The sequence below is a fragment of the Triticum dicoccoides genome, chromosome 1B (assembly GCF_002162155.2).
Source record: "Triticum dicoccoides isolate Atlit2015 ecotype Zavitan chromosome 1B, WEW_v2.0, whole genome shotgun sequence".
Taxonomy (NCBI): domain Eukaryota; kingdom Viridiplantae; phylum Streptophyta; class Magnoliopsida; order Poales; family Poaceae; genus Triticum; species Triticum dicoccoides.
In genome coordinates, this window is record NC_041381.1 from 303,869,075 (window position 1) to 303,941,163 (window position 72,089).

The following is a 72,089-nucleotide window of genomic DNA, read 5'->3' on the forward strand; positions in this document are numbered from 1 at the left end:
GATCATGACATGGCAAAATGAATGTGTTTTGGGCTAATGCAACTAAAACCAGATTAAATGAAGTTGGTTTGAATCCAAGATTCAAATTCAAACTCCATATGTGATTATTCAAATGCCATGTAATTGATTTGTGCTAAACAGCAGCTATAAGTTGTTCTAACATGCATGAAAATGGTACAGATGGATTCCTTGAATTTTTCTGATAATTTTTCATATATAATTTATTTAATTTGGAGTTACGGTTAATTTTCTATGATTTTTAGAAGTTTTAGGCATTTTCTGGAATTTCAGAATTAAATTAAATCCAGAAAGCATTACTGCGTCAGCATGACGTTGGCATGACGTCAGCAAGTCAACAGGGGCCGGCTCGGGTCAAACCTGACGTGTGGGGTCCACACGTCAGTGACACAGGGGCTAATCCCGCGTTGACCCGGGCTTTGACCCACTACGGGGCCCACTGTCAGTGGCTGTGGGGGGGTGTTTAGGCGTCATTAGTGCTAATTAGGCGTGCCACGTCGGCAATCGCCGGAGTTCGGCCGGCGACGACCAAAACTGCGGCGGGAGCTCGCCGGAGTGGCGCTGCGAGCGGTTTTGGGCCAAGCCAAGGGCACCAGAGGGTTGCCCTTGCTTGCGCGCATCCAAAGGAGGCATGCGGGAGGCGCGGGGTGGCCGGAGCTCGCCGGAGTGGGGGCCGCGGCGGCTTCCGGAGCTCGGGTTTGGGCGAAGCGAGGTTACGGGGCGCTAGGGGGCTGGCTGAGGGGCTATGCGGACTCCTGGGGCAGCTAGGAGCATGCTAGGCTCGTCGGACTGGCCGCAACAGCACGTCAGTGCCATGCCCGGCGTCCATGGCGGACGGCGGCGCTCGGGAATGTGGCCGGGGTGCTACGGCACGGGAACGAACAAAATGAAGGAGGGGAAACGGAGTGGAGCTCACAGGGGTTGCGACGGTGGCCTCGGGGAGCTCGGGGAGGCACCGGAGCCGACGAATTTGACGAAGATGGCCGGCGGGTCCGAGGTAGAAGACGACAGCGATGGCGGCGATGCAGGGGCTCCCGCGTTGCGCTTCTCGGCGAGGAGGAAGAGGTGGTCGGGGCGGATCTCCTGGGTACTTCGGGTGGCAGTGAGGAGCACGGTGGCTACGGCGAACGGCGACGGCGACGACGAGCTCCGCTCGGGCGCGTGCAGGGAGAGAGTAGAGGAGGGAACGGGGTCCAGGGGAAGAGAGAGGCGGTCGAGGGGGTCGAGGCGTCTCCGTGGCGTCGCGAGGGAGTCGGGGAGGCTGCCACGGCGAAGCAGGAGGTGGCCGGCGCTCTTCGGGCGCGCGCCACGCCTCGCCTCTGCCTACTGGCAGAGGAAGAAGAGGACAAGGGGGAAGGTGGGCTGGCCAGGTGGCCGGGCTGCTGGCTGGGCCGGCCAGGTGAGGCCCAGGTGGGCTTGGTAGGCGCCAGGTAGCTTACTCTCTCTCTCTCTCTCTTTCTGTTTCTATTCTGTTTTATATTTTTCTTCTGTTTTTGTTTTATTTAAATTATTTTGCCACTGTTTTGAATTTTAAAATAATTCAAACAATGCCAAAACTCCACTGAATATTTTATATTGCTAGATGGACTTTTCCAAAAGCTTATAAAATATTTCAGGGATATTTGAAATTATATTCTAATTATATGAATATAATTCAAATTCAAATAGCTAATGATTTAAAATCAAAGTCCCAAAAATAAATCCTTAAAAATGTTCAATATTTTGGTTGGGACCAGAACCCTTACCAAAAATTATCAAACATTTATGAAGAGCCCTTTTGGAGCAATGAATGAGATTTCTAGGGTTTTTGCCCCTCTTTTATTTAGGGTTTTGAGGCTTCCAATATTCCTCAATTCAAGTTTCAAAAATATAGACATGATGCACACATGAAGCTAACCTAGAGCAATGCCAGAAGCTAGGGATGTGACAACTCACCCCCACTAAGCAAGAATCTCGTCTCGAGATTCAAGCGTAGGGTAGGATGAAGGGGAAACGCAAACTAGTATACTCTTCACGATCCAGGTTGCACTTCATAGAAACGTTGATTCGATCACCATCATTGTCTTGATGTCTTGCTCTGAGAACTCCAGCTAATCATGACAAGAGGAGAAAAGGTAAACTCTAGAAGGATCGATCTCCTCGAAGATCGAACAACTCAAGATTAACTTACGGAATGAGACATAGAACCATCCTTCGGGTTGAGACACGAGATACACATCAATAGGGGTGGAAGAAACGGATGACGAAGGTTCACTAGGTAGACAACAATTTCATACCTAAGAAGGTGGTAAACGATTGCCAACGTAGCGAGGAGTTGAGTTGCCATGATACCATAACGATACACCTTAGGGAAGGTGACTCGTAGAGATATCCCCTTAAGTGGCAAAAAGAATTACTTTTGATTCAGAGATCATTGAAACTCTTTAAACCAGCCTAAGGCAATTCACAACGATCGTTTGGAGGGGGTCGGTAGAATGGCATACTCGGACTTGGATGATGTGGACTACCTTGTTGAAGACAACGTAATGGATGAATTTGCTTATCACCGGAAATGGAAGAGACCCATGGTAGAATGGCACATTGGCGGTGCAAGCTAGGAACAAAATGCAAATGCTAGGAATGATTCTGGTAACTGGGGAAGAACCCAACAATAGGGAGTGAATTCACTGTTTGAAGAGGTCATAGCATTGCCGAGGAAACTGAGAGTAATCCCAGTTAGAGCCGATGATAACACGTAACGCTTGTGCGTGCTCTCAAGAACTTGAGCATTTCCATATTCATCAAGGTTTTACCAACATCTGTGTCAAGGGTCCGGCAACACAACTTGCTACCATGATGAATGATGATGGAGGATGTAGATGCAAAGAAAGATAACACCTTCTCAGATTTCATCTTAGCGAGGCCAAGGAAACAAAATCTGGATGATCGACCGAGAAACATTTAGCACTCCGCTTCTAATGTTCTCCTTGATGTGCTAGTGTAACCCGTTCATAGAAATGGTCTGGTATCTAGGACATCAAGTAAAAGTTCGGACTTCGGGATCTCAAAATCCATAGGGGCAACTAGGGAGTAAATCCCACGAAATCCCTATGGGGAGGTGGCCAACTTCATCAATCAAGATATTATAATAACAGGTTTTCCGGCTGGGTGTGTTGGCCACGACATCCACTTTACCGGTTATCGCGCGACCAATATTATAATTCTTGGGAAATATTCCAACCATCATATCTGCCTGAGATTCAGATCTGGTTGGTGTCAGGATATTCCAGACTCATCGAGTCTAGGAAGAAAAACAGAAGTTTGCAACACAATTCGACGAGATGACGTTGCGAGATTCTCGGGAAATGAACTACGATAGTAAGCTCCAAAACATGAGCTGGTTCTGCTACAACCATGTGAACACGTTGTCCCGGACAAGCATGACCACGTGGTAGTCTTACAATAAAACACTACCGAGTTCTGGTTGGGAACCATCACCGTGGATAACGAAGTCCTTGCATAAGTCATATGATTAGCTCTTATGAAGGAACTTCTTCCCCTTGAACAAATCAATCAGTGGCTTGGTGTGCTCGGGACACATATGGAATGAAGGTTGCAAGTCTCCAGACCACAGAATACTTCGCACGTGTGCATGACTAATTTGGAATGATTCCAGGGAAACAAAACAATCTTCCTCAAATTCATGGCGGCAACTTGCATCATATGCACATGAATTAGGGAAAATCACTACTTTCATTCAAACATATGCTTCATGAACGAAACACGAAGAAATGCTTACACAAGTTTCCAACACTAGGTTGATGTTCAACATGATTCATGGGGGAGACAAAATGCTACTGATGGGCTCAACAGCAACTCATCAGAATTTCCATATCACTGGACTTCCACCATCATGTGAACACGGTGATAGCATTGGTCAGACCAAAGATGTAATGGTGTATGCTCGAGGGATCAACCACGAGTAGGACAACATTACGAGCATCGTTGGTACTGATTTGATTTGACGATAGCCCACACTCAAATCAAGGGATTGATAAGACAATAGGTCCAGCAACTGATCACAGGGACCAATCGATGAAGATATCATCTTTCTTCAACACACACTAGACAAGAATATCCCTTTGGAACGAACTAAGTCAGACAAGTTTTTATCTTCCAACTCTCCAAGTTGTTGTCCAGCTTAACCAACTAGCTCAGGGATATCTAACACCGATTCTTGGAAAGAAGGTGGTTCATAAGAAACCAACTTGATCACGGGCTCAACATAACGGTCAGGTGACGACCTGGTAGTACTTCCGAGAAGATCTTCGGAAAATCACGAACCACCGATATGTTACTAAGCTCGAGAACAATCTTGCTTTTCAGGGCAAGATGATATGATCAAATGAGCGAGGACTTGACAAATCCTAACTCATCAATCAAAGAGTGCACCAGGAAATAAGGACTAGGTAGCACGATCAATCTTAGAATGGTGATTCAATAACCAACATACTAAGAATAAAACTATTATCCTTTAGCTACCAAGCAACGAGGTTGCTGGGAGTATTGATTTCACACACCATGATTCACTTGTCGGCACTCCGGCTGCAACAACACGGAACCGAGGAATGAAAAAGGATGGCGAGAAGTATCACTATGTCAAGAATTCACAAAAGGTGGTGCAATTCTCATGAAATTCCTGTCATAAAGAAGGTAATACTTCAGGGTAGAGCAGACCAGAAGCTGAATTGTAACTTGATCTGCGGAACACTTTGACCCAATCCTAAATATGGATGAGGTACTGGAGTTTGTTTCTCCTATTCATTCTGAAATAGAATGGCCTGGCGGACCACAAGGGTAATAGGCATCGACGAACGAATGCACGCATACTCTTGACTATCAATTGATAGACGAGGGTCAAAAGACAACTAAAGAGGGACAACTCAAAGGAACATACGATTTTCTGAGTTGTGGATGCATGGATTAGCATGTCGAACGAAGTTCAACATATTTTTTTCCGGATAACCCATGCAGAAAGGTAGAACTGGCAGAGCCACAATATATAATGGAGAACTCATCAAGAATAATCCTGTTGTGATATTTCAGTTCAACGAGGAACTTCTGCCATAAGTAGTTCATGGTATTTGGAAGAAGAAGATACCACGGACTTCAAGGACTATCGCAAAGGTTACTAATATCCTGAAGGCACTAACAATTACTATCAACACGAAGTAGGTGGAGTGAATCTCGGGTTCAAGAACCCAGGAACAGAATACCTATTACTAAGTAGCATCACGGAATGCTTTCGAGGATAAAGGCCAGAATCATCACACTGGGACACCAATCATGGCTAAATTACTAGGTGATCCCCTAAGACACCTAGGGTCATAATAATAGCTCCAACATATATGTCAGGGCAATAAATTACCTCAACTCAACAATTAGTGTGATTGAGCTGGCATAAAGGAACATCGAAACCAGAGGGAAAGGATTTTGCAAATTGCTTCAAACTATTTAGAAACCTGGGATGACTCGGACAGCATAACGGTTGTAAATGCTCAGAAAAGATTTGAGACATTCACAAAATGGTGGCATAACCACTCAGAAGCACGATATCAAGGTTTCGAGATCAACAATTAACATACGGAAGTAGTAGAAACTGAACTCAAGCTTAAATCCAACAATCTTATAAGTCTACGGATTAGTAACACGTGATCCTGATAGAAAGAAGAGAAAGCCTAGTTCTTAATCCCCGTAGAAGAGAAGATGATGACTCAGATCAGAAGGCCATGAGGTATAAGGAGTAAAAAGAGCCTTACGTTCCATCCCACAATCAATTCCCTTATATAACTAAAGAATTTCTAGACTCAACTTCGACCAGTTTGGCTTAGTAATCCTACAGGCAGTCAAGCTCTGATACCAACGCTGTCAGGACCCCGACTCAATGCCACATAGATCTAGCATGTAACACCTCATATCACTTTGCGGCCTCACGCACGGTATTCCCACGGGTGTCGCCTTACCTTTACCCGGGACCGTTTGCGCCTTTTGGCACATGTATATGACAGTGTCGCTAGCATCCATATGATAAGGAGCCCGGGCTGACATGGCTAGTCGTAAACCCAAAGTGGCACAAACTTACAGGGACAGGCATCCATGACCCAGCATCGAACGTGTCGGTCATCAGCGCGTGAATCCAGGCTGTAGCACTGGGCTAGCAGGACTCCGGTGAACCGGGCTGTAGCGGGCTAACAGGACTCCGGTATTCATCGCGTGACATTTCCCCGAAGGGACAGACACAGGAACGAAGAAGGACACATGCCGGCCAGCCTAAGTGTTCCGGAGCAGTAGCAAGCTACCATGGCTCGGTGGAAACACTAGGAGACATTTCCCGGTAAGAGAGGCTACTAAAGATAAACAACTAGATGGTCAGATCCCACACATACCAAGCATTTCAATAGCATACACACAATATGCTCGATATGTGCAAATACAACATGGCATCACAACATGACTCTACGACTCAAGTAATTTATTCAATAGGCTCCGAGGAGCGAGATATTACAATCATGGGTCTCATGACCCAACAATCAGAGCATACAAGTCAAAGCACAAGCGGAAACTATCATGTCTGAGTACAGACCACTATAAATGAAAAAGGCTGAGAAGCCTGACTATCTGCCAGATACTGCCGAGGGCACAAGATCGTAGCTGAGGTAACAAGCTAAGTGTCGAAGTCCAAGCGAAACTACTAGTGAGACTGAAGTCTCTCTGCAAAAACATAAAATAGGCAAATGTGAGTACAAATGTACCCAGCAAGACTTACATCAGAACTAACTACATATGCATCATTTTCAACAAGGGGATGGTGGGGTTTAACTGCAGCAAGCCAGCTTTGACTAGGTGGCTATCCTAAACTACGACTGCGAGTAACTCTTTTGAGGTGGCGCACACGAGTCCACATATTCACCATATCAATACACCACTATGGATCCGCTCCCGTCTCCCTACGAGAACGCCATCCATAGCACTCACGCTTATCTTGCGTATTTTAGAGTATCCACTTTCACTTGTCTATGAACTGATATAAGCAACCCAGAGGTCCTTTTCCGTGGACACGGCTATTCGAATAGATTAGGTTAACCCTGCAGGGGTGTACTTCTTCACACACGCTCTCACCACTTACCGCCGTTTACACGACATGTACTCGGCAACCTTCAAGCGGAAGCCCAACATGGGTGTCGGCCACGGCCTGCCTAAACACTCAAGTCTCTAGTCCAGGTTTATCACCTATTCGGGTTCCATCCATGAGGAGATCCGGCCGGAGTTTCGCTCACAGCCCCAAACGATGTGTACAGGGTTCCGTGACACCAAACGGGTGCCCGGTTTACCCGGCCACGTGCCTACCGCATCACAGCCCACCCCTACGGTCAGCGCTGTCCACGGCCTCCAGCATACTACAAACACCAGAAACTACTTGCAACTCCTGGACAGAGGACAAGGGTGATTAAGAAGCCGAGAGGGTCCATTGGTTTCGGGCCCAATGCGTGGTAGTAGATGAATCATGGATCACAAACACAGAACTCAGTTCCTAAGGACGGCTGCAATGAGACAACCCACCATGTACTCCTACATGGCCTCTCACCGCTACCTTTACCAAATCGTGTTCACACACTTAGCTCACACACAGTAGGACATGTTCACACACCTCTGATTCATCCCCGATGAATCAGACCTGACTCAACTCTAAGCAGTAGCAGGCATGACAAACAAACATGAATGAGTAGGCACAACAGGGCTCAAACAACTCCTACTCATGCTAGTGGGTTTCATCTATTTACTGTGGAATGACAGGTCATGCAAAGGATAAAGGGGTTCAGCTACCGCAGCAAGTAACAGATGAATCGATGTTGTCCTAATGCAGTAAAAGAGAGAAGGAGCGAGAGAGTGGGATTTTATCGGAATGAACAAGGGGGTTTTGCTTGCCTGGCACTTCTGAAGATAACATTGAGTCTTCATCAGTGTCAACGATCACATCATCGGTACACGTCTATCGAGAGGGGACAATTACCGGCAAATACAGAAAAACACGATCAGTGCAATGCACAATATGATGCATGATCATGACATGGCAAAATGAATGTGTTTTGGGCTAATGCAACTAAAACCAGATTAAATGAAGTTGGTTTGAATCCAAGATTCAAATTCAAACTCCATATGTGATTATTCAAATGCCATGTAATTGATTTGTGCTAAACAGCAGCTATATGTTGTTCTAATATGCATGAAAATGGTACAGATGGATTCCTTGAATTTTTCTGATAATTTTTCATATATAATTTATTTAATTTCGAGTTACGGTTAATTTTCTATGATTTTTAGAAGTTTTAGGCATTTTCTGGAATTTCAGAATTAAATTAAATCCAGAAAGCATTACTGCGTCAGCATGACGTTGGCATGACGTCAGCAAGTCAACAGGGGACGGCTCGGGTCAAACCTGACGTGTGGGGTCCACACGTCAGTGACACAGGGGCTAATCCCGCGTTGACCCGAGCTTTGACCCACTACGGGGCCCACTGTCAGTGGCTGTGGGGGGGGTGTTTAGGCGTCATTAGTGCTAATTAGGCGTGCCACGTCGGCAGTCGCCGGAGTTCGGCCGGCGACGACCAAAACTGCGGCGGGAGCTCGCCGGAGTGGCGCTGCGAGCGGTTTTGGGCCAAGCCAAGGGCACCAGAGGGTTGCCCTTGCTTGCGCGCATCCAAAGGAGGCATGCGGGAGGCGCGGGGTGGCCGGAGCTCGCCGGAGTGGGGGCCGCGGCGGCTGCCGGAGCTCGGGTTTGGGCGGAGCGAGGTTACGGGGCGCTAGGGGGCTGGCTGAGGGGCTATGCGGACTCCTGGGGCAGCTAGGAGCACGCTAGGCTCGTCGGACTGGCCGCAACAGCACGTCAGTGCCATGCCCGGCATCCATGGCGGACGGCGGCGCTCGGGAATGTGGCCGGGGTGCTACGGCACGGGAACGAACAAAATGAAGGAGGGGAAACGGAGTGGAGCTCACAGGGCTTGCGACGGTGGCCTCGGGGAGCTCGGGGAGGCACCGGAGCCGACGAATTTGACGAAGATGGCCGGCGGGTCCGAGGTAGAAGATGACAGCGATGGCGGCGATGCAGGGGCTCCCGCTGTGCGCTTCTCGGCGAGGAGGAAGAGGTGGTCGGGGCGGATCTCCTGGGTACTTCGGGTGGCAGTGAGGAGCACGGTGGCTACGGCGAACGGCGACGGCGACGACGAGCTCCGCTCGGGCGCGTGCAGGGAGAGAGCAGAGGAGGGAACGGGGTCCAGGGGAAGAGAGAGGCGGTCGAGGGGGTCGAGGCGTCTCCGTGGCGTCGCGAGGGAGTCAGGGAGGCTGCCACGGCGAAGCAGGAGGTGGCCGGCGCTCTTCGGGCGCGCGCCACGCCTCGCCTCTGCCTACTGGCAGAGGAAGAAGAGGACAAGGGGGAAGGTGGGCTGGCCAGGTGGCCGGGCTGCTGGCTGGGCCGGCCAGGTGAGGCCCAGGTGGGCTTGGTAGGCGCCAGGTAGCTTACTCTCTCTCTCTCTTTCTGTTTCTATTCTGTTTTATATTTTTCTTCTGTTTTTGTTTTATTTAAATTATTTTGCCACTGTTTTGAATTTTAAAATAATTCAAACAATGCCAAAACTCCACTGAATATTTTATATTGCTAGATGGACTTTTCCAAAAGCTTATAAAATATTTCAGGGATATTTGAAATTATATTCTAATTATATGAATATAATTCAAATTCAAATAGCTAATGATTTAAAATCAAAGTCCCAAAAATAAATCCTTAAAAATGTTCAATATTTTGGTTGGGACCAGAACCCTTACCAAAAATTATCAAACATTTATGAAGAGCCCTTTTGGAGCAATGAATGAGATTTCTAGGGTTTTTGCCCCTCTTTTATTTAGGGTTTTGAGGCTTCCAATATTCCTCAATTCAAGTTTCAAAAATATAGACATGATGCACACATGAAGCTAACCTAGAGCAATGCCAGAAGCTAGGGATGTGAAAAGGATTGCCTGTTTGTATTGGACCGCCACCCAGGCTCAAAGGGATCATAAGATTATTCATGCTAGGAATTTCCGTGTGCAGCCAAATGCTATTATGGGCTCTAGCATAGTGGATTAAGTCGTGTGAACTCTTACAGTGGTAGACTAGCAGATGTAGGGGAAAGTAGGTGTACAGGTCTACCCATCGTAAGGTGCTAGCACTTCTGAAAGACTATGTCTCGGTCATCTGTTTCTCAAACACCATGTAGTGCGAGAAAATCAACGGAGGAGATCAAGTCATGTGGGAAAAGTGCGCAAACCTCTGCAGAGTGTATAAACTAATCATGATTAGCCGTGTCCCCGGTTATGGACATCTTGAGTATCTAGTACTTGGATTATCATGTGAATCTCATCATGTTACTTTCATTAATTTTGTTGGGTTTAATGAGGATGTTATTTAATTGGGATTGAGAATGCTGTCAACCATTCTCAATGTTTAACAACCACCATGATAGTTAAATAAAATTTATTCCTTTGAACTAGGAAAAAATTGGCTTTTCGCAAAAACATTATAACCATAGAGCCTCCACCGGCCAAATATGCATGTAGTGATAGTCTTTATTCATCATTGCTCTATGGATGTGAATTTGCCAATACATTCAATGTACTGACCCTTTGTGGCTGCAATGTCTCATATTGCAGGATCTTACGACGAGTAAGTGATACGTTAGGGTTACGATTTCTACACTCAACTTTGCCGTTGGTGTTGATGGGAATCCACAACCTTGTTACTTCTGCTATTTGGATTGAGGTAATTGTATTTACGTTATTTTATACATGTGATTTACCTCTGTTATAAATCCTTGAGTACTGTGTGTGTCAGCATACCGATCTAGGGATGACACTTAAGCACAGAGACTTGATCCAGTTGGGTCGGGTCGCTACACAAATGTTTTAGAATTTTTGTTGTTGTATTGATGACACAAAGCAAACGGTGGTACAATTTAGAGTATATAGTTTGAAGTGAATCAGAGTATACAACAGGAGGGCGGCGGGTGCATCAGCCCCTGGATGGCTCTGCTTTGGTTGGAGACAGCAGGCGGGCACTAGTCAATTTGCACTGCATGTGTAGTCATAGTGCACTGTACCGCCACATATGTGGTTCTCCAGCAATGGAGGACGGCAGGTGGAAGAGGGAGGCAGAGGATGGCTGGCTAGGGAGTAGCCCGGCACCTTGCCCGGCTAGGAGAAATATGGGCAAGGGAGCTCGAACGCCGATCACACGTGCATGGTGCACTGCAAGACGAACCTGAGGGCGAGCAGTGGTCGTCAGTGGAGGCAGTGGTGGGTCGGCCTTCCAATCGTGGCCATCAACTGTGGCCATTGTGCAGCGAAGGTGTGGTGGACAGGGGCTCCATGGCGACCCCGACACACGGTTGTAGGTGGCCGTAGGGGAGCTAATGGAAGTGAGGAGGTAATGGGCAAGGCGTCGGTCTGCGGGAAACTACATGACATGTGCACGAACAGAACACACCACAGCCGGCAGAACTGCATGCCTCACCCGTGCGCCTCGACAGGGGCAAGGGTGTCTCGACCTGCACTAGGTGGCGGCACGCAAACCGCACTGCACGACCTTGAATTTGGATTGCACCACGTTGCATTGTACCTTTGGGCTCACTGCACTGCACAGGCGCACGCCGCACTGCACCTTTTGGCGCATTGCACTGCAGAGGCGCACGTCGCGCTGCTCCTGCGAGGTGGGGATGGGCTCAATGGATCCCGTGGTGCCAGAGAGGAGGAAGGTGGGGAGTGAGGATTGACTAGGCCGAAGGGGTGGGATGCCACGGCCATGGATCTTGGCTAGAGGTGGAGAGCTTGGGATGGGGAGGAGGATTCGCAAGGAGAGGCAGGCGCGGATCAGAGTGCTGAGCGGTGCTGCACCGCCATACGAGTGGTGGTCGGGGCGAGCAGCGTGGGGCGGTGGCCGGGGCGGGCGGCAATGGGCGGCGGCCAGGGCGGGTGGCCTGGATCTAGCGTCGGGGCATCATGGGGGCCATCGCGGCCTGGGTAAGGCGGTGAGGCATGGCGGGGGGACGAGGATGCTCGCCATGGCGGGGGGAGGAGGATGCTCGCCATGGCGGGGGGAGGAGGATGCTTGGATCCGGTGCCCCTGCCAGCCTCGGGGGAAGAAGGTGGGTGGGTTGACAGGTCATGGGGATTGGAGGGTACAGCTGTGTGCAGGAGAAGAGGTGAGGTCGTGGGTAAGGAGGTGGGTTCTTGCGTAGGAGGTGTTAGCAGAATAAGCGCTTTTGTTGTTAGAATAAGGTCTTAAGGGTGTTATCAGAATAGACCCATCTCTTCGACCATAACACAAACAAAAAAGATTCTATCTTGCTAGTAAAATTAACCTCACTACCGGCTGTTCGTCAAAGTGACGGACGATGACCTCGCGGGCCCACAGAAAGCGTCATACGCGAGTATCGAGTGTCATGTAGGACAACCATCGACTGCATGTGGCCAAAACATATATGTATGAAAGTGTTGTGTAATATTTTAAATTATGAATCCACGACTCTGATGTGGCACCGGCCTGCCTAACAAAACGGCTAACCCACATGGTGGCTCACAACTCGTAGTGTACTGCGAGCCACTCGCCACCCCCAGACGCAGACACCCACACACACACACACCGCGAATCCACCGCAACTATGATGCATGTTAAATTAGTTATCCCGCGGTGAACATATATATGTTACCAAAGGAGGGACGTTTTAATTTTGAAAAAAATCAGAGATCATTAAGACGTTTTAGTACATTAATTGATTGATTTTCTACGGGTATAATGTGAAAAAATCAAATTCGAGCTACATGCACATGTGACGGTGCACCTAAATGGATTGCAAAAACACATGTGTCTCACTGGGATTTCAAACAATGAGAATCTTGATTTTTAAATTCTAGTACATCCAAAACTTATTTGAAGTTCATGAAACTTATCGTGTTGTCATATGGACACCAATACAAAGTTGCATTGTACTTTTTTTGGTCAAATTTGAGACCAGTTTTGATGTAACCTTTATCTAATTACAAATGGGAGATTATTAATAATTGGGAACCAATATCCCAAACGGACTATTTATTCGAACCGTGAGTGTTAGACCAACAATGGATATGTGCCATGCTTCGGTTAAGCAAAAAATAAAGCGGCATCATTAATCGTCCAAATAGAAAAACAATATACGTGCCGTGTACCGTGCCAGCATGCGTGAGTTGATGGGATGCATGCGAGCAGTCCGCCGCGCAGGCAGACTGGGAGGTGTGCGTGCAGGTGTGTGAATTGACAGAGGCGTGCACATAAAAGGGCCTGGTCATGAGATATATGCTAACTTCCCCGACAAAATAATCCGTCCTGACTTTGTTCGAAGTAAGTTTTCTTTTCAACTATCTACATGTTGACTTACCCAGCAATGTTAAATGAATTGTGTAGTATTTAAGCAACCAATTGTTATTTCCTTTTCTTACTATATTCCTATCTAATAACTTCTAGTTACCAATACACTTTTCTATTGACCCGTTTTAACTAAATATTCCCTGTACTCTCATTTCTATTAGAAAGTGCCGCTGACAAGGAGACTCTAGAGGTGAAGAATGGGGCTGCCAACAAGCGGAGGCGGGCGAGCTAGAACCGCAAGCGACTCCAGCAGACATAGACTTCATCAGTAGCCTCCCCGATGATATGTTGACAGCCATCATCTCCCTCCATCAAATCAAATGTGCGGGGCGAACAACCATCCTTTCCCGGCAGTGGCACCCCCTATGGAACTTCACCCCTCTCGACCTCATCGACACCCACGAGCTCTACCATCACTATCACAAAAGCTTGGATGCGTTCTCCAAGATCCTCGGCAGTCACCCTGGCCCAACCAGAGGCCTTAGAATGGTCAAGTTCCGTTCCAATGGCAGGGACCGAGCCAAGCTTGACGACTGGTTCGGATCCCCCGCCCTAGATCAGCTCGAGGAGCTCCCTTTTGATGATGGGCATATGCGCTCGCTGCCAACGTTCGTCCTCCGGCTCGCGCCCACGCTGCACGTCGCCAAGTTCAGGAATTGCCACCCCCCTCCCTTAATGATGCGCCCGCTCTTATTCTACCACAACTGAAGCACCTCGAGCTCGTCGCCATATGCCTCTCAAACGGTGACACGGAGCGCCTGCACTGTGGTTGTACTGCACTCGAGTACCTTCGTCTTCAGGCGATCAATGGGTTGAGTACATTCCACATCACCTCCATGACTCTCCGGACTATTTATGTGTGTTGATGGTTCGGCACAAATATATCACAAGATGTGTACCACGGTATGGTCATTGAGGACACACATGCACCTAAGAGATTACTTGTACTTGATCAAGTAGGTTCAACAAGAATCAATGTCATTTCTGCACCGAAATTGACAGTGCTGGGCTACTCGTCTGACAAATACTCTGAACTCGTTATTGGATCCACATCCGTTCAGGTACAACAGCAGCCTTCTACCTCTCCTTCTACAAATTAACATTATTTGTAATTTTGAAGAAGTTTGTTCGTCTATCATTCAGAAAATGATTCCGACAAGCCTGACCACGAAAGTGCGCATAGTGAAGGTCTTGGCACTAGAATATATCGGCCCCAACCTGGAGCAAGTTGTCACTTTCCTGAGATGCTTTCCATGCTTGGAGAAGCTATGTATCAAGGTGATGTTCCTTTGCTGTTAAATGATAACCATAAGGGAGTTCAATTTGTGACACCTTTTTCCAAGTTTACAATGACAATGTACTACGATTTCTGAAGGATTCTTTTGGAGGATTTCAGTACATACATGTCTCCATTTCCAAGTTTACAATGACAATGCTTGATCCATATGGTTACAATCCATATGCATTTCTCCTTTGGATTCACCTGTACTAGTTTTCTTAGGGAACTTTTCATCCACTCCAACATCTTGTGAAGATCGAAGATGGCATGTTAATGCCCATGTTAATCATGTCAGATCAAAGATGGCATGTTAGTGCATTTTACAAATCCTGCAAACCAAATAGGCCTGTAGTAGTGTTCAAAACTGCATCTAGGCACTAACATGTTTTCTTCTTTTGCAGATAAGATTAGGCCCAGTGGTGGATAATGTGATACAATATACCTCATCTCTCAGAAATTACTTTGAACTCCTACCGAGGGACCTTACCAGAGATTATATTCGCCAGGTTCTTTGTTGTCAGAGCAAGGGTGCTGAAGGTGATGAGGTTTGCCCTACATTTATTTCAGAAAAATGAATGGTTTGTTGATCAGCGCCGCGCCTGCAGCAGAATGGAATAGGCTCCAGAAATGCTGAAATTCATTTTGGAACTTTAGATGACAGAGTAATCGGAACTCATCGTGTCAACCCCATACATGACTTCTCAGTGGCTGACCCCTTTGCAAAAGTTGTGAGGTTTCGAAATCAGACTTAGAAGTGGTAATATTGGTTTGAACCTCTCTGATATCCATATTCAGGGGATCAATGCTAGCGTTTGCAGCTGATGAGCTGAATTTCGTTTCTAATATCAGTTTGAACCTTGTAATCTTCGAATTTGAGCCATATAACTCTGGAATTTGAACCTTCTAATATTTTGAGCCTTTGTGGTACAATCGTTGAAATGGCATTGTATGAGACTGATATATTGGTAGCACTATGTTGACCTTAATATGCAATGGTCTTAGATTCGATTTTATTAACCATTCTCGAATCTGTTTACCTTGTCGATCTCACAACACATGATCTGTATAGCTAACTCGACTGCGATCTTGGACATTATTGCACACAGTTGGTTTCTTCCATCGTGTGCCCTTGTAGAGCACGGAATTAATTATCGCACTCGAGTGTCCATCATCATCCTTGTGTGTAACTTTGACCTCATCACCCATGGGTAAACTTGTGACCGAAGGCATTCCACACACTTCATTTTTACAAAGCTTTTTGCCAATAAACGCCCATGATTTGTCCCTCTTCAAGCCGATGCATGACAAACCAAGCCGGCCAGGAAGCTTGCGCGGTAAACTGCGTGGTAGCGCGGGAATAGGCTCACCAACGATACATTTGGCTCCTCTTCAAGCCCACGCGTGGTCAAACTGCGGTGCGGTGTTGTCAAGTGTGCAGTGGAATCCTCACTGCGGTGTGGTGTTGTCAAGCGTGCACTGGAATCCTCCGCTATGAATGTCGTGACAAGACGTGACAATTACAGGCCGGCTGGCCCCCATTTATTACAGTGGCTATTTAACCCTTGTGTCTCTTCAACCTTTCGATCGCACCCCACCATTGCAAGAAGCACACCCACCACGACAAATTCTTAGAGAGTATCATGCGCGGCTCCAATGGCGCTCCGAGCGGCTGCCAATGACGAGCAGTAGTTCACCAAGCATGCCGTGGTGGACACCCACCGAAGGTTCACAGAGCTCTCGGTGGTGTACACCAACAACCCGGTCTGGGTGGAGCACTCCATCCACATCATGGAGTTGTTGGTTGCCGCCGAGAAGTACAAGGTGGTCGGGTTTGACCTCGAGCACACCCGCGCTCGTGTCGGGTCTCGTCCCAAGGTCGTCGTTGCCCAGATGTGCATGCGCCACCACGTCCTCGTCTACCACTACTGCCTGGCCACAAGGCCTTGTGAGCATTTCGCCAGGTTTGTCAATAGCCCCCACTACATGTTCGCTATGGTCGACATCACCAACGATGTCAAGGTGCTCAAGAATTTTGGCATCGCCTGCCAGAATCTTGTCGACATCCAGGGCCAATACAAGTTCTGGGGCAGCAAGGAGCATGGGAAGGACTCACTGGTTCACCTCGCCGAGGCCATCATCGACCCCTACTATAGAGACATGAAGGATTCCTGCAACAACGACAAGCGTGCCTGGCACTCGGCCTGGATGGAGAAACTCGACAAAGCTCACGTCATGTACCCGACCAAGGAGGCGTACACGTGCTACGACATGTACAGGCGGATCATTGACATGAGGAAGTGCCTCCTTCCCCTAAACGGCCAGGGATCCAGCCGGAAGCAGAGCAATGGCAAGCGTCGTCGCAACAAGAAGTAGATGATTAGATTCTCATTTCTCCTAGTTTAGTATGCATGTAATTGCTTACTTTGGTGTGTGAAAATGTTATCTATGTAGTCACATGTGTAATTGTATGCTTAATTTGGTTATGCAATGTTGTCTTTTTAAGTATATATGTTGATGCTCTGTAGACAGAGCAAATCACATCGCACACGGACTAAACAAGGGAACCCGTCGGTGATGATTTCATCAATCACTGACAATTGTATACCAACAATCGTTTGCTCACAACACACACGGCTTGTTAACAGGAATCGTCTGTGTTGTTATCGGTCTTCCCACACATTTCCGATTACAGACCTGTTTGCCATGTATCACACACATCTTGTTAAGTTGAACCGTTTCTCTTCTCTTGGCTCAACGCAAACAGTTCATCTGAGTGAACTACATGCCGTATATCGCACACACCTTCATCTGGCTGCCCGTTTCTGTTGTTCCGCCTCATCACAAACAGTTCATCTGAGTGAACCGTATGCTCTACATCGCACACGACTTCATATGGCAGTCCGTTTCTTTTGTTCCTCATCATCGCAAACAGTTAATTGAACTGAAATGTATGCCTTGAATCGCACATGCAACAAAAATCTGAACCATGTTTGATGCATCCGTCATCACAAACGTTTTGCACCTTTTTTGATGGTTTTTTACAACATCGTTTGTGATTATTGCATCGCACACAGTTTCGTCGAAGGGTCTCTGATCGTAGTGTCACGTTAGCAGCATCCTGCATTAGTGTTTGTTCCCCAAGATAAAAATTCTATATATCCTCCCGAACCTGTTGACCTCCGTATCATGGAGAAATCTCCTGTTTTCTTTTCTTGCTTTTTTCTGTCAGATCAAATCCATCATGGCCGCTTCAAGCTCCTCCAAGGACAAGTTCTTCGACAATGACATCAACCCATATCTGCGGGAGGTAATGCAGCACCCTCAAGCTATCCAGATGCGCGATGGGGTGCTGCACATCCGCGATGTGCAAGGGCCCAAGGGGACTGGATCCTTGTAGGCCAGGCTTGAAGCTATGGAGCAGGACATCTTCAGGTGCAAGGGGATGCTGGAACATTGACTTAATGCCAATCACCTCATGATCGCGGACTACACCCGTGATCTCAAGGTTGATGGCAAGTCCATAAAGGACATCATCTTCTCCCTCAACAAGCAAATCAACTTCCTCCATAGCCAGATCCACGACCTTCAAAGCCAAGTCTTTGAATATGAGGCAAGGTTTAAAGTTATGAGTTTGGCTGCCAGTTGTAGGATCCGGGAGACTCACTCCTCCTCTTATGATGGTGAGCCTCTACCATGGAAACCCGAGGACAAGAAACCTTCTACTTCATCACCACCACCTTCTTCTTCACCACCAAAAGAAAACTGAGTATCGGGTATGGGCACTCCCCTTGGCTTTCGCCAAGCTTCGGTGAGGTGCCCCGGTATCATATCATCTCCACTATCTTTTGCCTTTACTTTCTTAGTTTGATCCATGGTTATCTTTTGCTATTAGATGAATAGAAGTTTAGTTCGATCCTTTCTTTTCAAGAGTTTGCTTAGTGATCAATCTTTGTAATCGTGTGCGAGATATATAATAAATTTTAGTTTGAGTTTTGCCTTATTTACTTTCTTGTTGCAATAAAAAGAAAGGAAATAAAAGAAAAATATCATATGCTAATCTTATGGTAAGTGATGACATTACACAAGGAAAAGTATATGTAGAAATTTTATTGTAGGTTGACAAACATAGCATCGGTCAATGATGCAACTCATGAAAGAATTAATAACGGAAGAGAAGATTCACATATAAATATACTATCCTGGAAATCTTTTATGATTGTGAGCACCCATCAAAATATTATATGCCAAAATTGTTGACGTTGGATAAGGAAGACAACTTAATGATTTATGCTTGTTCATATTCACATAGAAGTTATATTGTCATAGATCCTTCAACATGTGGTGCTTGCCCTATCTTTGCTAGCCAAAAAATCCGCACTAAGTAGAGATACTACTTTTGCATCCAAAACCCTTAACCCAAATCTTGTTTGAGAGTCCACCATACCTACCTATGGATTGAGTAAGTTCCTTCAAGTAAGTTGTCATCGGTGCAAAAAGGGCAATAAAAATTGCTTTTAAAAGTGTGAGATCATTTACTGTAAGGGAAATTGAGCATTGTACGAACTTGTGATGGCGAAGAATAAAAGCGACAGACTGCATAATAAAGGTTGCCATCACAAGGGGCAATATAACGTGACGTTCTCTTGCACTAAGGGGTTGAGCATACAAATGAAAAGCGCATGGCAACCTCTGCTTCCCTCTGCGAAGGGGCTATCTTTTACTTTCATGTATTTACTTTCATGCAAGAGTCAAAGTTTTTCTCTCTATTCCTTTTATTTTTCTCCTTTGGCAAGCATCATGTGGTGAGGAAAGATCTAGGCACATATATCCAGTTGAATATGGGTAGCATGAGTTATTGTTGTTGACATCACCCTTGAGGTGAGTGTGTTCGGAGGCGAAACTATAAGCCCCTATCTTTCTATGTGTCCAGTCAAAATGTTTTGCTCATGTGTACATGGTGAGTGTTAGCAATCATAGAAGACTAAATGATTGTTGAGTATGTGGACTTGCCTAAAGGCTCCGATATGTGATCCTTCCTGAAAAGATGATGAATTGTAGTTACAAAGTTGACTGAGAACATAGTTTGTTGGTTTCCAATAGAGTTTATGCTTTATACTTCGATGTTGTGATGAATTGTCACTTGTTCATGAGAAGTCTATGATAAAAGTTCTGTGATAAAAGTATTATGTTAAAGTTTGTTGCTGTTATAATAAGTCACATGATGCTGCTATGTCCGAATTTTTGTTTTTATCGACACCTCTCTCTCTCTAAGCATGTGGACATGTTTTTCGATTTCGGTTTTCGCTTGAGGACAAGCGGGGTGTAAGCTTAGGGGAGTTGATACGTAAATTTTGCATCATGTTTTCCTACTGTTATTTATGTTGTTTAATTGTATAATAATGCTTTTTGGAGTAATTCTAATTCCGTTTCTCTCTTAATATGCAAGGTATGCACCAAGGGGGAGAATTCTGGCAGCTGGAAATCTGGACCTAAAAAAGCTACGTCAAGCTACCTATTCTACACAACTCCAAATGAGCTGAAACTTCCCGAGGATTTTTTACGGAATATTTAAGTATTATTGAAGTAAATAAGTACTAGAGGGGGGCCACCAGGTGGGCACAACCCACCTGGGTGCGCCAGGAGGCCCAGGCGCGCCCATGGTGAGTGTTGCCCTCCTCGGCCCACCTACGGTGCCCATCTTCTGGTATATAACTCATTTTGACCTAGAAAAAAATCAGAGGAGGACTTTCGGGATGAATCGCGCCGCCTCGAGGCGGAACTTGGGCAGGAGCACTTTTGCCCTTCGGCGGAGCGATTCCGCCGGGGGAACTTCCCTCCCGGAGGGGGAAATCATCGTCATCATCATCACCAACAACTCTCCCATCTTGGGGAGGGCTATCTTCATCAACATCTTCAACAACACCAACTCCTCTCAAACCCTAGTTCATCTCTTGTGTTCAATCTTTGTACCAAAACTATAGATTGGTGCTTGTGGGTGACTAGTAGTGTTGATTACATCTTGTAGTTAATTACTATATGGTTTATTTGGTGGAAGATTACATGTTCAGATCCATTATGCTATTTAATGCCCCTCTGATCTTGATCATGATTGTCATTTGTGAGTAGTTACTTTCATTCTTGAGGTCACGGGACAAATCATGTTGCAAGTAATCATGTGAACTTGATATGTGTTTGATATTTTGATGATATGTATGTTGTCATTCTCTTAGTGGTGTCATGTGAACGTAGACTACATGACACTTCAGCATATTTGGGCCTAAGGGAATGCATTGTGGAGTAGTTATTAGATGGTGGGTTGCGAGAGTGACAGAAGCTTAAACCCCAGTTTATGTGCTATTCCGTAAGGGACCGATTGGATCCAAAAGTTTAATGCTATGGTTAGAATTTATTCTTAATACTTTTCTCGTAGTTGTGGATGCTTGCGAGAGGGTTAATCATAAGTAGGACATTTGTTCAAGTAAGAACAGCACCTAAGCACCGGTCCACCCACATATCAAATTATCAAAGTATCGAACACGAATTAAGCCAACACGATGAAAGTGACTAGATGAAATTCCCGTGTACCCTCAAGAACACTTTGCTTACCATAAGAGACCGTTTTGGCATGTTCTTTTCCTCAAAAGGGTTGGACTACCTTGGTGCACTTTTGTTACTAGTATCATCACTTGCTCGTTACAAATTATCTTGCTATCAAACTACTCCGCTACTTACAATTTCAGCACTTGCAGACATTACCTTGCTGAAAACCACTTATCATTTCCTTCTCCTCCTCGTTGGGTTCGACACTCTTACTTATCAAAAAGGCTACAATTGACCCCATATACTTGTGAGTCATCATACATGCTTCCACTCCGCAATGGTGAGGCGTCGGTAATGAATCGGTATTCCCAGATATTTAATCGGGAATTGGCCATGTGTGCAACCAAGGTCAGCATAACCGGCCGCTACCTCAACGGCTTCTCCAAAGCAGAACAATACGCTTTTATGAAAGTTTATTTTGAGACCCGACATTTTCTCAAACACTGAAAGCAAGAGTTTCAGGTTTCGAGCCTTTTCTAGATCATGTTTCATAAAAATTGTGTCATTAGCGTATTGTAAAATAGAGAGGCCACCATCCACAAGGTGTGGCACTACTCCTGCAATCTGGTCGTCCTGCTTGGCGCACTCAATTAGAATAGTCAACATGTTAGCAACAGTATTAAATAACATTGGAGACATGGGTTCATCCTGCTGTAGTTCTTTTGTTGTTTGAGAGTAATGGCCTACATCATCATTGACTTTGATGATCACACTACCTCTAGTTACAAAATTGTGGATCCACTAGCGCCATTTGTCGTAGAAATTTTTCATCATTAGGGTCTATTGAAGGAAAGACCACTTGACCTTGTCACATGCTTTTTCAAAGTCAATTTTGAATACCACTCTATCGGTGTCAAAACCGGCAGATCTCAGGTAGGGGGTCCCAAGATGTGGATCTTGGATCAATGGAGAACAGGGGACGAAGGACATTATGTTTACCTAGGTTCGGGTACTCTCTAAGTGGTAAAACCCTATGTCTTGCTCGATTATATTGAAGTGTATAGGATGGTTACAGAGTCGATCTACCACGATATCAGATGAACTAAACCCCAAGCTAGTAGGATGATGGTTGTTGTTCTAGCCTCTATGGACTAAACACTCTGGTTTATATAAGCACTAGGAGTACTAGGGTTACACATGGTCGGTTACAACAAGGGAAATAAACATGCCAAATCTTCTATATTGACTTGCAGGACACACCAAGACTCCGAGGGTTTCCTATCCGGACACGGTCTCACCTTGTAGCTCGGTCCCGTAATAGTCATACCGTGGCCCACTTGTCCAGCCCATAAGAAATAGGTCGGCGGCCAGAGGACCCCCTAGTCTAGGACTCCCTCAGTAGCCCCCGAACTAGCCTCCAGCGCCGGTGTCTTGAAACTTCTGAATATGCAGTCTCCAGCTTGCGGGCGAGTTCCTCTCTCCCCATGTGTTCGGAATAATCTTCCTCAGTGGAATCTCCAAAAAACCATTTGATCATGCACTCAATTAAGTAGTATCCGGAATCCGGATTGTCGGTTGTACTTAGCCTCGAAAGCCAACCACTTCAAGTGTGAACAGTCCTTCACCTGACAACTTTCGACGAAGGGTCACGTCTGGTCATAAACATTGAACTGTTATGAGTACTCGATGTGCGGTTCGAGGCTACCCCTTCATAGGCACGTCTCATCAAGGTGGGGATCGTGGACCACTTTTTAGGGGATATGATCAATGATTTCGATCATCCCACTTGCACATAATGTTACGACTATATTGGGAAGTGGAGAGGCATGCAGCGCAGTTAAATGACCTTTGGTATTTCGACATCCTATAAAAGGGGAATGACCACCGCTATCAGCGTACTCCTTCTCCTTCCTCTCACCATCACTTTCCCAATCTTTGGAGCTCTAGCGCCCCATGACATTCTTCCAAAGAGAATCCCTTCAAGCCACCCCTCACTCCGGCAATAGCCGGATCTGGTGCCAAAGGCAAGTGTGAGGCCTCCACCGTCACCAATAATGACATTGAGGATCTGAAGCGCGCCGGCTACCTCTCGACCAACACTGCTCATCGGGCCCCAGGAGGGCCAGGTGATGTGTCTACTACACAACCTTCTTCTTGTAGACGTTGTTGGGCCTCCAAGTGCAGAGGTTTGTAGGACAGTAGCAAATTTCCCTCAAGTGGATGACCTAAGGTTTATCAATCCATGGGAGGCGTAGGATGAAGTTGGTCTCTCTCAAACAACCCTGCAACCAAATAGCAAAGAGTCTCTTGTGTCCCCAACACACCCAATACAATGGTAAATTGTATAGGTGCACTAGTTTGGCAAAGAGATGGTGATACAATTGCAATATGGATGGTAGATATAGGTTTTTGTAATCTGAAAATATAAAAACAGCAAGGTAGCAAGCGATAAAAGTGAGTGAAAATGGTATTGCAATGCTTCAAAACAAGGCCTAGGGCTCATACTTTCACTAGTGCAAGTTCTGTCAACAATAATAATATAATTGGATCATATAACTATCCCTCAACATGCAACAAAGAGTCACTCCAAAGTCACTAATAGCGGAGAACAAACGAAGAGATTATTGTAGGGTACAAAACCACCTCAAAGTTATTATTTCCTATCAATCCATTGGGCTATTCCTATAAGTGTCACAAACAGCCCTAGAGTTCGTAGTAAAGTAACATCTTAAGACACAAATCAACCAAAACCCTAATGTCACCTAGATACTCCAATGTCACCACAAGTATCCACGGGTATGATTATACGATATGCATCACACAATCTCAGATTCATCTATTCAAACCAACACAAAGATCTTCGTAGAGTGCCCCAAAGTTTCTACGGAAGAGTCAAGACGAAAACGTGTGCCAACCCCTATGAATAAGTTCACAAGGTCACGGAACCCACAAGTTGATCACCAAAATATACATCAAGTGGATCAATAGAATACCCCATTGTCACCTCGGGTATCCCACGCAAGACATACATCAAGTGTTCTCAAATCCTTAAAGATTCAATCTGATAAGATAACTTCAAAGGGAAAACTCAATCCATTACAAGAAGATAGAGGGGGATAAACATCATAAGATCCAACTATAATAGCAAAGCTCGCGGTACATCAAGATTGTGCCACATCAAGAACACGAGAGAGAGAGCGAGAGGGAGAGAGAGAGATCAAATAGATAGCTACTGGTACATACCCTCAGCCCCGAGGGTGAACTACTCCCTCCTCGTCATGGAGAGCGCCGGGATGATGAAGATGGCCACCGGTGATAGATCCCCCCTTTGGCAGGGTGCCGGAACAGGGTCCCGATTGGTTTTTGGTGGCTACAGAGGCTTGCGGCGGCGGAACTCCCGATCTAGGTTTCTTTTCAGGGGTTTCTGTATTTATAGGAATTTTTGGTGTCAGTCTCACGTTAGGGGGGTCTCCGAGTCATCCACAATATAGGGGGCGCGCCCAGGGGGTAGCGCGCACCCTTCACCCTCGTGGTTGGCTCACGACTCTTCTGGCCCAACTCTTTTGCTTCGGGGGCTTCTTCTCGTCCATAAAAAATTTCCGTAAATTGGCAGGTCAATTAGACTCCGTTTGGTATTCCTTTTCTGTAAAACTCAAAAACAAGGAAAAACAGAAACTGGCACTAGGCTCTAGGTTAATAGGTTAGTCCCAACAATAATATAAAATAGCATATAAATTCCTATTAAATATCCAAAATAGATAATATAATAGCATGGAACAATCAAAAATTATAGATACGTTGGAGACGTATCACCAGGCTGTCCCCATGCCTCGACCAGGGGAGAGGGTGGTGTTAGTCCCTCACTTCATCCGGGGGCTGGGCTTCCCGCTCCACCCCTTCGTCATGGGGCTGATGTTCTTCCACGGGCTAGATTTCCACGATCTAGCCCCGAACTCCTTCCTCCACATATCGGCCTTCATCGCCATCTGTGAAGCCTTCTTGCGAGTCTAGCCGCACTTTGGTTTGCGGTTGAAGGTATTCAACGCCAAGCCGAAGATAGTCACAGGCTAGCAGGCGGACTGTGGCAGGGTGATGATCAGCAAGCTCGCCCGAGTCGAGTGGCCGGAGGACACGTTCATTGATACTGTCAAAGTTTTGCAGAAGGAGTGGTTCTATATCACAGAACCACGGGATGCGGCCTGGCCGACGACTCCCGAATTCAGATCCAGACCCCCGGCGAGGCTAACCTCGTGGAACAAAAAGGGTCTTGACTAGGGATCCACTACGGAGGTGGAGGCGTTGTTGAAGCGAGTCTCCAACATGATAAATGCGGGCGCCAAGCTGACCAACATGGTTCAGGTGATGCTTTGTCACCGCCTCCTCTCGTGCCAACAAAGGGCCACCCAATGTGGTCTTACAAGTTCACGAATCCGGCCACCATACAATACTTCTACGGCACCACCCATGACAAACTATGGAAGGTGTTGTTCAAGCCTCAAAAGACGTGGCCGACCAAGGAGGAAGACATCAACCTCTATGCCGAACACCCCCCAAAGGAGGTAACAAAGTTCTTATCCATTATAAGTTTGGATGTTAGCATTCCAAGAGATTTATCCTCCATTCTTTTACTTCTGCAGGGTTGGCTCAAGAAGGCCAAGAAGAGATCGGCAGTCCGGCTCCGCTGCCTGAAGACCCCCAGTCAGCTTTGCTGGAGGAAATGCTGACTGTGGTGTCGTATAAGGCACTTGAGAAGAAGGAAAAGAAGAAAAAGAAAGATGTGTCAGAGGCCAGGGAAGGCTTCCGCCCAAGGGGACGACCGGATAATAAGTCCGAAAACACCCATGCCCCTCCGCTCAAGAGGGGGAGCAGGAAGAGGACGAGGAGGAGAGTGACTCCTCCCTTTCCAAGAAGAGGGCAGCATCTAACGAAACAGTGCAGGACCAAGCTGGTCCTACCTAATGACAACTCAGATTCTGATGAGGAGTCTGTAGCATCCAAGGTGGTTTCGGAGAGGAACCCCAGGGTCAAGCCCCCTGACGAGAGGTATGGTGATGTAGGGTGGAACCCTAGATGCCCGATCTTTCATGATTGGAGGGGATCCTGCGAAGAACACGAAGAACACGTGGAGAAATCACGAGGGGAAACATGAGAGAGTCACTCAACCAACAAGATATGGTCACACATGTGGTAGATCCTCGAAACACAAAGAGATACACGATTCAAATCCAACAAAGGACGATACAAGTAGCAAGTTCTTCTCCGTGAGGAGGTCTTGAATTCGCAAGGGGATCTTCCCATGAGGGGTCTTGAATCCGGTGTGGATCTTCTCCGAAGAGGCCGCGGTCTCTCTCGATGGAGTAAAACCACAAGGACGGATGAGCAAAGCTCTATCTCAGATGAGCTAAACCAATGCTAACCCTAACTAGGAGGAGGAGGGGGGCTATATATAGTGCTAGTACAAGTTGGGACGAGTTGGAGGGGTACATGGGCCCTTGGCTCGTTCACTGTGCGCAGATAGGCGCTGGATGTCCGGGCTGGGGGCCGGATGTCCGGCGGCTCATGAGGGGCCGGATGTCCGGGCCTCGGGTCGGATTTCCGGGCTGGAGTTGCTCGATTCTTTTGCTCCCTAGATAGCATGTGCCGGATTTCCGGGCAGGCGCCGGATGTCCGGCCCGTCATGGGGTGCCAGATGTCCAGGGGTCGGCCGGATGTCCGGCCGCTGAGAGTTGCCTGGCGTCCGCTGGGCTGCTGATGTTGCTGTAGTCTCTAGGGGCCAGATGTTCGGGTCCTAGGAGCCTTCTCCGCTGCCTTTTGTTGTGCTCCTTCATCCATGTACTTGGGGACTTATCCGTGATCCCGAGCATCTCTAAGAGGGTCTTCTTAGTCCCTAAGCACATGTAGTGTCTTTGCATGAGGTAGCAACCATGTATCGCACGAAAGGAAAGAGGAGGCGTTTAGGAGCGGGTTCACCTTGTGTCCAATGGCGTATAGTCGAGGTCTCATCTTATGTATTCTTGGGTCATGGGGAGTGGTCGAACTGAACATCAAGATGATCGTAGGACGCTCTGCACCATATGGACTCTAGTATTCTCTAGGTGTTTGTTTCATTAATCTTTCATTGATAACACATGTGCATCTAATATGATAGCCCACCACGTGCCCACCCCACTGACCAAACTTAGAGGGGAATTCTTCGCCAGCCGAATTGGCAGAGAGTGGTTCTGCATCGTGCTCTATGCCTCCCCCGGTCATCGGGGAGACCGGGGAGGTGCTGTCCTGAAGGACCCCTCCCGTACCAGACATGGGAGGTGGTGGTGACGAGCTCATGGCCGAGGCTAACACCTCAGCTGCCGAAGACCAGGAGGATGGATCCTCCTGGTGAACAAAGAGGGAGAGCTCGGCCAGTCCGAGCCCTCCTCGAAGACAATTCCCGAGCCCCCAAGGCCCTAGGAGGAGTCAATTCCATCCTCTACCGAGGGGGGAGCCGGGGCCCCGCCGCCGACGCCGAACACCAATGATCGGGCTGCGACAGGGTGGTCGGATGTGATGGAGGAGGTGGTGAACAACTCCTGCCTCATCACAGAACACCGCACCCTGATGGGCATGGTTTTAGAGAGTATTCAGCCCGTTAACAGCGGACTGAAGGAAGCCTTTGGTGGCCTCCTAACGGGCTTCGAGGTAAACCATGTAATATTCTTTCCATAGAGTGGATTTGGCTAACAAAGATTGAACAATCCTTGAATACATCAGCCCTCGAGACTCCGTTAGGATTGATAATCCTGACGGAGAATTGAAAATCATTGAATCAAGAGTTTAAATGATGTGATTCTTTTGTTATTGCAGGCCTCATCCTTGGCAGTGACTGCTAATGCCGCGGTGCTGGATGAGATGAATCGGTAGCTCAAGAGCTCCGATGAGGACCTCGACTTTGTCAACAGGCAGTTCGATGAAGCACAAGGTTAGCTCGTTTGAGATTTTACATCTCTCAATGCGAGCAAAGTGTTTGGTATTATTCCTAAGCAGGAGATGCTTAATTATGTTTGCATCTATCGCGCAGAGGTCGAGGGCCTCAAAGCTGAGTTGAATAAGGCCAAGGAGTAAGCGGCCGAACAGAAGGCGGCGGCCGAGAAAGCGGCCGCTGAACTCAAGACGGTGAAAACCGTGAGTAGGAAGCATGAGGCTCGAGTGGCCGAAGTGCAGTAGGAGATCAAGGATGCCATCACTAAATGTGAGGACCTTGAGAAGAAGAACAAAGATCAGTCCTTCGATCTATCCAAGGTGAAGCAGGGTTCCAGGAGGCGAGGACGGAGGTGCGGGGCGCCCGAGAAGAGCTCAACCAAGTGAAGCAAATTGCTGATGGTAAGCCATATTTACTGCAGAGTGTCTTTGGCAGGAGCAGATTTGTGTTGCTCACACGGGTCTGGCATTCTTGAGGCGTGTTTGCGAAGCTCCCGAGGAGTGTGGCGGATGCGGTGGGGCACTGTGCAGCTCGGGGGGGAGGGTGACACCAAACACAAGCTGTTCTGGGCGCAGTTCCAGGCGCCCGAACACCCTGCCCTCCTGAGCAACCAGATGAAGCAACTGATGGAGCTGCATCGGATGGCTGAGCCAGCCATGAAGGACCTCTATGTCCGATTGTGTCCCGCAGAGCCAATTCCGAGCAGTTACTTCGCCCTGATGCAGAAGTTGTGCGACGTGCCCTCCTGGGTTGATGCTATAAAGCACTCTGCATGCATCGAAGGAGCTCGGATGGCCTTCGTGAAGACCATGGTGCACTGGCCAAAGATCAATCAAGTGGAGATGGGCACTGGTCCCCTCCCTATTGGAAAGGAGCACCCTCATCCCGAGCAGTATTTCCCCATTGTTATGGATGGTGCTCGGGCGATAGAGGACCAGTGTCCCAAAGATGTAATCCTTGACTAAAACATCATGTATTAAATGACAATCAGACCATTTGCTTTATAATGCGGCCCTTTGTATGGTTTATCAGACGTGAATCTATGTTGATTTTATTTTGACTCCCATGCGACCGTTTTGAATCTGAAAGTTACCAGTCGTGGGCTTCAGCCCCATGTAGATACTACAAGGGGTGTTTCGTCCCCGCACTGTTACCCTTAGCCGACGTCTGGGTGCCTGGAGGCGGTAGTGCGTGAGAGAAACTAGGCAATCGGACTATGATGTTTTATTACCTTCACTTGGCCATAGGAGCTTGATTGTGGGGCTAGTGACTAGCCCCCGGTGTTTTGTGATGTTTGAGGAATTTGAGGGATATGTCTTTTTATCACATGGTTTGTGCAAAGACAAACCCTTCGTATAACACGGGGTAATCGCTATCGATTTTTAATTTAACACTTGTAGTCGGATCGCTGACCAATTCTCGCCTATTATGATAGTCAGTTTTCAGCTTTCTCCACTGAGGTACTTGCATAGGCTAGTCAGAAGTACAATCGCAGTGGTTCTCCCTTTACCTTCTTAGCCGAACATGTGGAACGTAAGAAGGTAAACGCAGGAGCCAGGCAACCCAACTATTGACCCAAGATGTAATTCGGAATTGATTCATATAGTGCAATATCTGAGACGCCGAACACGTAAAGAAAGAGTAGTGTGGGACTTCATACGTGGGGCGGTTAGTAAAACCAAGCCTTCGGTCTATTAGCTGATTGTATTGTAGAAAAAATGTGTGCCAAACTTGTCGAAGAGCGAAAAAAAGAAAAAAAAAGGTGATATAAATGACTATCCAAATACTGTAAAAGGTGGTCTTTATTTCCACTGAGCTCGGGACATCTATCCAGACAATTTGAACTGGCAAGGCATCTGTTACAGGTACTTTATATAAAGAGGGACATTTTTTTCAAGATGGAAGGTTTACACAGGGCCTTGATGCGTGGGTTGAAGCCTCTACTGTGCCCTGCTGCATGTCTGCGCCTTTGCTTCTGCTGGGAGGGAAGAACTCCGTGGAGAGGGATGGGAAATCGACTCACAGGTCCTTGACTAGGAGCCTTGAGAGGTCGCCACGCTGTTCTAGCTTAATGTCGGATAGGTCCTAAATGGTACTTGTTGTCGTCCAAAGACGTGTGACCACGGTTCGGTTAAGCCGAACACTTGGCGTTTTGGTTTAGTTTAGGCCCCACGGTAGCCCATGGTATCTTAAGCGCAAAATTGTCCTGGCAAGGCACGTAGTGCGCGACTGGGGTGGGCATACCGTGGGGGGTGTATCCCTATTGGCGTCCAATGTAGGGAGGCTCCCTGAAAGAGGACAGATGATGCGGAGCATCCCACGCTCATCCCCATGTACACTCCGACTACTCTCCAAACCCCAAGAGGACCTATGACGAGACCTCGAACATACGCCATTGGACACAAGGTGAACTCGCTCCTCTCCGAACCTTCACTTCCCACATGTGAGACATGGTTACTACCTCATATATATGTGCTATGCATGACCAGGAACAAGGAGGAAGACCATGGACAAGACGGCGAGGACACCAAGTACAAGGACCAAGAGAAAAGCTGCCCGAAGCTACAGCGGCCGGACGTCCGACCAGGACCGGACGTCCGATGACTCCCAGGCTCCGGATGACCGGGCCCCTCCGGACGATCGTGCCAGCGACCACCGAACCGAATCTACGAACATCCGAAGAAATCCGGACATCCGGGACCCCGCGAGCCTCTGGACGACCGGCCCCCTCCGGACGTCCGACCGAAGCGCACCCGAGCCGAATCTACGGAAGTCCGAAGAGCACCGAACGTCCGGACCTTCCCGAGCCTCCGGACGACCGGAACCCTCCGGACGTCCGACGCTTGTCTGCGCACAATGTGTTGGGCCGCAGCCCATGTACCCCTTCACTTACCCCTTCGTGGCCCTAGACTATATATACTCCTCCACCTCCTCCTAGTTAGCTTTAGCGTTGATTTAGCTCAAGTTAGAGATAGAGCTTCGCTCATCCACCGGATCTCCTCCTCGTGAGAGACCGCGGCCTCCTCGGAGAAGATCCTATCGGATTCAAGACCCCCTCGTGGGAAGATCCCCTCGTGGATTTCAAGGCCTCCTCACGGAGAAGAACGGTTCCTTTGTATCCTTACCTTTGTTGATTGTGGATCATATGTATCTCTTTGTGTTCGGTGACCTAGCACTTGTGTGATTGATCTCTTGTTGGTTGAGTGTTTCTCTCGTTCCTCCCCGTGTTTTCCTCGGGTTCTTCCGCATGTTCTTTGTGATTCCCCGTAGGATCCACTCCAAACGTGAAAGATCGTCCACATAGGGTTCCACCCTACATCAACAGGGCTCGAGCCCGTTTACCTGCTTATCGGGCCTTGATGGCGAGCTGGTACTTTGGCCCTTCGACGCCGGTTTGGTCTTCAGCTACCAACGCTGCGGTGTGTTCCATGGTCCAAAGTGAGCGCTCTGTATTGACGTTGAACGTGATGACGCCCTTGGGTCCGGGCATTTTTAATTTGAGGTATGCGTAATGGGGTACAATGTTGAAGCAAGCAAACATTGTTCGTCCAAAGAGGGCATGGTAGCCGTTGCAAAAGGGAACAATGTCGACGATCAAGTCTTCGCTGCGGAAGTTGTCCGGCGAGCCGAATACTACTTCTAGAGTCAGGGTACCCGAGCAGAGGGCCTCTACACCTGGGATTACCCCTTTGAAGGTAGTGTTACTGGGTTTGATCCTTGATGGGTCAATGCCCATTTTCCTCACTGTATCTGCGTAGATCAGATTGAGGCTACTGCCTCCATCCATGAGGACTCTCGTGAGGTGATACCCATTGATAATGGGGTCGAGAACCAGGTCTGTCAAGCTATCATGATGGATACTGGTTGGATGGTCTCTGCTTTCGAGGGTGATCGTACATGCCGACCATTGGTTAAATTTCGGGGCTACAGGCTCAACGGCTTAGACATCCCGAAGTGCGTTTCCTCTCCTTTTTGGGTATATGGGTGGCGTAGATCATATTCACCGTCTTTACCTTAGGAGGGAATTGTTTTTAGCCTCCATTGTTCTGCCTGTGAGGTTCCTCGTCTTCCTCACTGTGGGGCTTTTACCTGAATCTTCAGCCATGAGCTTGCCGTCCTATTTTATTACCCAACAATTACGATTGGTATGGTTGGCGGGCTTGTCAGAGGTGTAGTGGATCTGGCAGGGCCTGTCTAGGATTGTGTCCAACTTGGTGGGTACATCCTGGTTGCCTTTAGAGGGCTTTTTCTGTGCTCCTGATTTGGGGTTGCGGAATCCGGCGTTCAATACCGTATCTTCAGCTTCACCGTCGTTGTGACGACACTTATTTCTATTGCGTCTTGGTTTCCCGTTTCCATATCAGACTTCCGAGGTGCCGGGGTCTTCTGGGTTGGTGCTTCTATGAGCCAACCAACTATCTTCTCCCGCGCAAAAGCAGTTCATTAAGGAGGTAAGCGCTGACATCATCTTTGGTTTATCCCGACTGAGCTGGCTTGCTAGCCATTTGTCCCGGATACTGTGCCGAAATGCAGCTATAGCTTCTATGTCCGGACAGTCGACGATCTGGTTCTTCTTGGTCAAAAACCGATTCCAAAATTGCCGGGTTGACTCTTCGGGTGTTGGACCACGTGGCTAAGGTCATCGGCGTCCGGAGGTCGGACATAGGTCCCTTGAAAGTTAGCTCGGAAAGCATCCTCGAGCTCTTCCCAACTCCCTATGGAGTCTTTAGGGAGGCTGTTCAACCAATGCCTGGCCAGTCCCCTGAGTTTTAATGGCAAATATTTTATGGCGTGGAGGTCATCGCCTCGAGCCATATGAATGTGGAGAAGAAAGTCTTCGATCTACACGGCCGGGTCTGTAGTCCCGTTGTACTAATCAATGTTTACGGGTTTAAACCCTTCAGGGAACTGATGTCTCAGCACTTCGTCCGTGAAGCACATCGGGTGTGCGGTGCCCCTAACCCGGGCTACATTGTGTCGTAGATCGGCGGCTGTGCCGGACCGGTGCTGCTCCCGAATTCCATCATTTCGGTCATGCCATGCTTGTTATTCGTCCCGTCTATCGTGACGGTATGCTCTAGATCCGTAAATGGACCTTGTCTGGCATGTTCTAGCTTCCAGGTCATGCCGTAAGTCATATTCATATTTTGACTCCTTCCCTCTTCGGCGAGGGGGGGGGGGCGGTTGGTGTCCGGCCTTTCCAGCTGGCCTACTCCGTCCTCGAAGGGGGCGGTCTGGTTGATCTACCTGAGTATATCTTGGAGGTGCGGGTTCAAGGGCTTCTTCGTCAAATTGCGGTAGCACTTTTCGCTTTGGATAGCTTTTGGTTTGCCGCTCATAGCCGAACCCCTCTTCGGCCTCTAAGACCTTTGTCCATCTATCATTGAGGGTGTCTTGTTCGGCTTTAATTTTTTGCTGCTTCTTCTTCAGGCTCCGCGTGGTGGCAATAAATTGTCGTTTGAACCGCTCTTGGTCCAGTGGATCCTCGGGGACAATGAAGTGCTTGTCTCCGAGGCTAACCTCCTCCTCAGAGAGGGGAAAGTAATTACTATCCTTGGAGTCGTTAGGTGCTACCTCTTGAGCATGCGTTGGTTTTTCCCTTGAAGAGGAAAGGGTGATGCAGCAAAGTAGCGTAAGTATTTCCCTCAGTTTTTGAGAAACAAGGTATCAATCCAGTAGGAGGCTCCTCAAAAGTCCCATGCACCTACACAAACAAACAAGAACCTCACAACCAACACGATAAAGGGGTTGTCAATCCCTTCACGGTAACTTGCAAAAGTGAGATCTGATAGAGATAATAAGATAAGATAAATATTTTTGGTATTTTTATGATATAGATTGGAAAGTAAAAGATGCAAATAAAAGTAGATGGAAAACTTATATGATAAAAGATAGACCCGGGGGCCATAGGTTTCACTAGTGGATTCTATCAAGATAGCATAAGTATTTCGGTGGGTGAACAAATTACTGTCGGGCAATTGATAGAAAAGTGCATAGTTATGAGAATACCTAGGCACAATCATGTATATAGGCATCACGTCCGTGACAAGTAGATCGAAACAATTCTACATCTACTACTATTACTCCACACATCGACCGACTCCTGCCTGCATCTAGAGTATTAAGTTCATGAAGAACAGAGTAACGCATTAAGAAAGATGACATGATGTAGAGGGATAAACTCAAGCAATATGATATAAACCCCATATTTTTATCCTCGATGGCAACAATACAATACATGTCTTATTGCCCCTACTGTCACTGGGAAAGGACACCGCAAGATTGAACCCAAAGTTAAGCACTTCCCCCATTGCAAGAAAGATCAATCTAGTAGGCCAAACCAAACTGATAATTTGAAGAGACTTGGAAAAATAACAAATCATACATAAAAGAATTCAGAGGAGATTCAAATATTTCTCATAGATAAACTTGATCATAAACCCACAATTCATCGTATCTCGACAAACACACCGCAAAAAGAGTTACATCGAATAGATCTCCAAGAAGATCGAGGAGAACTTTGTATTGAGATTCAACGAGAGAGAATAAGCCATCTAGCTAATAACTATGGACCGGAAGGTCTGTGGTAAACTACTCACAACTCATCAGAGAGGCCTTGGAGATGATGTAGAGGCCCTCTATGGTCGATTCCCCCTCCGGTGGAGCGCCGGCGAAGGCTCCAAGATGGGATCTAGCGGATACAGAAGGTTGCAGCGGTGGAATTAGGTTTTCGTGGTGCTCTTGGATTTTTTCAGGGTACGGGAGTATATATAGGCGAAGGAAGTACGTTGGTGGAGCAACGAGGGGCCCATGAGGGTGGGGGGCGCGTCGGGCACCCTTGTGGCCGCCTCGTTTGTTGCTTGACGTCCACTCCAAGTCTCTTGGTTTGCATTTGTTCCAAAAAGATCGCTCCCGAAGGTTTCATCCCGTTTGGACTCCGTTTGATATTCCTTTTCTTCGAAACACTGAAATAGGCCAAAAAAACAATTCGGGCTGGGCCTCCGGTTAGTAGGTTAGTCCCAAAAATGATATAAAAGTGTAATGTAAAGCCCATAAACATCCAAAACAGGTAATATAATAGCATGAAACAATCAAAAAATATAGATACGTTGGAGACGTATCATGCATCCCCAAGCTTAATTCCTGCTCGTCCTCGAGTAGGTAAATGATAAAAAAATTAGATTTTTTGATGTGGAATGCTACCTAGCATAATCCTTAATGTAATTTTCTTTATTGTGGCATGAATCTTCAGATCCAAATGATTCAAAATAAAAGTTCATATTGACATAAGAAATAGTAATATTTCAAGCATACTAATCAAAGCAATCATGTCTTCTCAAAATAGCATGGCTAAAGAAAGTTCATCCCTACAAAATCATATGGTTTGGTCATGCTCCATTTTTGTCACACAAGAATGCTCTCATCTTGCACACCCCCGATGATAAGCCAAGAAATTGTTTCATACTTTAGCAATCTCAAACTTTTTTCAACTTTCACGCAATACATTAGCGTGAGCGATGGATATAGCACTATGGGTGGAATAGAATATGATGATGGAGGTTGTGTGGAGAAGACAAAAAAAGGAGAAAGTTTCACATTGACGAGGATAATCAACGGGCTATGGAGATGCCCATCAATTGATGTCAACATGAGGAGTAAGGATTGTCATGCAACGGATGCACTAAAGCTATAAATATATGAAAGCTCAACAAAAGAAACTAAGTGGGTGTGCATCCAACTTGCTTGCTCACGAAGACCTAGGGCATTTTGAGGAAGCCCATCGTTGGAATATACAAGCCAAGTTTTATAATGAAAAATTCCCACTGGTATATGAAAGTGACAACAAATGAGACTCTCTATATGAAGAACATGGTGCTACTTTGAAGCACAAGTGTGGAAAAAGATAGTAACATTGTCCCCTTTTTTCTTTTTTCTTTTTTTTTCTTTTTTCTTTTTTCTTTTTTTCTCTTTTGAGGGTCTTTCTTTTTTATTTTGGCCTTTCTCTTTTTTTCCTTGGCCTTTCTTTTTTTCTTTTTGGCCTTTTTTATAAGGGACAATGCTCTAATAATGATGATCATCACACTTCTATTAACACTACAAAAAAGACACATCCGTGACATTTTGGGCCGAACGAAAAAAAATTCCGTCATACATATGACACTTCTATGATGATAATTGTGACAAACTCGGTATCATCATAGATGTGGTGGGCTCCTACTTCTATGACAAAAAATCATGACAGAAAATGGGCTTTTCGTCCTGGGCGGGCCGGAGACGCAGCTGCATGACATTCTTTGGGCCGTCCATGACGGAAAAAACCATGGTAGAAGTGAGGGGGAGGAAAATTTCGGGGAGTTGCCAGTTATGGTGGGAGGTCGGGGGCCGAGCGATGCGTGTTTCTCTCGTACATGTACGCGCATGTGTGCGAGACGTTGGCTCTAATTGAACCCGAGCGAGGCATTGGGCTCTAACTGAACCCGAGCGATTGCACTGCAGGCTACGCGTTACTGAACCCGAGCGATTGCACTGCAGGCTACGCGTTACTGAACCCGAGCGATCGATCGATGGCTGTTAACTAAACCCAATCGAGCGATTCCTTCGCTACTGCTGCTAACTGAAGCCGGTCGATTGGATGAACAGTGAGTGTTGCGGGGGGTGGATGAACAGTGAGAGGTGGCGTTGCCTCTGGATGAACAGGACCCCATGGTGTGGAGGGCTGGATGAACAGTAGATGGTAGAGGGGTGGCCGTGGAGGGGTGGTTGAACAGTCCCCCGTGGTGTGGAGGGATGGATGAACAGTAGACGGTGGAGGGGTGGTTGAACAGTAGCCAGTGGAGTAGCGGGCGGTGGAGGCTGGATGAACAGGAGCCCGTGGAGGCTGGATGAGGTCGACGGTAGCCCGTGGAGGCTGGAGGAGGTCGATGGTGGAGATGAACAGTGTCCCGTGGAGTCCCGTTTTGCGGTACGCCACACCCCTCCCGATGAACAGGACCCCCGTTTCGACCGTAGCGCTCCAACACAAGTCTGTTTTGTCCGTTTTGCGGTACGCCACACCCCTCCCGATCAACAGGACCCCCGTTTCGACTGTAGTGCTACAACACAAATCCGTTTCATCCGTTTTGCGGTACGCCACACCCCTCCCGATCAACAGGACCCCCGTTTCGACCGTAGGATGTCCGTTTCGTCCGTTTTGCGGTACGCCACACCCCTCCCGATCAACAGGACCCCGTTTCGACCGTAGAGGTCCGTTTCCTCCGTTTTGCGGTACGCCAGGCCTTGTTTCCATCGCCTGTTCCGTGCAAGCCCTCCCGATGAACACGATGACGCATTCTGTTCTGACCCAGCTGGTTGGCTCCCACGTGTTCCGTTGCCTTTCGATGAACACGACGCATTTCGTTGCCTCCCCATGAACACGATGCATTCTGTTGCCTTCCCATGAACACAACGCATTCCGTTGCCTCCCCATGAACACGACGATGACGATGTTTCCCTGTTCCAACCCAGCCATGTATGTATGCGCGAGTAGGCGTTCGAGACCCTGCCCGTATGTACGTACGTGGCCGTATTTTCTTTTTTGCACCCTGGCCGCTGTATGTACGTGTACATGCTACGTGCGCGCCTCTACTACGACACGTTACGCGCATCTACTACGAAACGTGTGCGCCTCTACATCGACCAGTATGTATGTACACGTTCGCGACCAGAATGACAACGGTACGTATGCTTTGACCAGGTGGGTCCCGACTGTCAGGCACTTCCTTGCCTGCGAAGATGTAGCTTGTGGGCCCAGCAGTCAGGGGGGCGAATCGTTTTGGGTTCTTTTTTGCCCGGACACACTTCCTTGCGTGCGAAGATGTAGCTGGTGGGTCCCAGCAGTCAGGGAGGCGAATCGCTTTTTTTTGGCCCGGACACACTTCCTTGCGTGCGAAGGTGTAGCTGGTGGGTCCCAGCAGTCAGGAGGGAAACATTTTTTTCACGAAATACGGTGGCCCGTCCGGTGGGTCCCTGCTGTCAGGTGGAGGAATCATTATTTTCTGCGTAATAAGGAGGAACTTCCTTGCTGCGGTCGTGGACCCAGCTGTCAACCTCTCCACGTACAGTCCACGTCCGATGGAAGTCGTTCCTTGACCATGTTGACCACGCCGCGCCAAGAGCATCATGGCAGTGGACGACGGCGAGGCCTAGGAAGGGGACGACGCGGAGCCGGTGAAGACGCGGCAGTAGATGCCCACGCGGAGAGGAGTATGAAGGTTCACTCGTTCGGCTGCGGTGTGAGGCTGTCGTCGCCGCAGGGCCTGGCCAGCGGTGGGAATAGTAGGGGGCGGTGAGGCCTCCGCGGCAGCACAGCCGGCCACGTGAGGCAGGAGCAGGCGGCACGACCGGCGCTGCTTTGGGCGGCTGGAGCAAGAAGACAAGAGGGTGAAGAAGCACTACAGTCGTTGGATGGACATCGTACGGTCACTGGACCTAGAATCGTTCATATTGACTAAGTTGACAAAGCCCTCCGTCCCCGTTAACTTAGTAGGCCCACAAGTCAGCCTCCCACCAAGGTGGGTCCCAGCTAGCAGGGGGAGTATTCATTTTTTTGTGCATAATAAAGAGGCACTTTCGATGGGTCCGAGCTGACAGCGGGGGGAACATTTTTTTCGTGAAATACGGTGGCCCGTCTGGTGGGTCCCAGCTGTCAGGGGGAAACGTTTTTTCGCGAAATAAGGTGGCCCGTCCGGTGGGTCCCTGCTGTCAGTTGGAGGAATAATTATTTTGCGCGTAATAAGGAGGCACTTCCTTGCGGCCGCCGTGGACCCAGCTGTCAGCCTCTCCACATACAGTACTCTTCCGATGGAAGTCAATCGTTAACCACGTTGACCACGCCGCGCCGAGAGCACCAGGGCGGTGGACGATGGCGAGGCCTAGGAAGGGGACGACACGGAGCCTAGGAAGACGCAGCAGTGGAAGCCCGCGTGGAGAGGAGTACGAGGGTTCACTGGTTCGGCTGCAGTGTGAGGCTACCGTCGCCGTAGAATAATTGGGGGTGTGGGTGAGTGGAGGGATGGCCTGGCCAGCGGTGGGAGTAGTATGGGGGCGGTGAGGCCTCCGCGGCAGCACAGTCGGCCACGGGAGGTAGGAGCAGGCGGCACGACCGGCGCTGCTTTGAGCGGCTGGACCAAGAAGACCAGAGGTTGAAGAAGCACTACGGCCGTTGGATGGACATCGTACGGTCACTGAAGCTAGAATCGTTTATATTGACTAAGTTGACAAAGCCCTTGGTACGCTCCAACTTAGTAGGCCCACAGGTCAGCCTCTGAAACGGTGCGCCCCAGATGTCAGGGGGAGGAATCATTTTTTGGGCGGCCGAAGCTAAGAATATCCGAGTTTGAAGAAGAAGCACGACATCCGTTGGATAGACATCCAACGGCCACTGCTGCTAGAACCGTGTGTTGACTATAATAAGTTGACAAAGCCTTGCATACGCGTCAACTAATTTTTTTAGGGGACGCGTCACTTAGTAGGCCGACAAGTGTGTGGCAGAGAACTTATAGCCCATTTGCGTTTTGTAAGAATGTATGGCCCATTTTTGAATTCTAATGGAATTTACAACAGCCCATTTACAGTTTGTTAAAAGTACAGCCCATTTTCTAGCTAGGACAATGATTAATAATTTCAACCAACCGTTGAAGACAGAATTCAATAAAATTTCCCACATTTTGATGGGATCCGAAATATTTTTATCCCAAAATTTCTAGTCAGATTAAATATAAATTTATATTACGAAAAAATCCAACGAAACATTGCACGCGCAACAATGAAAATTTAAGATTTTCAAAATCCATAAATAATATTTTATAAACTAATTTCGTGTTTGGTGCATTTTTTAATAGTTACTGCCGAGTTTTTATAATTACATCCCATTTATTATTTTTAAAGCCCATTTTCCTGTTAAGCCTAATGCATCCCTCCTAGGAAAGATTTGGAGCCCAGCGAGGCGGAGAATAACAAGTGGACCTTGCCTGGGTATTCCTCAAAAAGACGTATAGCTGGGCCCATTTTCATGTTGAAAAAATTAGTATCTGGCCTGGGCTAGACGGGCCACAACCCACCCAGTTAATACCCTGCTCTCCTCTGAGCAACAACGAAATCATCGCCAAGAAAAACTCTGCCGTGCTCACGCCTCAAAAACACAAATACTGCTCGAGCTGCTTGGTCCCAGCTGTTGGCCGCACCTTGTGAAACTCTCTCGTTTATATTGACTACATAGGTTGACAATGGTGTGGGACCGTGATGTCAGGAAACCAGGAGAAAGCAAAAAAATATAGTTGTACACAATAAGGAGGCACTTGCATACATACGGCTATGGCCCTAGTGGGTCCCTAGTGTCATCCAGTCAAAATAAAGTCATCTCCTGAATCCTCATGTTTGTTGACGATGTTAACAATGCTCGGCGCCACGGCAAGCGCAACAACTCAAAGGACAACGGAGAGGGCCTCGCGGGCCCTACGAAGGTCTGATACAGCGCATGCTGCTCATTCAGGAAGCCAGGATCATCGGACACCTATGAGCACCTTCGAGAAACTGAGACGGCATGAAACGGTAAGCCCGCGCTTGGGAGCTCTGGTTTATTTCAAACCTGTACTAACATACAAGTATAATTTACTCGTCATCGGAAACAACGCGTAAAATATAGGCGTAATGAAACCGAGGGCCCGAGGTCTGTAAGTAAAACCGGTGGGTTACGCGTGTAATTTGAGAGACCAGTGTATATTTTACGAGCACTGCTATATGGACAACATTACCAGACGATACATGCACGATGTGCGTATCATGCCATCCATGGGCAAGGCTGAAATAGCAGCTAAGGGCTGGATTAGCGATCGTCCGAGTGTCGTTCAGCGTTTTTATCATGTGTGAAGTACTTTCGATATTTTCCTAGTCAAAATCGACCAACCAAGCGCCTTCGCCCGAGACCATCTGCTTTAATTTACAAGCGTCAGTTTTACAAGCGGTTTTGGTTGGAAAACGACGATCCAATCACGGCCTAATATCATGAGTTGGTCAGAAGATCATATGGTTTCACGTCTAACCTACCCGACATGTCGTATAGGCTATGAATGAAACATCAGATGATGAACTTCTTACGCACGGAAACAACAGAAGAGGATGATCTTCTTAACAAGCAAATCACTGGCATTAGATCGACATGCAAAACAATACGAAGCATTATTCTCAGGAGGCACGGTGAACAGCTCGTGATGCCGCATGCCACAACATTCCAAGCTCAACTTTGCAATCAAACACAAGGACTGGCATTACATAGACAATATTCAGAACAAACTCTTAACACAGGAATATCTCAGTAGAGTAACTATTTACTTCTAAACTGAACACAGGAATAGGAAAAAACACTCGACGCTGCTCACAGCAAGGGCGTCCCACTCAAAAATATCAAATGCATGTCTTCTGGCTAACATCAATGAGCAAATTTTGACAAGGTTTTCCAATTCCAATATATTAAACTAATGTCTTCTTGCTAACATCAATGATTAAACTTTGACAAGCTTTTCCCATTCAAAATATGTAATGCCTATGATCGTGGAGTCCTGTCGTAGCTTCTTGTACTTGTTTGGGCACTTTTTGCCTAGGGCACTCCACGTGTTGTTAAATTGCCAATGGTCTCTGCAGACTAGTCATGTCACCGGTGTCTAATAATACTCTGTAAAGCTTCTCGGTCATTCCTTCTGTAATGTAGCGCAAACAGTGACTGCTTCTTTCTGCAAAGTTGTGACGCCCGGGTAATTAAGCTACAGTAATCCCCGCTAATGATGCCACGTCACCTCGGTTACTGTGGATAAACTCGCGTTAGTTCGAAACCTAGTTCGAATTTCAAATTCAAAATCGAGCAAACAATAAAAGTTTTCAAATATTAAAATTTAAATGTTCGGAGTGAACCAAATAATACATAGGTAATTATGGTGGAGAAGCCACACCTTTATAAAATGTTTAAATACTATAACATGAATAAAACAACAGCAAAAACAATTATTTAAATACCTTTTGTAATAAATAAAATGTCAAACTAATTTATTTGAGGACTAGACTTCTTGTGGCTATGGACTAAGTTGAAATACTAATTTAGATACTACGTGTATATTTTACTAAAACTAAAATAATAGGAAACAAAACTAAAACAGAAAAGGTAAAGTAAATAAAAAGTAAAAAACAAAACAAAGCAGAAGAGAAGGGAGCCCCCCCCCCCCACTAGGCCAACCGGCCCAGCTAGTCAGCTAGCCGGCCAGCCCATTACCCCCTGGCCTATATGGCCCCCTCACCCCGAAACCCTAACCCCTCTCCCAGTCGCCCTCTTCCCCCCACTCGCTCCACTCCCCCTCTGCCCCCTCCCCGATCCAGATCGGATCGGGGGCGTTCGGCGACGCCGCCCGGTATCCCCATTGGAGCCACCCTGTCACCCACCGTCGTCGGTGCCGCCTCCCCTTCTCAGTCACTCGTCCTCGACCACGGTCCCCAAGCTCGACGTCGCGTCGCCGTCACCGTCGCCTGGAGGAACACCTCGCCGAAGCTACCTCGCCGGACGCCATCACCGGCCTGCTTCCTCTACACACGTCGTCCCCGTCCCCCACCTCGAGCACCGCTGCCCTTGACCCTGCGAACCCCGATGAGGCCCCGGGCCTCCCCCTCTCCTACCCTCTCCCTCGCCCTCGTGCTCACCGTGGCCCTCGCGCCCGCCGGCCGCACCGTTGGCCACGCCCGGGCTCGCCCCTGGTCGCGCCCGCGACCGTGCTCACCGCACCCCGACCTCCTCTCCCTCCTACGACGCGTCCGGGCCGCGCCCCGCGACCACCGCCTGCACCCGCCAGGCTCGTCTCGCCTGCTGCAGGCCGGGCCCCGATGCTACTTCGCCTCTGAAGCCCGCCTCCGGTCACCCTCTGTCGCCCCTTGGAGCGCCTCGTTAGCCACTTGGTCGCTCCCTCGTCGGCGCTCCGCCCCGTCCCCTGGTCCCCGTGGCCGCGCACTGCGTGTCGTGGCCGCCGTCGCCCGCCGTCCCGCTTCCCCCATGCGGCGCCGCCCGGATCCACCCCCGATGGCCGTCGTCCACACTGGCCAAACACCACCGTGCCCCGGTGGCCTCGCCTCGCCTCCCTGATCGGGCTCGGCCCTGGACGGGTGCGCCCGTAAGCGCACTGCCGGCGCCCGTGTGCCCGTGTCCGCTAAGGCCTAGTGGCCCTATGACAACGGGGCCCACACCCCAGAACGGTTTAAAAAAAAGAGAATTAAAAATAAAATTATTAAATAAAAATAAAAGTGATTAATAAAAATTAATTATTAATTAATTAATTAACCAATGAATTAATTATTAATTAATTAAGTTAATTAATCCGGTTTAATTAATTTAGTTAACTAGTTAAGTTTAATTAAACTGTAATTAGATTAACCTAAACCCTAATTAACCTAATTAGAGGATGACAGGTGGGTCCCCCCTGGACCCACATGTCAGGTTGACCAAGTCAACTCTGTTGACTGCTGACGTCAGCATGACATCATGCTGACGTCATAAATCCATTTTTTTGAATTAATTAAATAATTAATTAAATTCCAGAAATTAATGAAATCTTTTGAAAATCATATCTTTTAATCCGTAACTCGGATTAAAATATTTTCAACATGAAAGTTGCTCAGAACGACGAGACGATTCTGGGTACGCAGCCCGTTGGTCCGCCACACACTCCTAACCTATCGAACTCGCAACTTTCCCCTTCCGGCTCCTTTGCCCGAAAACGCGAAACACCGGGGATACTTTCCCGGATGTTTCCCCCCCTTCACCGGTATCACCTCCTACTGCGTTAGGTCACCTCTAGCACCGCGTATTGCCATGTTACGCTTTGTGATGCTTTGATTGCTCTGTTGTTTATTGTGTTCCCCCTCCGTTACTTCTTTCCGGTAGACACCGAGACCGGCGCCGCTGCTGGGTGCCCCGATCGACTACGTTGTTGACGACCCCTCTCTCTTGCCAGAGCAACAAGGCAAGCCCCCCCCCCCTTGATCACCAGATATCGCCTATTCTACTCTATACTGCTTGCATTAGATTAGTGTAGCATGTTACTGCTTTCAGTTAATCCTATACTGCTGCATAGCCTGTCCTTGCTACTACTGTTGTTACCTTGACCTGCTATCCTACTGCTTAGTATAGGATGCTAGTGTTCCATCAGTGACCCTACACTCTTGTCCGTCTGCCATGCTATACTACTGGGCCGCGATCACTTTGGGAGGTGATCACGGGCATATACGATATACTTTACACAGTTACATTACCTGTGATATTGTTCGGAGATGGGGGCTGAAGGGGCAGGTGGCTCCATCCCGGTAGAGGTGGGCCTGGGTTCCCGACGGCCCCCGACTGTTACTTTGTGGCGAAGCGGCAGGGCAGGTTGAGACCACCTAGGAGACAGGTGGGCCTGGCCCTGTTCGGCGTTCGCGGATATTTAACACGCTTAACGAGATCTTGGTATTTGATCTGAGTTGGCTACGAGCCTATACGCACTAACCATCTACGTGGGAGTAGTTATGGGTATCCCGGTGTCGTGGTATCAGCTGAAGCACTTCAGATGTCAGCGACGGAGCGGCGCGCGCCGGATTGGACTGGAACGCCACTAGGCTAGGTCTGCTTCCGGCCGCCCACGCAACGTGCAGGTGTGCTCAGGGCGATGGGCCCAGACCCCTGCGCGCTTAGGTTTAGACCGGCGTGCTGGCCTCTCTGTTGTGCCTAGGTGGGGCTGCGACGTGTTGATCTTCCACGGCCGGGCATGACCCAGGAAAGTGTGTCCGGCCAAATGGGATCAAGCGTGTTGGGTAAGTTGGTGCACCCCTGCAGGGAAGTTAATCTATTCGAATAGTCGTGATCTTCGGTAACAGGACGACTTGGAGTTGTACCTTGACCTTATGACAACTAGAACCGGATACTTAATAAAACACACCCTTCCAAGTTCCACAGACAACCCGGTGATCGCTTTTCCACAGGGCGACGAGAAGAGGATCGCCGGGTAGGATTATGCTATGCGATGCTACTGGAGATGCTACTTGGAGATGCTACTTGGAGATGCTACTTGGAGGACTTCAACCTACTCTCTTCTACATGCTGCAAGACGGAGGCTGCCAGAAGCGTAGTCTTCGGCAGGATTAGCTATCCCCCTTTTATTCTGGCATTCTGCAGTTCAGTCCACCGATATGGCCTTTTACACATATACCCATGCATATGTAGTGTAGCTCCTTGCTTGCGAGTACTTTGGATGAGTACTCACGGTTGCTTTTCTCCCTCTTTTCCCCTTTCCCTTCTACCTGGTTGTCGCAACCAGATGCTGGAGCCCTGGAGCCAGACGCCACCGTCGACGATGATTCCTACTACACTGGAGGTGCCTACTACTACGTGCAGGCCGCTAACGACGACCAGGAGTAGTTAGGAGGATCCCAGGCAGGAGGCCTGCGCCTCTTTCGATCTGTATCCCAGTTTGTGCTAGCCTTCTTAAGGCAAACTTGTTTAACTTATGTCTGTACTCAGATATTGTTGCTTCCGCTGACTCGTCTATGATCGAGCACTTGTATTCGAGCCCTCGAGGCCCCTGGCTTGTATTATGATGCTTGTATGACTTATTTTATTTGTAGAGTTGTGTTGTGATATCTTCCCGTGAGTCCCTGATCTTGATCGTACACATTTGCGTGCATGATTAGTGTACGATTAAATCGGGGGCGTCACAAGTTGGTATCAGAGCCGACTGCCTGTAGGAATCCCCCTTCCACACTCCTTGGCCGAAGTCGAGTCTAGACATTGCAAAAACTTTTACTAACTTGGCTGTGTGCCTTACGGGCCCACGTCGCCATCGGGTGGTAGTAGGATCTTTTACTCCTCGACCTTTACTCTGGGACTCTGATCTCTCCTCTATTCGGGTTAAATGAAGTTTATTAAATCTAACTTTAGGATCTCGTTATCACTTTCACCCGGAGAGCCCCTTATTACTAATGATCGTCTGCTCCACCAGAAGACCCTGAAGATACTCTCCACTGTTAACCCGAGAACTTGTGTTCATCGCGTTTGCAATTCACCTTCCACCGCAAACCCTTATGGATAACTACTTGCATTTGTTATTCTTACATTCATCCCTAGTGGTCTTGTTATTACAAGATACCCTGAAAAACTCATCGTTGTTTCGATAATCCCTTGAGCTTACTGCCTTGCCGTTCTTTGTCACTTGAATACCCCTACGGTTAATTCTCGCACTTATCGAGTATCCGCTCATCCCCAAGTTGTTCATGTGTTACACAAAAGTCTTCGAAATACCACCCGATATTCCGAAAATCCTCAGCAACCTATTGCTCTGGAATTTCTTGTTTGCTTTCATTATGATTAATCCCATAAGTATAGAAATCTTATTGACATTCCTTGTCATTATCATTTTGAGTCTGTTGACTCAATATGCTGTGAATACACGCAATCATCATTGATCCTTATAAATTACTTTTCCGGCTGAGCTTCCATTCTTTTAACTGGAATTGGTTCTCGACCAATCCAATTGTCGTTGATTATACCCTAAGGCTATTCAACTTATCCATCCCTAATCAGAGCATTGATTCTGTTCCCTTAATTTGGAAATCATAATTCCTTTGCATTTGAGCTCTGGATTAGTCAGTTGTTTCTATAATCCAATGCCCTTGCATTGTTGCTTCCTCTGATTGTGTGCCGATGCTCACATCAGCTCTATTATGGACCGACAGATCCTTTAATGGATTTTATCCGACATTGTCCTTCATATTCAATAACCTTGTGAGCCTTCCCTTGGATACATAATGCCTTTGGTAAATTGTATCATCTACTTTCTCAACCTTGCTCTACTTTCGAGCTTGTGATATTTACTATTGAAGCTTGTGGTATATGTTTCCACGATACCCTGACGGGTTGAATGCATGCCTTCCTTAATATGTGTGAACTCGAAAGTTTTCACGAGTCATACTCATCTGGTATTACACCAGGTAACACTTTCAACACTAATGCCTTTATCAAAGCGAGAAGTGAATGGGAGGTTATACATTGAAGAAGTGGGAGTCGACCTTGAACTTGTGTTCATGCCCATGGACACGATGTAGATCTTGTCGTTAAAGCTTCTCTTAAATTAGTTATTCCTTTGGTATAAGTTCATCTTATATCAGGGATCTGGCCTTTTGCAATCGTGGTTCCGACCATGTTCTCTTTTGAATACCATTTCTCGTGCAAGTTTTAGCACTTGTCTTCTGTAGAGCAATACCCCGGTCCAACCTCTACTTGATCTGCCGTCGAGTATTACCCCCCTGGTATCTCGAGATTATCATGGAACTGCATATCTTCTAACGAGTTCTTCATCAAGTGCTACATTCCCACTGAATCCAATTTTTCACGGGCTCTGAGTTATTAAACACTCAAAGACACCAATAACTGAACCGAGTCCGCACTACGGTTCAACAACTCTTCGGTAAGCTTCTATCAGTACGAGTTTGTACCCGATCACATCATTCCTAGCCTGATCGGCTATATCATTATCATGCTAAATTTTAACTGTGCTACCGGGTCCTTCTTCTCGGAGCACAATTTTCGACGATGAACTAACCTTACGTCGATCCTCATCGTCATACCATTTCGCCTTGAACAACAAGCTTGGTTTCGAGTTGAGTCGTACCCTTGGTTCCAATAACCTTTCACTTCATCATTACTTTGACTTGATGTCGTCGCCGATCGATTACATCTTAATGAACTCTCGCGACAAAGGTGTCGTGATCATCAACATTCTGAGCTCATCCAGGATATCAATTGAATTCATGATGAGAAATACCATCCTTGCCCTTGATGATCTGCGTTATCATCGACCTTTATTGCCTTCCCACGAACACAAGCTTGTTCGTGTTTGGTGTTATACCTTGAGTTCCTTGCTATCCAGCAATTGTTCTTCTTTACCTTGGAGTATTACCAAGAATGTTCTGAGATTTGTTCCACCTCTTGAGAATTTTTGACATAGAAATACTTCTCACCATCACCATTCTTTCTTGGTCCCCGTGTTAATTCCAACAAGTGAACGGTGTTGTTTGGATTCTTTCCTTCTAGCAACCCTATTGCTTTGAAGTGAATGGGCGATAGTTCATTCTAAGTCTTTCATAATTGAATCACCATTCTAACATTGGCCGTGCAACCCAACCCATATTTCGGGTGCACCTTTCAACCAATGTTTAATTATGTATGTTTTCCTCGAGCATGTCCCATTATATCATTTGATCTAACAAATGTCATCTTCTTGTTCACATTATCGTGGAAATCCATCCGTTTGGAATTCTCGATGAATTGTCGCTGAGCCCATCAGCCATCTTCTCATCCCCTCCTTGGTTTAATGATGAACTATTGCTTCAGAAACCCGCTCCCATAGTTCATTTCTCGAGAATCTTGCAATGTCATTTCGTCGATTTGTGTTGCACCTTTTCCTCTCGGACCCCCTGAGTCTGAGGTATCATGACACCAATTGGATATGAATCTCGGTCGGATATGATGGATGGGACAACTTTCCAAGAGTTATGATGTTGATCCTTTGATGACCCGGTAACATGATGTCATGCCTAGCACCCCCCCCCCCCCGGCTGGAGGACCTATCTTTATAGATACCTTTTCAGCAAGGTTATCCATTCGTCCATGAGGAAATTGTAAGACTTATTCTACAAGTTATTCCTGATGGATCCTTCGTGCTTCCAAAGTCTGGTCTTCACCTGAAGACCATGTCAATGCTATCTCGAAGCATGTCAATGGTACTCCGATTTTCAACAGGAACATTTGAAGCACGATGCTAAATTTTATTTATCACTTATCCTAAAACCGTTGTATGGGTAATATCATGAGATTCCTTCCCCCTTACCTAAATGGTTTTCTACTTTATATCATGTCATGGATATCTTGCTCTGCTTGTCCTTGGGGAGGATTTACCCCTGAAAGATGTGTTTGAACACATTTTCCTTTCCATTGTTCTGTTTAAACATAATAATCACTTTTCCTTTCCATTGGTTTGTTTAAACCTTCTTGTGATCTATATAATATAAGCAGTAATATCCCTGCTTATGTAAACACCTCGATGTACCATCTTGCCTGGTGTAACCCTGTTACTATTGTTGATGATATTCCGGTAGTCATCGATGGACGAGAACTTTGCCTATTGGTCCGCCTCATTCAACGAGCAGGAATTGGTTCTCTTCGTCCCTCGCCCTTGGTACCGATGTTGTTGCCGACATAACTGACGGGCTATCCTCTGACATGCCTTACTTACATGATCGTGCAAGATGTCATCACCCTTCTTACTTTTAAACCACATGGTGGGCCCATAACCCACAGTTCCACAGGATCAAAACCTGACTCTCCTGTACACCCCCGGTTTCCAAAGTTATTCCCCATGCTTGACTTCGTATGTAATTCACGGGTCACCTTCCTAATGCTCTATTCTGGTATCAGACGCAATACTTACTCTCGTTGCTCTGAACCCCTTTCTCACTCCGATTCAGACTTCGAGCAACTATCTATATGCTTGGAACCTCTTATTGAGCCTTCGTACCTTACTCTCGACATATTTTATTGGTTCAATTCGAGATGTACTCTTATGCTCATTCATGGGTTAACCCCAGATTGTTTCCCTCATAAGCATTCTGTCGTAGCCGAGCTGCCCCTTACCTATTCGTAAGTACGTTGAAGATCCCGAAGAAAGGATGACGACTTCATCATTTTGACCTGAAGCAGAAGTTTGAAGGCATCAATATATTGGGTTGACCTCTTCGAGAAGAGCAAGCCAGGATGAGAAGACCCGCTATATTCGTTACCAGACCTTCCCCCCTTACTCCCCTCTTAAATCTCGGGACGAGATTTCTTGTAGTGGAGGAGAATTGTGACGCCCGGGTAATTAAGCTACAGTAATCCCCGCTAATGATGCCACGTCACCTCGGTTACTGTGGATAAACTCGCGTTAGTTCGGAACCTAGTTCGAATTTAAAATTCAAAATCGAGCAAACAATAAAAGTTTTCAAATATTAAAATTTAAATGTTCGGAGTGAACCAAATAATACATAGGTAATTATGGTGGAGAAGCCACACCTTTATAAAATGTTTAAATACTATAACATGAATAAAACAACAGCAAAAACAATTATTTAAATACCTTTTGTAATAAATAAAATGTCAAACTAATTTATTTGAGGACTAGACTTCTTGTGGCTATGGACTAAGTTGAAATACTAATTTAGATACTACGTGTATATTTTACTAAAACTAAAATAATAGGAAACAAAACTAAAACAGAAAAGGTAAAGTAAATAAAAAGTAAAAAACAAAACAAAGCAGAAGAGAAGGGAGCCCCCCCCCCCCACTAGGCCAACCGGCCCAGCTAGTCAGCTAGCCGGCCAGCCCATTACCCCCTGGCCTATATGGCCCCCTCACCCCGAAACCCTAACCCCTCTCCCAGTCGCCCTCTTCCCCCCACTCGCTCCACTCCCCCTCTGCCCCCTCCCCGATCCAGATCGGATCGGGGGCGTTCGGCGACGCCGCCCGGTATCCCCGCTGGAGCCACCCCGTCACCCACCATCGTTGGTGCCGCCTCCCCTTCTCAGTCACTCGTCCTCGACCACGGTCCCCAAGCTCGACGTTGCGTCGCCGTCACCGTCGCCTGGAGGAACACCTCGCCGAAGCTACCTTGCCGGACGCCATCACCGGCCTGCTTCCTCTACGCACGTCGTCCCCGTCCCCCACCTCGAGCACCGCTGCCCTTGACCCTGCGAACCCCGGTGAGGCCCCGGGCCTCCCCCTCTCCTACCCTCTCCCTCGCCCTCGTGCTCACCGTGGCCCTCACGCCCGCCGGCCGCACTGTTGGCCGCGCCCGGGCTCGCCCCTGGTCGCGCCCGCGACCGTGCTCACCGCACCCCGACCTCCTCTCCCTCCTATGACGCGTCCGGGCCGCGCCTCGCGACCACCGCCTGCACCCGCCAGGCTCGTCTCGCCTGCTGCAGGTCGGGCCCCGATGCTACTTCGCCTCTGAAGCCCGCCTCTGGTCACCCTCTGTCGCCCCTTGGAGCGCCTCGTTAGCCACTTGGTCGCTCCCTCGTCGGCGCTCCGCCCCGTCCCCTGCTCCCCGTGGCCGCGCACTGCGTGCCGTGGCCGCCATCGCCCGCCGTCCCGCTTCCCCCATGCGGCGCCGCCCGGATCCACCCCCGATGGCCGTCGTCCACACTGGCCAAACACCATCGTGCCCCGGTGGCCTCGCCTCGCCTCCCTGATCGGGCTCGGCCCTGGACGGGTGCGCCCATAAGCGCACTGCCGGCGCCCGTGTGCCCGTGTCCGCTAAGGCCTAGTGGCCCTATGACAACGGGGCCCACACCCCAGAACGGTTTAAAAAAAGAGAATTAAAAATAAAATTATTAAATAAAAATAAAAGTGATTAAAAAAATTAATTATTAATTAATTAATTAACCAATGAATTAATTATTAATTAACTAATGAATTAATTAAGTTAATTAATCCGGTTTAATTAATTTAATTAACTAGTTAAGTTTAATTAAACTGTAATTAGATTAACCTAAACCCTAATTAACCTAATTAGAGGATGACAGGTGGGTCCCCCCTGGACCCACATGTCAGGTTGACCAAGTCAATTCTGTTGACTGCTGATGTCAGCATGACATCATGCTGACGTCATAAATCCATTTTTCGAATTAATTAAATAATTAATTAAATTCCAGAAATTAATGAAATCTTTAGAAAATCATATCTTTTAATCCGTAACTCGGATTAAAATATTTTCAACATGAAAGTTGCTCAGAACGACGAGACGATTCTGGATACGCAGCTCGTTCGTCCGCCACACACCCCTAACCTATCGAACTCGCAACTTTCCCCCTCCGGCTCCTTTGCCCGAAAACGCGAAACACCGGGGATACTTTCCCGGATGTTTCCCCCCTTCACCGGTATCACCTCCTACTGCGTTAGGTCACCTCTAGCACCGCGTATTGCCATGTTACGCTTTGTGATGCTTTGATTGCTCTGTTATTTATTGTGTTCCCCCTCCGTTACTTCTTTCCGGTAGACACCGAGACCGGCGCCGCTGCTGGGTGCCCCGATCGACTACGTTGTTGACGACCCCTCTCTCTTGCCAGAGCAACCAGGCAAGCCCCCCCCCCCTTGATCACCAGATATCACCTATTCTACTCTATACTGCTTGCATTAGAGTAGTGTAGCATGTTACTGCTTTCAGTTAATCCTATACTGCTGCATAGCCTGTGCTTGCTACTACTGTTGTTACCTTTACCTGCTATCCTACTGCTTAGTATAGGGTGCTAGTGTTCCATCAGGTACCCTACACTCTTGTCCGTCTGCCATGCTATACTACTGGGCCGTGATCACTTCGGGAGGTGATCACGGGCATATACGATATACTTTACACAGTTACATTACCTGTGATACTGTTCGGAGATGGGGGCTGAAGGGGCAGGTGGCTCCATCCCGGTAGAGGTGGGCCTGGGTTCCCGACGGCCCCCGACTGTTACTTTGTGGCGAAGCGGCAGGGCAGGTTGAGACCACCTAGGAGACAGGTGGGCCTGGCCCTGTTCGGCGTTCGCGGATATTTAACACGCTTAACGAGATCTTGGTATTTGATCTGAGTTGGCTACGAGCCTATACGCACTAACCATCTACGTGGGAGTAGTTATGGGTATCCCGGTGTCGTGGTATCAGCCGAAGCACTTCAGATGTCAGCGACGGAGCGGCGCGCGCCGGATTGGACTGGAATGCCACTAGGCTAGGTCTGCTTCCGGCCGCCCACGCAACGTGCAGGTGTGCTCAGGGTGATGGGCCCAGACCCCTGCGTGCTTAGGTTTAGACCGGCGTGCTGGCCTCTCTGTTGTGCCTAGGTGGGGCTGCGACGTGTTGATCTTCCACGGCCGGGCATGACCTAGGAAAGTGTGTCCGGCCAAATGGGATCAAGCGTGTTGGGTAAGTTGGTGCACCCCTGCAGGGAAGTTAATCTATTCGAATAGCCGTGATCTTCGGTAACAGGACGACTTGGAGTTGTACCTTGACCTTATGACAACTAGAACCGGATACTTAATAAAACACACCCTTCCAAGTTCCACAGACAACCCGGTGATCGCTTTTCCACAGGGCGACGAGAAGAGGATCGCCGGGTAGGATTATGCTATGCGATGCTACTGGAGATGCTACTTGGAGATGCTACTTGGAGATGCTACTTGGAGGACTTCAACCTACTCTCTTCTACATGCTGCAAGACGGAGGCTGCCAGAAGCGTAGTCTTCGGCAGGATTAGCTATCCCCCTTTTATTCTGGCATTCTATAGTTCAGTCCACCGATATGGCCTTTTACACATATACCCATGCATATGTAGTGTAGCTCCTTGCTTGCGAGTACTTTGGATGAGTACTCACGGTTGCTTTTCTCCCTCTTTTCCCCTTTCCCTTCTACCTGGTTGTCGCAACCAGATGCTGGAGCCCTGGAGCCAGACGCCACCGTCGACGATGATTCCTACTACACTGGAGGTGCCTACTACTACGTGCAGGCCGCTGACGACGACCAGGAGTAGTTAGGAGGATCCCAGGCAGGAGGCCTGCACCTCTTTCGATGTGTATCCCAGTTTGTGCTAGCCTTCTTAAGGCAAACTTGTTTAACTTATGTCTGTACTCAGATATTGTTGCTTCCGCTGACTCGTCTATGATCGAGCACTTGTATTCGAGCCCTCGAGGCCCCTGGCTTGTATTATGATGCTTGTATGACTTATTTTATTTGTAGAGTTGTGTTGTGATATCTTCCCGTGAGTCCCTGATCTTGATCGTACACATTTGCGTGCATGATTAGTGTACTATTAAATCGGGGGCGTCACAAAAGTGGAACGACCAACTGGACCCAGTAACGCAGCAGTTTGCCCTGGACACATTCGCTCCTTTTGTGCAGTTCAACTAAAATCGAAGTCGGAATAAAACCGAGCTTTAATTTTGATGTCCCTGTAAGCAACAATAGGTATAAGGGAGACAATTACTGAGAAATAATGATTGATGACTTGTCTTAATGGGAAACAAAGCAGGAGAGTAGCAATTCTCCATCAGTGTGATTCATTCATATTGACTGAGACATTATATTAACAATGCCTTGTTTCAACATGTATAAAGAACGACAAAGCAAAAAAGTACCATTCCTAAAACAATGCAACTGATTCATTTTAACAGAGACATTATCTTAACAATACCTTCGTTAAACATGTAGGAAGAATTACAAAGCAGGATGGTACCATTCCTAACAAGTGTTGCAGTTTTGAACTAAGATTCAATAGTTAATTAATTCTGAGAGTGGCATTGCTTAATTTTACCAACGGCATTAGATTAACGAAAAGCATAAACAATTCCAGGGGAGAGTGGGTGCAACAACAATATGTGCTTCCATCTACTTATAAAGGGGGTGATGCAGAGTTTGTTGTAACAAAGCAACAAGCATCATGATTGGGTTGGTCCCATTTTTGTTCACTACTTAATGGGAAAAGACAGCAATACAATAGCTTCAATTCAACATTTATTTAAAACAATACCAATAAAAGTGTTTCATGAGAACACCAGGATAAAATACGAATCTGCCAACACGAATAGGAAATCCAATCTCGTTTTGTGCAGTTGCATTGAAATCAAGCAAAGTGTTTCGCGTAGCGAAGCAAAATGTCGCAATAGCAACAAGTTGAATAGATATCCCTGTTTAAACAGAGGCAAAAAAGGAATCAATTGCTGGCTAATAAAGGAGGATGAAACATGCGGCCACAAAAATGGTAATCCCGCCAATCCCTAACAAGTGTTGCAGTTTTGAAATAAGATTCAGTAGTTAATTCTGAGAGTGGCATCAATTACTGGCTTATAAAGGGGGTGATCTGAATTTGTTGTAACAAAGCAACAAGCATCATGTCTGGGTTGGTCCCATTTTTGTTCACTACTTAATGGGAAAAGATAGCAATACAATAGCTTCAATTCAACATTTATTTAGAACTGTACCAAAACAAGTAGCACAACATCTCAAAGCACACTGCACATCATGTGGTTGAGACCAAGATTTGAAACAACTCGCCACGAAGACTGGAAACAAATCTCGATCTCCTTTTGTGCAGTTCCACCAAAATTAAGCAAAGTCACCGGTGTGACATTCAAGTTGAACTACACCAAACACTCTTAAAACATAAGTGTTTCGAGTAGAGAAGCAAAATGTCGCAATAGCAACAAGTTGAATCGATACCCCTGTTTTAACAGAGGCAAAAAAGGAAACAATTACTTGCCGATAAAGGAGGATGAAACAAACGGTGACAGAAAGAAGCATCTAACTTATCTTGGATGGAAAACAAAGTAGGATAGTAGCATTTCTAAAATGGTTGCATTGATTCATATTAACAGAGACATTCTCTTGAAACAACATTCGTTAAAAATGTAATTTACTTTTAACAGTGGCATTGCTTCAATTTTCCGGTGGCATTCTTAGATTAACAATAGCAAAATAGTTGTATGGGACATGCTAGCACCATGTGCGTCCACACGTATAAATGGGTGATGCAGAGTATGTAGCCAAGCAGCATATCTGTGTTGGTCCCATATTTGTTCTCTTTGAACTTTTTTCCTATGTGAGGGCAGCAAATCTAGTCCTGCACAAAATACCCGACCCCCTAGTTTCTTTCCCTTTTCAACAAAGAGATCGGTTCCTTACAGATGTGTGTACTGGGTTACCCCTTTTTCCCTTTTCGACCAACAAAGCGGCTGGATAGCCAGTCTATACTACTTTTCCTCCCTCCTTTCCTCATTGAACCACGTCCTAGATTCATGCTCCACCCCACCGCACCCTTCTTTCCTCTTTGAACCAAGATCTAGATTCGACTACAGATCAAAAAAGATCCACATGCAGCTAGAGCAACGACGGTTTCAAAGAAACTTATACCTTAGGGTCGTCGGGATGTGGCAAGGCGTGCGGTGGGAGGCCGGATCTTCCCACGCTACGTACGACAGCGAGGAAGAAGGGGTCAGTGGCCCTCCCGCACAAGCGCTGGGTGAAAGAGAACAGCGCAGCCGGTAGTGGATTGGCTCCCTCGCCGAAGGCGATAGAGTGAACGCTGCACCTCCTCCCCTTCCCGGTGCAACGGGATATGGACGCCTCCTTCACCAGCTGTGAGGGGGGGAGAGAGAGACAAGAGGCCAACGCAATCTTGTTTAGATCTGGTGAAGAGAGGGTGAGAGACTGTGAATATAGCAAACCCTAGCAATTGAACGCTGAGCCTCTAGCGTGTATCATATATGTAGTGCGGTGAGTGTGTGGAGAGTGCAAACCCTAGCGAACAAGCGTTAAGGCTCCTGCTTATATATATACTAATGTAGTATGGACTGAGCTCCGGTGCCTTCACTGCATCTGCTTTTGGCTGTATGACAGGTGAGCCAGCCACATTGTGGGCCCACCTGTCATAAACCCAAAGGCAGGTGCACTAAGTCAATGAAGCTGCGTCCATATAGTACTCTCGTGTATACGACTAATATATAGTGGAGTGGTTTTCTTATTCTCTCCATAACAATCATTTTAAATTGTGTAAGTTACAAAATGAAACTCTTTATTTAATGTACAGTGAAGAAAGCTAGTACTACTTCTGATGAACTAACGATCCACGCCACGCGTCCTGGTCGCACTTCCTGTCCTTCACGTGTGGTACACTACCCTCCCTTAAGGGCATGTACAATGGTGCTATGTTAGAAGGGACACGTAGGATAAATAATGAGGTGGAGGAGAGAGAACTCATAAGAAAAGGTGTGTCTTCTCTTATTTAAGCGAAGACAAGAGATGATCTCTTAACACAATATGTCTCACCACATTTTTAGAAATGACTAGTTATTGAAGATAAGGCTAAAAGATGACCCATTGTAGACTCTCTTTTTTGTCATATCTAAATTACATGCACTACTTAAGATAAGACTACCTTCTCAACCATTGTACATGCCCTAAGTGAACAACCACTCATGTGCCAAATTATCGGAAACGTGTGAGAGTATGTACAAATAAAGAATTTTAATTTCAATTATCGGAAAGGTTTGAGAGTATTACAAAGTTTGACTTCAGTCAAATCTAATATGCGGAGTAAATAAAAATGGAGGGCTACTACGTCCATCCGGGTTTTTAGTCCACACAATTTTTTAAATCAAAGTTAATAGCTGGACAAATAAAATTACAGGGGAGCTGGAGACAAAGTTGTGAGAAGGCTTAGAAATCAATATAAAACTTATGCTCTTAGTACCAACGTCGATCCTTCTTCGAGGAAACATTTGATTTCATAGCCAATTGTGTGATAAAATTGCACCAACATGAAAGACGACTGCGTCTCCAACGCAACCAAGGTGAACTGACGAAGGATATCATCTTTGTGCGTAACAAGAAAAGAGCACTAATGGAAGACAGCTTGTTTTTCATTGAAAATCTATCAGCTTCACCAGTACTACCACCATATGGACAATGACCGCACAACCACCATGTACTTTTTGTCGAAACAACATGTATACCTCCACCGAGGCATAAATTAGGACAACTTTTCGAGTGGCATTTCCTCTATAATAGTACTAGTAGGTGATGTTGGACCAGCCGACGAACCCTAGCTACTATGCATGGGGAGCTGGGGAGTAGTCGCATAGAAGAAAACCCGGACGCAGCGACCTGGGGAGCTGGACCAGTACAAGAAGTTATACATCAGGTGGGCGAGATGTTGTTTAGGCGGGCGGGTGGGATCTGCCCACATGACGGCAGCGAACAAGGGTGCGGAGGATCTTCGTCCGCGCCAACGCCGGCTCCGAGAGGACGGTGCGCATCGGCTTCCTCCGTCGCCGACGGCGACAACGTCAACGCTGCACCTCCTCACCTCCCGCAGTGGACGGGATTCGGCCGGATCTGTGACCACCGGTGAGGAGAGAGATAGAGTGGACACTGTCATCTTGTTTTGATATGGAGAGGGTGAGAGAGCGAGACGCGAGAAACTCTATCAAACAAGAGGCTATAATGGAGTAAAAAAATCTCCATAGCAGTGGTTTTAAATAGAATACGCGCGTTCCCGGAAAAAAGAAACAAAAACTAGCAGAAATTTTTTTAAGGGTCTGTCTAGGACACATCTAGATGTGACATAGTTATGTCACATCTAAGTTAATGTCCACTCTGTTTGTGGTCTATTTTTTTTGTCCTAGTTTTTTTTGTTTCTTGTTGCTACATTATATACTTGTGGGAGCTTAGATGTGATATCCTTAAATAACAACTAGATGTGAATTAGACAAACTGATTTTCTAACATACCAAGAAAGAAAACTCGATCAAAAACACGCCCCCGCTTCCAGGTCATGAGAGTCGTCGCGCACACACACATAGACATAGACATGTATATCCGTGTTTACGTAAAATTCCATTTCCATCTCCATCTCCAATCATATTTGTCCAACTGGCACATTATTTACGTTGTTAATTATATACGCAACAATATTAACGTACAACATCTCTTGTTTGCGCACGTCCGGACCGCTGCCACGGCCGATAGAGAACAACCCGAACCCTCTTCATCACCCGCGCGTGCTTCCCGCCCGAAACGGTCAGTGCCACATTCATGCCCGATCAGAGCGGACACGACCTCTCACTGGCGTCGGCATTGAAGCAGCGCGCCAGCCGAGAGAGCGTCGTCCGCGCCGCTTCCGGGTGCACGTGGTTGCTCCGCGTCCAAAGGTCGCAATAGCCGGCTACAACATGCATGTAAAAGGTTCTTGGGAGTCCGTGCTACAGTTAGCTGTCCTCCCCCAACTTGTCAATCTCTTCCAGTAGTGCTAGTACTCCATGGCGCGATCCATCGACAAGCAGGCGGGAAAGTTATCATATACTTGGTTTGCGGTGAGTGGCATGCCGAGCGACCGTGTGGGGTTGACCCATGGAGGAGGGTGAGACACGAACACGACAGACGTGATTTAAACGTTGGTTTTGCTCGATGGCGCGACCCAACGAAACGAAACATTGGTTTCTCTCCGTTTCCATTTTTTCTCCGGAAAAACGGAAAATTTCCACTCCATTTTCATTCCTATTCCAAGGTTGCCCCGTTACAACATTCCATCAAATACAAAGGAAAACTAACACGCATGCTGATGCATCTCAATGATTCACAGATCATAGCCAATATTTACTTCACAACTAAAGCAAAAAGTTGTGAGAGCGTGTACAAAAGAAAAACTATTGATGGGGTCACTACGACTTAAACCCTAAACCCTAAACATGATTTAATTCCCTGGCCAGGTAGAACCTGACGAAGGAAAGACGGCTGGCACCCTCGGATCATACAATGCTTTTGTGCAGTTCCACTAAAATTGACCTAAGCATCCCTGATGGCAAAGATATTGAAGAAGTCTGATTAGAATAATAGTACTGGCACTAGTTCATGAGACATAAACTCATCACAAGTAGAAGCTGGTAGAAGTAGAGAAAGATCGACATGGAGATGGAGCTACGGCAGTGGAGCAAGCCGGCTCCAAAAGGAAGATGGACTACCTGGGACATCGGGCTGTAGCTAGAAGGGCGGTTGGGACGCGACATTGGCCCATACCGCGGTGACCCCCAATTGGGACGCACCGACTGTGGTTTTCTCCCTCGCCAATGTCAACCGCGTCTATGCAAAACATTGTTCCTTTCCCCCCAGCTGCGGGATCAGGTCCGTCGTTCTATGCTTGTGAAGAGAGCAACCTTAGCAAGAAGGCTTGTAGCTTAGGCTCCTGCTAGTGTATATATAGTGGTTTTCTTTTTCTCTCCATATCAACCATTTTCTATTGCGTACATGTCATTCAAGAGTGAAATGATGGTTGCTTCTTCCGACTAACTTACTGTGTGATTTGATTGCTCCTCAGTGGCCCCTACACGTACTCCCCCTACGTGTATGCGACAGTCACACGTACACATGGATGCAAAAACGCGCGCGACGCACTAATGCATGCATGTCCGAGCACACGACTGAACACACACGGTCACGCTAAGTGCACAACCTACACGTGCATGCACACACATACTCAGTCAGGGTGAGGTAGTGACCGTATAAACACCGGAATATATATATATATATTGAGCGCAATGAGCGTATTATGAAGTCCACTGACCATATTTTTACAAATATACAGTGACAGACAGTGTATTTATCTCGTTTGAAATTAAGCCATATTAACCGAAGAGGAGGCAATATGGACTAGAAATACTTTGGCCTTGTTTGGATACTCTAACTCAGTTAGAGGTTAGAGTTAGATTCTAACCCTGAACTAACCGTGAACTAACTCTAGCCAAAGAGGTGTTTAGATGACAGGGTTAGATGGAGCGCGGATACGGCGAGGCGCCTTCACGGGTGTTGCGAGAGGGAGGGAGGAAGAGGACGAGAAGCTTCGAGGAAGTGGCAAGTGATTTGTTGTGGCGAGAGCGAGAGAAAAATGTGCTTTTTTAGTGCTCCAGAGATGAACTAACCCAAATAAGCACCTCTTGGGTGGGTTAGATTTTTTGGATGGGTCAGATGCTTCTAACCCAAACTAACCCTCCTGTTTGGATACTTTTGGGTTAGTTGAGTACAAACTAACCCAAACTAACTCTAACCCATGGATCCAAATAGGGCTTTGCTGTGTCCCGTCAACTTGCCGAATGAGGAGAAGGTTGCAGGACGGGAGAAGCTTGCGTGCGGTGACTCGCAGGACAAGGAGAAACTTTTGACTAATGCAAGCTCTCCCTCGCTCAGGCGGTGGACGTGCAACAGTTAATTCGGTGTCAGATTGCCAGAAGCATACACTATACTACTAGTGCTACTATTGTTCAACTTCCCGAATAGGCGAACAGCCAAGCACAAAGTTTACTAGTACTAGTACTACTACTATAGTCTATAAAGGTACGTACGATACTAGTACTAGGAACCGAATGGAGGAGCGTCTGCACTCTTATTATAATTTTAAAATGTGATAAAGCAATCTTCAACACATTTGGTTCTCTTTGAGGGTTCTCGCATGTGATAATGGAAGTTGATTGCATGGAACACTCGCCACAATTCTCGCTTAATTCTGGCTCATATCCTGTTACAAATAGTAGCGCTCGGTAATATTTCCTATTTTTTTGTTATTCAGCATGTAAACAGGTCAGCAAACCTTGCGGCGCATCTTCGTGCGAACCGTGCTTGCTGCACTTTGAATGTGGCCGAGAGCTGGCTGGATGAAACACCTCGCTTCCTACTTCTTTTTTTGCGGGGTACCTTGCTTCCTAGTGACCAGTGTCTTGGCTGATCGTCCTAAGAATGCTTATATATGAATAAAGCTCTCTCATTTACCCGCAAAAAAAATTAAGCCATATTAACCGGAAAGGAGGGAGTATGGACTAGCACTACTTTTTGGTGTGTCCCGTCAACTCGCAGAACGAGGAGAAGCTTGCAGAACAAGGTGAAGCTCGCTTACGCCTTTTGACTAATGCAACCTACCCTCGGTGGACATGCATCAGTCCATTCGGTGTCAGATTGTCAGAGGCATATACTGTAGTACCCAACATGCGGAGTACCATCATTCTTCGACTTCACGAAGAGGGGAAGAGCCAAGCGCAGTAGTACGAGTAGTACTACTACTAGAACCGCGTGGTGGAGTGTCTGTACTCTTATTTTTTTATCTCTGATAAAGTACACCTTTATTCCGGAGAAGGGCGGAAAACGGCAGCCCAACATGTAATGAATGATATCGATCAACCAACCTTGGTCGAATATATCTTGGCCTCCGTGCGAGCCCGTCTGTGTGTTCTCGCTCCTCATCTCTCTCAAGGAATGGTGGGTTGGCTCTTTGCCTTCAATTGAGATCTGTTTGCTCACACTCCTGTCCCACATGTCAGTCATATGCCAAGAGGAGGTGCGTTGACTGACTGGCCATACGCGTACTTGGTTTTGCACCTTCATAGTACTCCTCCCTCCGTCACAGCTTACAGGGCGCGCTTCATTATGATGCATTTCTCTCAATGCATTTCCACCACCAGAGAGACTTTAGACGCGTTTGGTTTAATGCTCAATTAATTAGGGCGTTGTAACCACAATCAAGTCCACAATTTTCTCTCCATGTACTCTGTACTACTATGGAGTGGAGTAAGTGCATGCATGTGTGTACCCGGGGTGGAAGCACTGCATGCATGTGTGTACGCATTATTTCCTCTAGTAATAGACGCCGTGCTATAACTACCAATGCTATTTTTCAGGCCGATCGCTAGTCGCCTTGGTCCCACAGATTATTTTTCTTTTTTCTGAATCGCGTTGTATAAACAGTGATGGATGGAGTAGTATGAGCGGATTCAAACAAGAGCATATTGATGGTTGCTTCTTCAGAGCAACTTACAGTGGGAAAGGTGGGGCTTATGATTTGACTGCTCATTACTCACTATTAATGCAGCGCAATGACTGGGCTGAGTCTCCCATGCGGTTGTGCACTACCCCCTCGGTTCTTAAATATACTCCGGAGTATTTGTCTTTCTAGAGATTTCAACGAGTGACTACTCAAATATTTGTCTTTTTAGAGATTTCAAATGGACTGGCACATACGGATGTATATATACATATTTTAGAGTTCATTTTCCTCCGTATGCAGTCACTTGTTGAAATCTCTAGAAAGACGAATAGAATATTTAGGAACGGAGGGAGTACACATACGAAGAAAAATGAGTGAATCTACACTCTAAAATATGCCCGTTTGAAATTTGTAAAAAGACAAATATTTAGGAACGAAGGAGTATAATTTTGTGCATGGCACATGGACCCGGATGATGAAGAGGCTTCTGGCAATGCTATCAAGCTTCCATCATTTGTTTACATAATTGACGTACTATACAAATAATTTTCTAGCGACATGAAATTGTACAATGGTGTGAGCTTTCAGCTTTTGTTTCGCGTGTCTTGCCACCGATGCTCTTTCGGAAACAATAAAAAACTAACTTCCTTGCTAATGCATGTCAATTATTAGCAGATCAGAACTAATAATTACAACTAAAGACAGAGTTGTGAGAAGGTGTTAAATTAAAATTGATTCATGCTTTCATTGGCAGCAACGTCCCCCCATCTCTGTCTAAATCAACAAGGCATGTTGGGAAAAAGTAGTTGTCTAGAGCATCCAACATTCCGATCATTTTGTGCAGTTCCACTAAAATAGAGCTGAGCGTCCCTGTTCCAAAGATATTAAGTGTGATTACGATAATAGAGGACTGCTGATGAAACAATAAACACACAAATAGAAGCCGGTCACCTTTGCAGTCTCTCTTAAGACTAACTAGTTGGAGAAGATTAGGCTCGGAGTTGGATGAGGAGGATAGAGCAAAACCAATCTCCCTTTGTGCAGTCGCACTGAAATGTAGAGACGTTCCCCGTGTGACATTTTAGTACAACTGCGCAAAACACTCTTAAGAAAAAAATTGATTTGTGCAGTTCACCAAAAGGTCGCAATAGCAACGAGGTGAAATGGATAGCCCTGTTTGCAAAAAAGAGGTAGGAAGGAAACAATTATTGCCCAATAATAGTTGATGACACATGCGACAACAAAAAAGAAGCACATTCCTTGCCCTAATGGAAGATAACAACACGCTTGTGTTTGTCTAAAACGGTGTGAGGACGAGAATGCAATATGGAAAGTACGCCGGACGAGCTACGTTTTGGGCAAAGAACTATGAAAGATTCACATGCAGCGACGTGGGAAGACGGGCAGTGAAGCAAGGTCGGAGGGGATACCTGGAGGTCATCGGGATGTAACTAGGTGAGAGGCGGCGGGCGGAATCTGCAAGCAAGTGGCGTAGGCCCTGCCGCGCCGGAGCTTGGTCAGAGAGAACAGCGTGTACCGCAGATCGGGACGTGCTGCCTCGGCGCCGTCAAACGGAGAAACGATGCACTTCCTCCCTTTCCCCTGGCGGACGGGATGCGGCCGAACCAGTGACCAACAGTGAGAGAGAGAGAGGCCACCGCACTCCCTTTCCCCTGGCGGACGGGATGCGACCGGATCAGTGACCAACGGTGAGAGAGAGAGAGCCAACCGCAGCCTTGTGTGAGATACTCTAAAGACGACAAACCAGGCACGCAAGGATCCATTGTATATAGTGAGCGGACTACATTTTTCTCCATAAAAATCATTTTATATTTTGTGTACGTGCCATTGAGCGCTATAACTTTATTTAAAAATAATGCGTCAAGTCAAACTTTGTTTCGTGCACGCGTGGTACACGACCTCCCTAGGTAAACAACCGCTATAGGTGTTCAAATTAGCACGTGGGCTGCCATTTCGTAAAGAAATGATCTCCACCGTGTACCCGCGCAGGTGTGGCTGGGCACGAAGCATGAGTACGTGCATGGTGCACCTATTCTCTTCTTGTATACGTACACCACCTACGTGGGGTTGTGTGACAGAGATACAAACCTAGAGAGATATAGTGTGTGGGTTCTTGAGAGTTTTTTGGGGGGGGTCAATCAAAAAATGTAACATATGCAATGTGTGTGAAATAGAGTCCTGGATATAACATATATAGAGAGGGGGCGATCCACGAGAAGAGAGTGGAGGTATCATCAGCTTGAGGTGTCCATAGAATCAAATAGAGGGATTATGTGTGTGTGTGCGTGTGCGCGCGTGATCGATAAAGAGTGCCATCGAATTTGTGTGTGCCCACGTCAAAGATATAGAGTGGCTGGCCTACTGGAAGGTGAGAGGGGACATGTGCAGTTTGTCTCTGTGGCATGGATACCTACCTGCAGCTCTCGACTATCGGTGTGTTGTGGGGGAAGAGGGAGGCCCAATTAACTATAGAGGTACAATGGCTGGTATATGTGTGGAGGAGGAGAGAGGCCTACCTCATGTATTAAGGAGATCGATCTGCCTCATGTATTAAGGGAGATCGATCGGCATCCATGCATATGTGCAAGAGAGGAATAAGGTTGGGAGAGGCACAGAGCTAGAGTGTTGGAGGGGGGTAGTGGAGTTGCTTCTAATAAATGGTGGGATAGGCTTGCTAGACAAATGGAGGGCACGCCCGCAATATCAATAAGAGAGGAGATGGCTGCTTGTTGTCTGTGCATGTGCGTGTGAGAGACAGGTCAGGAGGCATGCACGAATGATGAGGGGGGGCGATCTGGCTGTGGTAAGCAGACGTAACTACATAGGAAGATCAATCGCCCTTTGTTAGAGAAAGGAGAGACATAACTTGTGAGGTACATCGATCGATGGGGGGGGTAGTTAAAGTCGATCTAGGTATATGTTGGGAGATCGATCGGTATACATGCATGTGTGTGTTAGAAGCAAATGAGGCACGAGGAGAAGGATAGAGAGAGAGAGGGATGCATGTAGGAGGTGGTACGAGAGGCATACTATATCGAGGGGGGAGGAGTGTGCGAGTACGAGAACGATGAAAAGAGTGGTGGGAGTGAGGCATGGACGGTGACAAGAGAAGAGGTGAAGCTTGTGTTTGTGCTAGGCACACCTGGCTAGAGAGGCATATCGATCGATGTGTGCCGTAAAGAAGGAGCTGGGGGCCTACACACACCGTGGGTGAACGACCTAAAGTGAAAAGACGAATTTGCGCGATGGAGCTAGAGAATGCTAAGGGAGGATGAGAGGGATGCGGGCGTGTGCATGCACAAGAGAAAGTTAGCGCTAGCTACAAAGATAAGAGGGTTGTGTGGGTGTAAAAGACGAATAGAGATCATATATACTTCATTATAAAAAGTGAATTCAGATATTTGAAGAATTTATCATAGTGTTTTAAAACGACGCATGTGTGAATATATATAATGATGATACACATGGTGTGTTTACGAACATGTTATACTACATTTAATATATTTTATCTCTACTCTTATAAAAAATGGAGTTGTTGATGATGGTGTTCCTGCCATCCTGCATTATAGGCCGTCCGATTTATATCTGGCGGATAGCAAGGAAACTATGATGGTTGAAGTTGGCAACAATCATGATTGTAGATTCTTATTGAAATAGAGAAATGAATTCAAATTTAGTTTGAATTGCAGCGGTAGTATAGACATTTGGAATGCACTAAAATGTTGGTATGAGTAGGTTACATGCATTATACAGCAAGCGAAAAAATTAATCGGACATAACATGGATTCATACTCCCTGCTTCCATCTATATAGGGCGTAATGAGATTTTTAAGACCGCCTTTGACTATTGACAAGATTAATAGTACATGACATGCACAATGTGAAAATTATATCATTGAAAGAACCATTCACAGACGAATTTAATAGTGTGCTTTGTGTAAGTTGCATGTCATATATCATTGCTCTAATATTTGGTCAAAGTTAGCATCAAAAAATGCATTAGGCCCTATATAGATGGAAGGAGGGAGTAGCTTTGAATAGCATTTGTATAGTAAAATAGGGCAAGACTCTCTCTTTGTGTGGTGTGAATAGTTTTATTTTTTTCGTTTTCTTTTTGGTTGAGGGAAGTGCGAATTGATTTGGTACGTACAAGTACAATATTACTACATGTTAGGCTTGTCCCTAAAATTCAACCCGCATCTTGTTATATCCCGAAAATTCAGATATCGTGCTCCCAAAACTGGCGCCTTCACAACCTAAGCCTTGCTATCCCGAAATTACAACGCGCGCGAAAACTCCCTCCAGCTGCCAAATCCCGACAAGCGAAATCCCCCTTCTAACCCTAAGCCGAAAGGGCCGCTAGTTTAAATCGGTGGGGGGTACTTTTGTAACACACCCTACATTTTGAACAAGCGCGTCCCTATGTCATGCTTCACCCCCTCCCATCGTCCCCTTTTCGCCATTCGAAATCCCAGGCCGCCATAACCTCTTCGCTCCAGCCGCGAAACCCCACCCTCCTCCGTCCGCCACGTCACTGCTGCCCAGCCGGAGCCTCTTCCCCGACGATGTCGTCCACCGCAATAGCTCGACGTCCCTCGTCCACCTCCCCGGATGAGGATCCGTTGTCCATCTTGCCGTCCCGCCGGTTCAGCCGCCCCATCCTCCACCTCCAAGGAGTTGCTCCGACGATAGCCTCATCTATCGCGGCTGCTCCATCCCCACAATGCCGCCTTAACCTGCTCCACCAGAACCGCAGCATCCTCACCGACTCCTCGGATGAAGCCGAGGCCTACTCGACGCCACCAAAGAGGTTGTACACTCATCGCATCGCACCTTCTCCTTAACTCGACCTCCCGGCGCCGACAGTGCTCCATCCCGCACCCCCATGGAGCGGCTACCTTGAAGACGGCTCTGCGGGCGACATCTCCACGGCGGCTCTCCCCTAGTGCGAGGCCCCTTCGGTGGCGGCGTCCATACCAGCTGGATCTGCTGCTCCTGCTCTGGCTCTCGCTCGATCGCTCGCCCTGCTGCTGCTGCTGCTCTCCCCCTCGCTCGTGCTGCTGCTCTGCTCCAATTAAGCCACACTTCAGTCGTCTGAATCGACTTTTGGGTCAGTCGATTTTCAGGGGTTGGGGGGGGCTCGCCGGAGTTAAGGAAGAACCACCCGCAGCGGGGACGGGGGCTCGTCGGAGAGGTACCCCACTATCTATCTTAGGGTTCAGGGTGGGAGGGGCGGGGGGCTAGAGGGCTGGCCGGGGCGGCGGTGGCGAGTTGTTTCGGGGCGGCGAGGTGGCGCTGGGGCCGGCGGTTCGGCTGGTGGTGGCTGGCGGCTCAGGGGGTGTAGGTTGAAGATGAACTGCAGGCCCTCCCTAAACTACATGTCAAGTGCCTCTCTGCTACCATTGTGTTCAGTTTCGACAGTAGCATTCAGATTCCACAGTAAATTTCAGTTTCGACAGTTAAGTTTAGAGTCAACAGTTTTTACCTCATCTGTTGTAGTCAGGTGGTTTTTGGTGATGTTAATTTTACATCCATTTTACATCATCTATTGGAGATGCTATTAGAATCCCACTTGAGATTGACAATGTATGTCTTGTGCTGCTTCAGCCTTGACGTCTTACGGCTCACCGTAGCTGCTCCAACGATAGAACGATCCATCACAACAGAGCAGTGCCCTGGACGCCGTCTACAGATTCCTCAGATCTTCCTCCACACCTCCGACAGCCACCTCTGCCTCAATTGCTTCAGCGACCAACCCAATGATGCTAAGGTCGACACGGCTACGACAAAGAGGTTGTACACTTGTTGCATCACTTATTACTATACATTCACGTCGATCCATTAGGGCTATTTTGGTTCAATGGAAAAACGTCGATCCACTGGTTGTTACCATCACTCTAAATTTCTGCATGCTCTCCTTACATAATCTAACCATATTTTTTTCGTATGCATGTCAGATATTGTACACAGTCATGTTGAACATGTAGAGAAAAATAGAAGAGTTTTGCGTGGCAATACAATGTCATGCAGACATCGCTCCATGGTGGGTTCAATGGCAAACCCTCCCCACCCCTATCCAGATTGTAATCCAGAGGAAGATATATGTTCTGAGGCGGATTCAGACGTGCTGACCACTCCTATTTACCCCCCAAGGTGTTTGCTCTACCTTGTCATGATGATGTTAGTCATATCATGCATATGTTGCCTTGCAGTGCCTACTTTTTACATCATATATGTCATCTGCTTAGTTTAGACATGTTCTGTAATGCCACCTATTTAGTTTCTATATCATATATGGGAATTATGCAGTCTCATGTCTTTTAGCCAGCCATAATATATGTGAAATGTGCAATGCCATCCTGTTTAACCAGGCATCATATATTTGAATGATATCTTGCCCATCCTTTTCTTCATTACATTTCCATTTGTCGACAATGTTTGTGCATAAAACTACTCTTCCTGTGAATTAGCCATTTGGGTGGGAGATGAACAAATCTGGAGTGAAAACAAGGCCTTCAGAGCAGACAGTGCTACCTGTCGAAGCAGATCTCTTGTTGGGTCCCGATAGCTCCTCAGAGATGGTTTCAGAGACAGATGATCAGTCCTATTCCCCCACTGAGGTGTATGCTCTAACTTGGCACGGTTATACTGCTCATATCATGCATATAGTGTCTTGCATTGCATAGTTTATACATCATATACACAATATTCAACACCATGTTCTTAGTTCAGACATCATATCGAATGCCCTCTGTTTAGCATATAAATCACATATGTGAATTAAATGATGTGATCCTGATTACTTAGATAACATGTAGGTGAATTATGTCATGTGATCCTATTTAGTTATTCATCATATCTTTGAATTATGTTATGTTATGCTATCCAGTTTAGATAGACATCATATATGTGAAATTATGTCATGCTATCCGTTTTAGTTAAACAATATACATGTCAACTATTTCATGCCCTCTTTTTTCCACACTATCTATTGCATCTGTCTCTCATACAATGTCTGTACATTCAACTATGTTTCATGTTTATCAGCCATTTGAATTGGAGCAGGTGATGCCAGTATCTAGCGGAATAAAAACACGGTCTTCAAATAAAATAGTGCTACCTCTTGGTGGAGATGGCACCCCGGTTTTACATGCACAAGAACCAGCCCTACCACACATAACCCAAACTCTCGCAGATTGTACCCCCACTACGATGGACAGAGAACCAGCTTCACCCAATCTAACCCCAACCCCAGCCAATAGTAACCCAGTTCCTGTTGACACAGCACCATCTCCACCACAGAGCTCCCAAACAAGAGCAGTTAGTAAGGCAGCTCCAGTGCCCAAAGGGCCAGTACTATCATGGTGAACCCCAACTCCACCAGTTAGTACGCCTATTCCTGTGGAGGAAGCACAACCAGCTAGTCATAGTTTAGCATCTATCACATTTGATGTTGTTAAATCGTATGTGCGTATCTTCCCATCTTGGAAATATTATAGTGAAGATGAAGGAAAATGCCAGTTGCAGGTGTTTGTCCAGGAGTTATGTGTAAGTAATGTTATTCATGGCAATTACTTTGCTTCATCCCATACATCCTACCTCCATGATGGTTATAATACAGGAAATTTTCCCATTTTTCTCTATAGAGAAGGACCGATTTGGAAACTCAGGATGAGGTAACCTGTGCTAATACCTCTGCTATCTTCAAGAATGCTTGCTGGCAGTATTGGAATTACCTGAAGAAAACATACTTCACCGGCAAAGAAACTCATCAAATTCCCTTACGTTCTCCTGAGACACATTTACTAGATGATGACTGGGAATGCCTGTTCTGTACTGGTCCCGAACCAAGAATGTGGTAAGGTCTATGAGCTCATTTTCTATTTTTAAGTATTATATTCTTGCGTCTTACTGTACTCTGTTCATGTAGAACAAGTGCCTAAACCTGAAGAACAAATGTTCTAATTTAAGATTCCATTGCTATCATAGTTCAAAAAAGCGTTAGGCGTTAATTGTGCGTTTTGCCACCGCCTTGCGCTTTACTGACCAAAGCGCATGCTTATGCGCAGTTATGCATAGATTATGCGTAGTTATGCGCAATGCATTCTGCCAACGCCTAGAGCCTAGGTGCGCTTAAGCGCTCGCTTAGGCGCGCCTTTTTTAACTATGATTGCTTTGCTCTTGTATAACTGTATTTACTCATACAAACTTATTTTTAAATTGAAGGATCCAATCGAAACTCCAATGGCACAACAGGTATGTTCACGCATGTTTCTTTAACAGGTTTGCTCTTATCAATAGCTCTGTTGATTTCAATTTCAATTGTGTATACAATTGACTTTCATATCAAGCACATTACTAGCATCACAACAGAGCCAATAGTGTTGTTGTACATGTAGACCCATGGTACCCATCTGAAATCTTGTTGTGCCGTGTAGTTTCCCACGCTTTGTATTCTTTCACTGCTGCTTTGTCTTGAACTGATATGATTTGAACCGTGTCTATATTTTGATTTTAGCAAGACAATGCAGTGACCATAGGACATAGATATATGTTTGTTTGATGCTTTTATTATGTACTAGTACTTGGCAATAGAAGACTTGGTAGTTTAATCCTGTCCACCTTACTACTGAAGTGGTTCATCGAAATGAGTTTCATATACTAGTGCATGCTAAACTTGTTATGTGTCTGCTTGTTTCTTCTTTTAGAATGCTGACCAAATATTGGGGAAGAGTGCCTTATTAAGCAATGGTAAAGGAAGTAATGCAGATAAGGTTCCGGATAGTGACACATCCTTGTTGGTCTCCAACAAAGTTGATAAAACAGCTGAGGAAGACTATCTTGAAGACAGCGAGACAACCCCAAAGTCCTGTCTTGGTTTAGTGTTCGAGTTACAGGCCACTACCGCTTGCACAAGCTATTCAAACTCACTGTTTGAATCAGTTCGGTTTCTTGAGTCTCAACTACAAGCTGAAAGACATTGATTAGCTGTGCTGCGACAAGAAGCGGAGGGACTGCGGAAGTCCCTGGAGCATTCAGATGCATACTTTCTGGTGCAACAACAAGCGTTGGAGGATTTTAGCGCCAAACAGGACAAAGCTAATCAGCTTGCTAAGCTTATTGCAAGCATGGTGGATACCCAGGATAACATTTCTTGAGCTCTTCTGAAGTTGTTTCAGTTATGCTCTTGTTTTGCTGTCGCGTTTATTTGCACTGGTGGCCAATTTTGACGGCCAGTGTATGTAATATGCTGCTTTGTTCCCTATATTTGCACTGGTGGCGAACTTTGATGCCCAGTGGATGTAATATGTGTAATAGCGGTAATAGGCTAGCATTAATTGCTTGCTTATTTATTTCCTTATTGTCTTGTTTAGTTGTTTGCTTGTAGTCACT